Source organism: Leptosomus discolor, chromosome 9 (genome assembly GCF_034619465.1).
Source record: "Leptosomus discolor isolate bLepDis1 chromosome 9, bLepDis1.hap2, whole genome shotgun sequence".
Lineage (NCBI taxonomy): Eukaryota > Metazoa > Chordata > Aves > Leptosomiformes > Leptosomidae > Leptosomus > Leptosomus discolor.
The window spans coordinates 26,005,693-26,076,308 of record NC_141399.1 but is presented as its reverse complement, the minus strand read 5'-3'; the positions used below and the strand labels follow the sequence as shown (position 1 = coordinate 26,076,308).

Sequence of the window (70,616 nt, the reverse complement as noted above, 5' to 3'; positions counted from 1 at the left end):
AGGGAGATGTTGAGCTTGGTGTCCTCCTCTGGGCACGGTCCTCATGGGGCCACTGCCAGCATCCCCAGGGCAGGGGCGTCCCACTGCCCTCCTGCATGCAGCTGGGGAGAAATCTCCCTGCCAGGACTGGGGAGATTCAAGAATGGCGCTTCCTGTCCTCCCTCATGTCTCCTCTGCTCTCTTTTCAATTCCCAGCAGATCTTTCCCTGTTCTCTCCTTCCATGTGCACCATCATCTGTGATGGGCTTGGGGACAGGAAGGTTTCGTTTGCTCACTGTGACTCATGCCACTGGGAGCCCATGATGGCTTGGAAAGCTCGTTGCCTCTCAGACAAAAGCTACAGAATTGCAGGATGGGATGAGCGTGGCAAGAAACATGGAGCTCTCCTTGGCAGGGTGCCTGGCACTGCCTCTTAATGATTTCCAGGTCAAATTAGCCCCAAATTTGTTTTCAGTGCTGCTGGGCAGGGGGGCAATCACCCAGGGCCAGCAGCACCCGAATCCCGAGCTCAAGCTGCCCTGCGGCCAAGGTTTTTAGCTGAAACCCGCTCTCCTGCCCCAAAAAGCGCTGAGGGAGCAGGGCTTTCCTCCACGCAGGCACCCAGTCACTCTCTCCCAGCTCTGTGCTGCTTCTCCTGCAATTTGCCTGTGTCTGTTCTGCCCTGAGTGTACTGGGCTGCTGCCCACTCGCAGCTGGGGAGGGGAGAGACCCGTGCTGGCACCCTGGCCTGGTGCCATCTGCCCTGGGAGCAGCATGCCCTGTGCTGGCTTGTGGGCCGGGTTAGAGGGTGGCAGTTGAGCAGCACATGGCTGTATCACCTTCATTATTGCCACCAGAGGTGTTATGCTCCAGGCTCTGGGAAGGATTGTGACACTTTTGCAACTTGAATAAGCCAAGAGGGAATATATTTGACATGGTCCCTGCAATGGGGAATGGCACCTTCCCCGCAGGTGGCTGTCCGAGACCGGAGTGCAGGGCCAGGGGCTCAGCGGCCACATGCAGAGTGCCACAGCTCCGCTTTTCCTGAGAGAAGCAGCCATTGCACAAAGCCCTGAAGGGAGAGGAGAGTGGGGGCGAGTCAGCCCCATCTCTTTGCTATAAATAATAATAAAAGACTTGTTTGCCTCAGCCTTAAAAGGAAGTGCAATTTGGAAGACATCAGCTGCGGATCACAGAGCTCAGACATGCTTCACAGAGCAGTGGGGAGTGCAGGACAGGTTGAAATCCCCAGTAACACTAATTACACCAAGCATGAAGCTGTATGGGGCTCAGGAGCTGTCATAGTCTTCCAGGGGCTCCTCCAGGCCTCTCAGCCTCCTTGCCGCACACTGCGGCCTGCTCTCACCCTGGGCTCCTGGTAAGTTTGGAGATTTGCTGTGGAAGCACCTGGCTGGGGCTGCTCTGGCTCTGCGGGGGCTTGGAGCCCCATGGGGATGGTGGATCCTTGAGGCACAGCCTGGGATCCAGACCCACCGGTAGGACTGGTGGCCCACAACAAGGACAGGGATCATGTCATGAGACATCCATGCAGGAGCATCCTGCTCTTCACCTCACACAAGGGATGTCAGTGGGGGCTGTCTCCATGCTCACAGGCTCGTTGAGGTCCCAAGATGCTGGGGACATGGGACAACAATGTCCGATCACCACCTACCTCCACCAGCCACCAGAATCCTCTGCCAAGGGAAGAACCAGCAGGGCTGCAGGAAATGTTGCGTCCTTCCCGCACCGCCCCTCCCTTCTCACTCCATCCTGAGAGAGGGGTCTGAGTGCGGAGGAGAGGCTTGACCCCATGGCAAAGGTGGGGCAACCCTGTCCTGGGGAAAGCAGGACCTGTCCCCCTCCTCTACCCCAATGCATGTGCAAGACGGACCAGGTGGGGAGGAGCAGTCCAACCCGCTCCAAACCAGGCTGACTCCTGACTTGTCTTCCAGGTGGCCGAGCTACCAGCCAAGGAGGATGCTGAGAGCCACAGGACCCTTCTGCTCCTCCCGGAAAGAAACCGCAGTTTCACATCGGGGGCGAGCATTTGAAGGCCGGGCAGGCGGAGAGCCACAGGGGCTCGCCATGCCCCCAGCACCCACTGCCATCCTGCCATCCCCGAAGCGAGGGACGCAGCCCCTTACTACCACCTTTTCTGTCCCGCGACCAGCTGAGGGCTTGTCCCTTGGCCAGCGGGACAGAGCTGTGCTGCTGCCTCAAATCAATATTTGATGCCTGCAGCTCGGCCAAGTCTGACCAGACGCTCGACAGAGAGATCTTCAGCTGGCCATGAGCATCTCCCCCACCACTCCAGCTCACTGCATCACCTGCTCCAGCTCCTGCCATCAGCCTGGGGCTAGGGGAGAGCAGATGTGGGGACAGGGTGGATGGAAAAGGCTGTACATGTTCTCCTGCACCTGGAATGACTTAGAGGCATCTCTGTCCCATGTGCCCAGGCTCTGGGGGGCATCTCTCTGCCTGGCTCCAGGGCACTTTTGGACCATCCCAGCTGGCAGAGGGGGCTGGTGCCCAGGCTCGCCAGGACCCAGCACGCCATCAGTGCTAACAATAGCAAGGAAGAGCTGGCTCCTGCTGGCGCTGCAAAGCCTGAGCAGCCGGGCTCACCACCCACGGCACAAAAGCAATTAAAAGTTGCACACAGAGGCCACTGTGAAGAATGAGGGCACGTAGCCATGTCACTGCTGCGACGTTCACGCCTGTCACACCCGCAGAGCTGGTCCTGGGGGATGCAGCCAGCCTGGAGATGCTGGGGAGCACTGAAGAGTTGCTGGTCCAGCAGGGCCGAGGCCTGGGGACCGATCAGGAGCAGGTGCAAGGGGGCTCACATAAGCCAGGCACAGGCAGAGTTTCCTCCTCCATCATATTCTCCATCAGCCACCACCCAGGTGCAGGCAGCCCATAAGGCTAGTGACCAGCAGAACATCCTCCGTGACCACCACGGACGGCATCCTCATGGAAAACCCCACAAAGAGGAGCAGGAAGCAAAGCAGCAGGCCAGGACTATGCATGCTGGTTTGCAACCTGGATGCAGGAAGCCCACCAGTGTCCTCCCTGGCCCCGGGCCTCCCCACCCCAGCCCATTGTATAACATGGCCAGGCCGTCAGGCTGCATCTTGTCAGCCCAGGCAGCCGCTTCTCCCCAGGAGCCAGCGGCAGCAGCTGCCAGCCCACATTAGGCAGCGCTGCCTGCACCCACCGAGGCAGGGAGAGTGCAGGCAGGGGCGGGCAGGGCAGAGTGGGGAGAAGGGGGTCGGGCTCAATTCGCACAGGAGCCCCTTCTTTGCTCCCCATGGAGCATCAGCTGCTGCCCACTCTGCCGAGAGCTCCTCCGCCGCAGAGGACACGCATCCCAGCACCCTCCAAAAAGCAACCAATCGACCCAAAAGGAGCCGTCTGTGGGAAACAACGCTCCAAATCCCTTTTCTTGCTGGTGGGTTAAACCAGGCGGTAATTCACCATTGCGGGACAGCGTGGGAGAAGAACCCGCTGCAACAAGAACTGTGAAAATGACTGATTTGGGGTTTTCTTCAGCAACCAAATAATAATAACAACGGAATCATTTTGAGCAACCTGAAGCAAACAAGGAAGACTGCAAAAGCAAATGCCATTGTCTCCACAAGGCTAAACAAACAAACACTCATTAAATGCAGCCAAAGAAAAAGTAAAGTTTATTTGGGGAAGGGAGAGTTATCTTTTAAAAAATGCTCCCTATAGCTTAACCTGCTCTCCCAGTTTTGACTCCAAAGGCAAAGCCAAAATATTTTATTTCAAAAATGTCAAAAAGTGAGACATTTTTATATTTTTTAAAATCCATTCTTTTGGCCACAAACCCAGAATGTATGAATAGTTTAAGCTGGTCCAAAATTGCATATTTTTGACGAGCAAAGCATTTATCGGAAATGTTTCACCCCACTCTGCTAGAAACAAAAGCGGCCACAGCAAAGATACTTTCACCATCCACACCGTAAGGGGGGAGCTGGGCAAGGGAGCCCCAGCACCGGGCAGTAAATCAGCTGATTCCAGCCCTTTGCACGTCCCTGGGCAAGGAGGCAGGTAGTGACATTGTGAAGGAGGCTGGTGGGCAATTTTAGTATAGGTGATTTATGTGGCAAAAGCATTTCTTTAAAAACCTGCTGGTGGGAGGCTGCGGGCAGGCGATGACTGGGACGGTGCTGGAGGATGGAGCGAGGCCACTCCATCCACAGCCCCTGTGCTGAGCTGGGCTGCCGTAACCCATGCCGGCTGCAAGACGCAGGCCTCCATCTTCCCTTACTCTGCAGATTTTAATCACCCTGGGGCTCACAATATCCCCTCTCTGCATCCAGTCATGTACATCAGGATAGTGGGGCATGGGCCAGTGCCCGCCTCCCTGCCTGTGCCACTCAGGCCATGGTGGCCAGTGGCTGTGCTCCATGGAAGGCTCTTTCTTGCCCACGAACGCTGGCCATGACAGGATTTGCCCAGTCAGGCACTCCCCACTGGGCATGCATTCAGGCTTGCACGCAAGCCAGCAGCACCACAGGGAAGAGCAGAAGGAGCACAGGGTGCAGGCAGTGCTGGAGGATCTCACTGAGGCAGGGCACACTGGGAAACTCACCGCTGCTCCATTTTGGCTGCTGCCAAGACCCTTGCCCCATCTCCAGTGGAATGATGGGGCTGACAACACCCAAACTGCACTCATGGGTGGGAGCAAAGCCCTGCTGCCCCTCTCAGCCTGCACGGGGGTCCTGTTCCTGCAAGCCCACCTCCAGCAGCTGGGACTGCCTGGGAAGGTGCAAACCTGACTCTGGCAACACATAAACCCAGCAGGACATGGGACAAAACCCATCTTCTAGACACCCAGGCCCCAGCCAGGCTCCCTGCTTTGCTGCTTTTACTTGAGCTGCAAGATGCTTGGTGCCTGGGTGTTTCATTGGGGTGCAGGTTGAGCCCCCCAGCCCTCAGCTGCCCTGCAGCTACCAGGCACTGCGCACCCCATGGCACCCATGGGCAAGCCTTTGGACGGCTTGGCATCCTCACCAGGGATGACCGGGCTCATCTTTCCTTTTTATTAAGAGCTAATTATCCCTCTATTAGTCTGGGGAAGGATAGTGGCAATGTTTGTAAAATCAGCATTCATTAACCCTTTCACCCCAGCCTGGGATTAATTTCCTGCTGACCTCGTGCTGGGCGATGCGCGCCTGGGGGGAGCGTGGCCAGCCCACAGACAGTGGGGCTTTGTTTAGCCACACTGGCTGCGGCTGTTGACGGAGTATCGCCTTACGTGTCGAATGCTCCAGCCCCACTCCTGGCTTCCAAGAGCAGCAAAGCCCAGCAGGCACCGGGATTATCGTTGGAAGTCCGGGGAGGGTGAGCAGAGGCGTCAGTCTTTGGTGAGGCTGTGGCCATGGGTTCGCGGACTGATGGGAAGTGGGAGCGGGCAGTGTGGGGAGGGGGACGGGCAGAGCCAAGGGGCAGCAGCGGGAACTACATTCCCGCCTCTGCCTGCCCAGACCTGCCTTCTCCCACTGGGATGAAGCTCAGCCCTCCCCATCCATGCCCTGGGAAATCTCTTCCCTCGTAGCATGGCTCTGGCTTTGCGGCTCAGCCCTCTTCGTGATTCGGCCACTCACGCCTCGAGGTTCCTCCCCAGGCTGGCCTGTTAAGCACATAATTAATGGCTGACACCTTATTACATTAAGCAGCAGGATGCTGAAGTTCGTCATGCATTTTTCTTATGAGCTGCTTGTTCGTTTATAGCCAGTCCAAAGCAATGCAGGAATGGGAGCTGACATCCTCGCAAGGTCCTGCGGCCCTGGCACAGTACTGGCATGTGGAGCCAGCTGGGCATAGGCCGAGGTCACACAAAGGGTGAAACAGCCTGCAGGCTGAAAACCCCTGGCTGGGGTGCCGCTGGCAGACACCAGGACAGCCCTTCTTGGGAGAGCATGCCAGGTGGCTTCCTCCACCACCCTGCCCTGTGCCATGCCCTCTGCTCCCTATCACTGCTCGGGGCTGTGACTGCCGCCGGGAACTGCCTGGCATTCATCCATCAATCTCTCAAAGGACTCAAGGGGAAGCTCTGGTGTTGGCGGGTGATGCAGCACCAGCCTGCAACATGTACAGGTAGCGTTTTGGGATGCTGCAGGCATGGAGCTGGGTACCACTGCCCAGGAGCTGCTGCTTCAGTGGTAGGAGAGCACAGCCCCTGGTGCCCGCTCCTCGGCAAGGTCCAGTGCCCACGGCTGAGCACCAGGACCGCAGCTGCTCTTGCATGAGCATCATCCGAGGGGCAGCCAGGGAAACAGCACCTTCTTTCTCAGGAGAAAACCTGCCCAGATATTCCCATTGGAGACAGACAGTGCCAATCTTACCTTCTGCCCCAGAGGGAGCCCAGATTTGCTCACGGAGAGGGGGCCCACATCCACAGCCGGTGAAACCCCAGGGGGACAGTATCTGCAGAAGACCATCACACCCCAGCTCTGAGGGGCCAAGCCCCTGGCAGGGCAATGGGCAGCGCTGGGCACAAGCCACCTACCAGCAGCCCAGGCAACCCCCACTGCAGGGTCGGGGCGGTAGGAAACCTCTTGGAGCTTTCCTCTCATTAATGCAAAGGAAAAAAACTCCGCAGGTGGCTGCCTTTGTGCTCCTGGCTCTGGCTGACACGCTGCCATTTTACCCGCAGGTTCATCTCCTTGGATTTTCCCTGTATCCCTCCCCAGCTCCATCCACACTGCCGCAGCTTTGTGTTAGTAGGACAAAGGCCCTGTGGAAAGGAGGAGAAGCCCACCTCCAGCCTGGGCATGTCCCGGGGGCAGAGAGAAGCCCTTCGCCTCCTGCTGCTGGGCAGGGCTGGCACCCCCTGGGCACATCATCCCCTGCCCCATGCCTTGGCACCAGCCCCACTCCAGCTCCTGGCAGGATGCGGGGCTTTTTCCACCCCATGCCAGAAACCAGCTGGGCCACGTTCCCACCTGAGGTGCCCCATCCCCCTGACCCGGGTGGAAGAGAGCAAAGCCTCCCCAGATCTGTGCTTTTGAATCACTGTCTATCTTTTCTTTCTGGATCAGCTACCTTACAAAGACCACAGAGCCATAGCAAGAGCCAATTTCCAGCAGGAACCTGGTGCTGGGCTCACTTGGGAGGATTACACCAGGCTGCAGGAATTAGCGGGGGGAAGCCCGGCTGAAACCAAAGCCTCACTCGGCCCTTCGCAGCCGGGGCAGGGAGTGTGGGTCCAAGGCTGGAGGCAATTGCTGCAACAGGGGCTGCAGGAGACCAACGAGGCATTGCCCCAAAGCACAGCTGTTTGTCATGGCTCTGCCCAAATTGCATCCCTGGGCGCTGGCCTTCAGGATGCAGGAGGCAGCAGGAAAGGCACACCTGCATCTCTCCATGAGGCAGGATGAAGTGATGGGTGCACAGCTCATGCCACCCCCTGCCCCTGGGACATGTCCACCCTGTAGTCACAGTGCCCTTGTTCCCCTGTGCCCCTGGGGACAGGTCACTGCTGTACAGGCAGAGGTGAAGAGCAATGAAATAAAAGAAGTGAACCCTCCCGAGGCGGGGTCTCAGGCTGGCTGGGAGGCAGGATCCCTCCCCGACTCCCTCCTTGCGGGGTGGCCGCAGCTCCGACATTTCACATTTGCCTCTCATCCTCCATCAAGACAAGAAAAAGCAAAAGCTCTGTGTTTCCTTCAGACCCTGTTCCAGCAGCTGGGGGACTCTCTCCAAGGGTTGTGTTTCAGTAACATTAAAACCTTGCACATAATTAATTTACATTTGCTGTAGAGCGATACTTGTATTAATTCCTTTTTTTTAACAAATGAAAACCTACTGGATTTATCCCAAAGCTCCCTGTTTTGTTGGGCCTCACCCTGCTGGAAGAAAATTTTCTCCCTCCCTGGCTTTCCAGCACACTCCTGAAGGTCCTTTGCCCTTCCCAGCCCTGCTGCTCCTGCAGCCCAACCCTTTCCTCGTGGTTGCCCCACCAGGCTGCTGGCAACCTGGGGGGGTTGTGCACCAGAGCCCCTGCATGGCTGCAAGTGTCCTGGCTGGCTGGCTGTCCCCTTCCTGCTGGGACACGTCCAGGGCAGAGCCGTTTTGGAATGCTGGAAGCTCTGCCAGGGGAATGAGGCTGCAACCATCACTCTGGCTTTGGGCCTGCCTGCAGAGAAAAAAACATTGGCAGCACGTGACGCTTTTCTTGGAGCACTTGAGATCAGCTGGTTTTAGCTACAGAAAACTGCTAGTCCTTTGTGTTGAGCCTGGGCTAGGTTTTTTCTTGTCCCAGATTTGCTCTGCCTTGGGGCACAGATGGCTTTGCTATCACCAAGGACGGTGCTGCTTGCCACACAGAAACACAGAGCAAGTGCTGGATGCCGACCCACTGCCTTGGCATCCCAAGCCACGTTCTCCTCCTCCTCTTCCTCCTCTTCCTCTTTCTCCTCTTCCTCTTTCTCCTCCTCCTTTCCCGCATGGAGGATGGAAGCCACAGCGCGTGGTGCAGAGCAAGCCAGCAGCAGCAGCCAGCCCCTGGGGCAGGGACTGCCGTCCCACACGTCCAGGCACTGTCCCCGCTGCCCGCACGATGGGCCGGTGACAAACGGCTCTCCGGTGCATTGCCGTTATTGCTTTCATTATGGAGCCCAGGGGACTCGTTGCATACCACGACAGCCTAATGAATCTTCCAGGCTCCTCTCCTTGTGAGTGTGGAAACCAGGTGCAGCTGCGTCGGTGGATGCTGCAGAAACCCTGGCTGTGGGAAAAGCCCATCGCCTCGACCAGGGGAACCTCTTCGTTGTTTTGGATATACTACAGGGAAAACAAGGATAAACTTCCCAATCCTCATTGCAGCAGCTGGCCCAGCCAAGATTTATTAAAAGGGACTGCTGTTATATAGCCTCTTACAGGCTGGGTTTTTTCAGATGCTCCCTTTGGAGTGGAAACACTGGAGGAGGAGGCTGGGCTGGCTGGGAAGGGTGGCTGTGTCCAGGAAAGGGCTGCAGCAAAGCGGGGCAACAGAGTGTGATGACAGAGAGGGAACTTGGAGCAGCCACAAGAACCAGGGCTGTGCTGCCCTGCCCACCCTTGGTGCAGCCGAGACCCAAGGCGATGCGGCTGTGGCCAGGATGAGCAGGGGGCTGGAGGCACTGGTGCTCCAGCTCCATTCCTGATGCCTCCTGGGGCTGGCTTATCCCATAGATGCACAGCAGCAACTGCTACCTTAGGTCCTGTGGGGCAAGGGAAACCCCAGGGAAGGTGAAATAGCAGGGTGAGGAGCAGTGGGGGGGGGTGGGTACAGTTGCAACAGCACCCTGTGAAGCACTAGGGTCACCAGCACAGCACCAGTGCATGGAGCTGCTGCTGCAGTCTGTTTCCCCGGCGTTGTTGCCTCCCCTGCTTGCATCCCCTGGCACGCTGGGACAAACTGGGTGATCCTCGGGAGGCGCCTACATAAACAGAGAGATCAGAATACACCAAAAACATCTGAAAAGCATCAAGTCTCTCTCTGCGGTCTGCTTTCCATTCAGGGAGGTTGCTGCCAGGTTACATGGACTCGTTGGTATGTGAGTCTGTGGCCACGAGGCCAGAGGTGGCCCTGGAAGTCTTTGCTCTGATCTCCCCGTCTGTAATAGCCTGACCCTCCCCTCCGGCACAAACAGGGATGCTGCGAGGTGTGCAGCGTGAGAGATGATGCCGCAGCACCGGCACAGGGAGCTGTGCCCCGAGCACGCACATGCCCTGCATCCGATGGGCTCCCCCTTCCACACAGCACAGCAAGGCCACGGGGGTTGTGCCACCCTGGCCATGCTGCCCACAGCTCCTGCACCAGGGCTACGGTGCACCGCAGTATCCAGCTGTTGCAAATGCTCCGTCTCTGCTGACCTGGCAGCTGCTTCAGACCTGAGTGGGATCCAGCCAAGGGTGAGTTAATAAACTTGACAGAAAACTCCTTTATGTTAAAAAATTAAAATAACTTCTCCAGTCCTGATGGATGTCCAAAAACATCAGCAGCTTTGCAGCTTTAATGAACTTTCCAGATCTGGAGGCTCCTGAGTGAGATCCTGCCGATCCCCCTCGCTATCAGCTGGCCCTTGGGAGCAGATGTATGCCTGCTTGCACGCCCTCAGCCCCCGTGTCCCCGCGGGCACTGGCACCAATGGCTCCATGTCCTCTACCCACCACAGCCAGGGGTGAGGACGCTCCCAAGCAAAACTCTTCCCAGGCTGGGTGCTTTTGCAGGACGTTGCACCAGGGTGCAAGCAGGAGGGGAGCGTGGCAGCATCCCCAAGCCTCATGCGATGGGGATGATGTGGCTCCGTCACAGCCACGCCCCATGGGACCCCCCGCTTCTGCAGCAGCCTTGGGACACACACGGGTAGGGGCACCGGAGGAGATCCCATGGGTCTGAGAGGGTCTGTCCCACCAGGCCCTGCTGTGGCAGGTCCCCAGCTGAGCTCACTCGGAGTAGCCCCGGAGCCAGGGTGTGGGGGGGAACCTGCCATGCTCCCACTCCCCAGCTGGGTGCTGGGTTACAGGAACCTGTTAAAGTGCTTTTCTCCTTCTCTGGCAGGTCTGAGCAAGTTTGGCACTTACAGTTTTACGCTCTGGGCATCAGGGACCAGCGAAGCTGTTTAAAATTAAAAGCATTATTTAATTCACACTGGGATCAAAGCACGCAGGGAAGGACTTTCAAACCAGCAAACCACATATAAGCACATCTGTCACACCCAACAGCCCACTCCCCCTACCCTGACCCCGATTCCAAGCAGCCCCTACTCACTCCTGCAGACGTCTTGGCATGGTCCCTGCAGCTCAGGCTGTGCCCCAAGCACCTTTCAACCAGCCTGCTGCATTTGATCTCCTCGGCCCACCTTGTCTCTCACCCCTCACACGTTGGCCAAGAAGTTCAGTCTCCACCCTCTCTCAGTGCCTCATTTCTCCTCTGAGACCCCATAAAGCCAACCCATCCCTTCATGCATCCCTGGAGTAACCATGCAACCCAGCATCCACAACCCCTGATGGGACAACCTGGATCGATTCAGACGTGGTTTACACCAGGCAGCCAGAGCTTCAACTCTTCTGTCCTCTCCTAAAGCAACTGCTGGGCAAGCTAGAGGGAAGGTGGCCTTGCTCCCCTCCCCTGCTGCACCCTGGTTCTCCCTTTGCCTGGTTGTGGAGGACACTTGTTCCTACCAGCAGGTCACTAAGAGCCTTCCTCCTAACTCTGGGCTGGAGACTGGCAAGGCCATGGTGTCCCAGCCTCTGCACCACCACGCTGGTCCCCTGGGATCTGCAGGAAGGGGGCACCCAGAGGCTGCAGCCTCTGTCCGGGACCTCAGCGGCCAGCACTCACACTCCTGCTTCACCGTGAGCCCAGCCTGGCTGGGAAGCGACCCCTTCCCCATCATCCCACTCTATCCCCATTTATTACCCTCCCATTTCCTAAAATGACTTTTTAATAACTTATCAAATGAAGGCACATCGAGGAATGACTGAATCAGTACCAGTCACTGGAGGGAGTGAACTTCCCTGTCCTGAGCCATCCACAAACAGCTCCCGCGAGGCTCTGCCTGCTCCTGAGCGCACGAGCAGCCCCTCGAGCTCCTGGGGGGACAGGGGGGAGCTGGTAGTCTCTAGCTGCAGGGACAGAGTCACAGAATCATTTAGGCTGGAAAAGGCCTTTTAAGATCATCAAGTCCAACTGTATCCATCCATATCCAACCCTAAGTCTATTGAGTCACTGGGGCCATGTGGGATGCTGCAAATATTAAGACAAAAATGTCCAAATTTTTAATGCTGACCAAAACAAACCCAACAGCTCCCTCCAATACCAGCAGGAACAGTCAGCAATGAACTGCATGAGCTAAGTTGTTCCAGATCTCTTCAGACTGGGCTGAGATTTCAAAAGACAACCTGGGGCAGCAAAAAAGATCACAGGAGACAGACGGGTTTCCATAGGAAAAAAACCCTTTTATTTAACAATATATCAGGTTCCATCACGGCTCCATGGAGTTCAGATGCCACAGAGCTGGTTACCGATGCCGATGATATGCTACTGGGCGGGAGAGCTGGGAAGGCGAAAGGAATCAAAAACAGGAACATGACACAAAGAAACAAAAGTCTGCGGCACTGGGGACACAGCCGATGGGACCCCGGCACCCGGCACCACCGAAGCCCCGCCAGGAGCCGAGGACAATCAACCAGCGCAGGATTGCCAAGCCCCACTCTGGGATGTGCCTGGGGACCGGCCACCCCCCAAGGAGGTGCTGGCACAGAGGGTCCTCACTCCCTGTGTGCCACTGCCAAAGCCCCAGCATCCCCCCACACCGCCGAGCTGCGCAGTGCCCAAACTGCTCCTGCTGCTCGTCGGTGGCAATTCCCAGCCCTTGGCCGAAGTCCCTGTCCCATGTGCCCTGCACTGGCAGCGGGACCACCTGCATCTGGGCTCCAAGTCCGAACCCACCTCTCAGTGGCAGAGGAGGATGGACAGGGAAAATCTGGCAGCCTGGATGCTCCAGTAGTGCTGGCACTGTGGCAAAGACAGCTGGACACAGGGTCAGGGAAGCAGCCCCATGGCTGGTTGATTGTGCGGCATGGGGCTGCCTGGGGAACATGGGCACTTTCCCCCTCCTTGGGACGTGGAATGGCAGCGAGGGTGCAGACGCAACGCCATGGAATGTAGACATGGTCACAGCTCTGAAATGTGGGAGTGCACGGTGAGAGGGTGCTGGTGTGCAGCGCAGCTGGGAGGGAGGGAAGGAGAACTAGCCCTGCTCTGACACTTCCAAACCCTCCCCAGGGCAGCCCCCCCTCACCCTCTGACGATATAATGCAGATTTACAGGCAACTGCCCAGCTCCAGTGGGCAACTGGGACCACAAGGAGCTCCCGGCTGCCCATGGGGAAGTGCCAGGCATGCCCGTGACACTGGAGATGGCTTCAGAGGGCAGGGGCCCTCAGAACATAAACCACAGGTGCTGCTGAAGAGGACTGAGCCACCCCCGGCCTGGGCACCAAGCAGAGAATGGGCTACAGCAGGCTTGAGGTTGGCAAGTGGAAAAAGGGGACAGTTGGGGAAAGGGATCTGCAACAGCAGCGGCTCCACAGGTCTGGAAAAGCGGACCAGGATCTCAGGATGCTGCGTTGAGTTACACATCCCAAGGTTTGGGTTGGTTTTTTTTGGTTAAAGATAAAAAAAGGAGATAAATTTGATGCTCCTTTTGTTCACCATGTGTTACCCCGTGCTCAGGCTGGGGCTAAAAGCTCTGCCCGGACTCAGGACCACCAGAAATTCACTGAGAACGAGCCAGGTCAGACCCTGCCCCTCGCGCTCTGCTTGGGGCCTGGCAGACCCTGCATTATATCGAGGGCACAGCCCCCACCCCACCCCGGTCCCTCTGGGGGGGACCGAGCCCCCCGCAGCCGTTCTGCCCAGCAGCACCCGCACACCAGCACAGCCCCGCAGGGCAGCTCCGGGGCTGAGCGCAATATGACAATGTTTTACACCCGTTCTTGTGGTTAAAATTTCTTTTTTTTCTTTTTTTTCTTTTTTTTTTTTTTAGTTCTCATTTGTTTTTCTACGAAAAAGCAACCAGAAAATAATTCAGAGTTTATACAAAACATCTTTACATTATTTCTTCCAAAAAAGACTAGTATTTACACAAACAAAATGGAAAAAAAAAAAAAAAAAGAAAAAAAAAAAAAAGAAAAACCCAACCAAACTTCAATGCTTTCAATGAAAAGAACCGAAGGGACACACTCCATTTCAGGACCCAGGATACCGAGGTGCTCAGCAAAAACCAAGAGTTCAGATTTCACCCTTTCTTCACATATTTACAAGGTTTCTCAGCTGCCCCCAGCACCAGGAGTGGAGCTGATGGGGATGGCCAAGCCGCAGCCCGGCTGAGGGACAGCCACCACACCAGGGAAAAGCCACCGTGGGAAGCCACCCAGTTGCTTTTGGTACAACCCGTGGCCAGACTTCTTCCCTTCTCCAAAAAAAATGAACTGAAACTACACCATCCCCGAACCGCCTCCTCCATGCCAGAAACTCCCCATTGCTGAAGTATCCTTCACCACCGCCACCACCATCATCACTGCCCAACTGGGGCTCTGCTCACTTTAGGAACAGCATGTTGTGATTTTGCAGATCGAAGAGGGCATCAGTGAGGGAAAAAGGGGGATTTTTCTTTTAAGACACAATTTTCTGTGATTTCTGAGAGCAGACCCTGGCGGGGAACAAAGGGTCCCAGCCAGGGTGGCTCCTGGCCCTTCAGCAGCCCAGGGTAGGCAGTGCTGGCACAGATGTCATGGAGGAAAAGGGGCTGAAAGGCGCTACACAGAGGACCAGGGGAGTGGCTGGGCAGGGGGGGGCACCCGCTGCAGCTCTTCTCTCCTGAGGGCAGGAGCCAGTTTAGGGCCCTGGAAGTCATCCTCACCTCTGGGTGCCAAGGGCGGGAGCAGAGCTGGGGCAGCCTGCTCTGCTCCAGCCCAAACTCCTGCCTTTAAAGAAACCAAAAAAACCAAAATAAGCCAACAACGCAACACCAAGGGACGCTCCCATCCCGCTCAGGACCGCAGCCAAACCCCGAGCGCAGCATCCGAGCCGCCAGGTTTCACCGTCCCCTGCTCTGCCCCTCCAGCCCACTCCTTGTCAAGGCACTTTTGCAGAGCAGCTCTCTCGCTCTTTGGGCACTTCCTAAGGCGGGTTTCGAGGCTCTGGGGACAGGCAAGGACAAACCAAGCCAGGCAGCCTCATGTCACCGCAAACCCACCACCCAGCAGCGTGGCAAGTCACCTCGGCGGAGCAGCACCGCCTGCCCCACGCTTGCTCCCTGAGCAAAAGCAGCTACTTCTGAAAGGAAAAGAAAGCAAGGAAGGAGGGGGTGGCTGCCGGCCCCCAGGCTGGGACAACCTGGGGACAGGCGGACGGCAGGGCACCACCAGCCCCACTGTGCTTACCGGCATCAGCTACAGTGGATCCTCCCGGGAAGAGGGAGCTGGGAACTATGCTACCAGAAGAGCCCAAAGGTCAATGCCTTCCAGTTTTGGGCAGGAGATGGGCAAGGCAAGGGCAGAGCGAGCCTGGGCTGCAGGAGCATGGCTGCGTGACGTTCCTGCACCAGGAGCATGGCTGGGCAGGGGGCTGGCGGTGTTGGGGGGGAGCTGATCCCCAAAGGCAGGTCCTGCAGAGGGGCACCAGGTCACCCTGGTAAACCACGGGGGTAGAGAAGCCTTCGGTTCTGCTCTCAACCAAGGCAAGCCAGCCAGAGGGATGCCTCCTGTGGGGCTTCCAGCCCCGAGCACTGGCCTCCTCCTGGCACCCCCAGGCACGAGCCGCAGGTCGGGAACATTTGTTTTCCAGTTTTCCTTTCCAAGGACAGCCATCTGCAGCATCGCTGGCTGGGGGCGGGACCAGAGGCTGCAGCTACCCCCTGCCCTCCCACTGCCCCCAGCTTCGCTTCCAGCAGGCTCAGCCCCGGCCCAATGGAAACCCTCAGCAAAGGCTTTTCTCTGCAGCAGGGGGTTGAGGAGAGCTGCTGGGCCAAGGCTGCTGCTCCGCGTGGGCCACAAGCAGCACCCGGACTCTCATGCACTGAATGCTTCAGACATGGTATAGATATAATTTTTTTTCTTTCTTTTTATAAAGAGACTAAAGTAAGAGTCAACAACTATGAACACAAAAGTTTAAAAGGGCAGTGGTGGGAGCAGTGGGGTCTGCCCCAGGGCCAGCGGGATGGCGTGCTGGAAAGAGGCGACAGCGTGTGCCCGAAGGAGGCAGGCGGCGGGCCGGAGTCCTGCCCGGAATTCACAAAAATAAAAATGTTACAAAAAAATTAAAATAATTATAATAATAATAATAGTAGTAGTAGTAAATCGGGTTCGCCAGCTTCCTCCCTGCACAGTTGTCTGCATCTTGGCACCTAGGCAAAGCATCCTCCTCCTCCCCCCGCGGCTGCTCGCTCCTCCTCGGATCGAGGCTCTTTGCCACGGCCCCGGTGTCAGTCCAGGCTCCGGGATCCAAGTGGCGGCCGATGCGGCGCCAGGCGCATGGGCACTTCACGCAAGGATGTAGTAGGGGTGACGTAGGGAAATCCCAAAAACGAAAAGGGGATGTGAAGTCTCCGGGTTTGCCAGTGGTGTCTGAGCAAGCACGGAAAGGCACGGCGCCTGCCCCCTGGGCCAGCCGCAGTCTGGAGAAGAAGAGGAGGATGCTGAAGGCTCACCCTCGAGTCTCGGGATTACAAAAGCTGAGAACTACAAAACTAAATACAAAGGGGAGAAATCAGCGCGCGAGCAAGCCATCTGCTCTCCGGCACTGGACCCTGGCGCTCCCCGCGCTATGCCATGGGGTTCATTTCGCTTCCTCCCTCCCGGCGCCAGACCGCCCGTGGGGAGACCCAGGGGGCAGCTGCCCCCCGTGCTCAGCGCTCCCGTGCTCCTGCATCGGTGGCTTTGCCCAAGCTGCTCCTCACACCTTGTAGTAAATGTTGGCTGGGCTCTGGGGGGGCATCTCCTGGACAATGTAGACAGGGTGCCCGTAGTCCCCGCTCACCTTCTCATAGTGCGGGCAGTAGTTGTTCTCTGTAGTCCGTAAGGGGATGATGATGTCGCTGGGCTCAGAGCCTGCATTGCCGCTGCATTTTGGGCTGGCCAAGGTGCTGAGGGACAAGGCTGCGGCTCGCTGCTGCGTGTGCTTCCGGTGCCGCTTGCGGATCTTGATCAGGAGGACGACAAGAAAGATGATGATGAGGATGAAGATGACGCAGCCGGCGCCAATCGCCGCAAAGACGGCCACCTTGGAGCTCAAGAAGCTGTCGCTGGGACCTTGGGTCTCCTGACCATCCTGGTTGACGGAGCCTGCAAGGCAAGGGGAGAGGGGTGTCAGAGCCTGGCAGGTAGCCTGCACTCCACCTCTGCGAGGGGCTCTGCACAGCTGGTTCCATGCTCTATCCACATATGGATCGTGCCCTGTGGGGTAGATGAGCCCCCCATCATAGCAGGAGCCCTCAGCATCTGCAGAGGAGGGATCACGTGCCCTCTCGCCCACCCCGCATCACCCCCCCTTTCCATCTGCTGGCTGATGAAGCAGTGAGCTGCTCGTGTCCGGGTGACGCCCAGTCCGGACCCTGGGAGCCTTCGCTCTCTGCGACAGACCTGGATGCTCTGGTGAAAGTGGGCTCTGATACCTGGAGCCCTGTGATATCCAGTTAGTGACCCTGACCCCCAGGCTGGGGCAGCCCCAGCCCCCTGAGGGGAGAGTGCTTGGATAGATGTACCGGGTGAGAAGAAAGAGCAACTCTTCCCTACTTCATCTGATTTCACTTTTCTCTCAGCAGGGTCAGGAACTCAGGAAACCACCTTCAAAGGGCTTTCACACTGGTTCAGCTCAAAAACCCAAGGACCTCACCTCCTCCAAGCCCTCTCATGTACTGTGAGGAACAGATGGGCAGCAAGGAGGAGGAGGAGAAGGAGAGTGCTGAAACAGCACTTCTGGGCAATGCTCCTGCCAGGACATACCGGAGCCGGGAAAACAAACCCGAGCTGCTCCATACCACAGCCTGGCTGCCTGAGCCATGAACAGTCCCCAACCAGAAAGCGCAGGGCTGGGGTGAGCAGCAGGGATGGCAAAGACGGGCACAACGCTTATGGGAAACCCATCTGTATCCTTGCTCCAGAGCACCCAGTATCCCCAGGATCCATGCACCAAGCCCAGCTCGGAGCTGCTCTGCCAGGAGCAGCTGCCTGCCAAACTCCAGCCCGCTGACAGGCAGAGCCCCCATCCCTCTCCCAAGATGTCCTCAACAAAACCCACCTGGTTTGCCGGGCTCCTCGACCGCGGGGCCCTTGCTGCGCGGGCTCTGTGTGACAATTTTCATGGTGTTGTCTGACTCTTTGCTCGGCCGACTCGTCGTCAGCTGCTCTGGGACCACTGCATTCGGATCTGGGGAGGAGAGGGAAGGGATGGATGAGAAACTTCGATTCATCCTGGACAGCAGCAGCTCACTTCCCAGCAACTACCCCCAAAATCCCAGCCAGCCACTCCCCACAGGGCTGACACACAGATACACACGAGCAATGACAGATGCCAAAAGCAACAGAGCAAGGCTGAGCTGCTTCAGGGCTTGCGGGAAGTAGCTTCCCCCCCCCAATCCCCCCCTTGCTTTTATGTTTTCTGAGCTCCCATGTGTGGGTTGGGGCAAGTTTCTTGCACGGGCAGCAGGAGGAAGGGGAAGGGAGCCTGCCAAGGCTGCAGCACTGCTTCTTCTGTTTATTATAAATATTGGCCCCAAAGTGCAAACACAATAATGAAAAGCAGTCACCAGGAACTGTGCATCTGAGTCGGGGGCCGAAACGAGCCCAGGGCATTGCTGGGGCTGAGAGCACCACCATCAGCAACGTCCTTTGTGTCCCGCTGCCACCGCCAGCATGCGTTGTCCCCACAGCACAGTGGCCACCGTCACTGAGAGCTGCCAGGACCACGCTGAGCCCAAGTGCTAATGCCTGCCCAGCTCAAACCCCACCTTGGGTGTCAGGCAAGTCATGGGGGTACTGTCTGTGCCAACCTCCCGCACTGACCTAGCTTCCCACCAGGGCACCAACCATGAGGTAACACAAAACAATTGCTCCATTTTAATCCCAATGCACCAAACACGTGCAAGTGTTGGCAAAAGAAAAAAGAGAGAATAAAAAAGATCCTAAAAATGAAATTCTAAAACTAACCCAGGAGGCCTCTGGGACCAGCTGACCTGGCCTCAGTTTCCCCAGAATGCAGAAACCCCCACCATGGTAGGACACAGACCCAGGTTCAGGGGCCGTTTTGCTGGGTAAAGGCGTTTTGGTGACAGAAGACCCCAGGGCGCAGAAGGACTCACCCTGCCCCACTTTCATGACAATCTTCATGGAGCGCGTCTGGCAGACCCCTCCTTCCCGGTTCTCTAGGCCATCCAGCGTCCCGTTGGAAGTGGCTGCAAGCAAAGAGAGGGAGCGTTAAGCAGCTGGGAGCTGGAAGGGCATCGTTGTCCCCAGGCACCACGAGGGACCCAGCAGAAGCTCGGCACCTCCCGAGGTGGGGGCTCACTCCTGACACCCCCTCTGCCCCCAGCTGCGGCCACTTCTTCATGCACCAGTCCAGAGCCTACCGCAAGGCTTTAATACAAGGAGTTCTCATTTTCTGCACCTTCCAAAGACATTTGCAGGGGTGAGGATGTGATCCCTCCGGCTTCCCCTCGCTGCCACATCCACACAAGAGAGCCATTCTCTGCGCCTGCACCCTCCTCCCCCTTTAATTCCTGGATAATTTCCTTTGCTCCTTGGTGTATAATAGCGACACATGCATATGCACAGTTTAAATTATACATATATAATTACACACTGTGCCTCAGTAAAGAATGTAAACTCAGAGCCCCAATGGGGTTGAGTGGCTTTAATTGCAGGGCAGAAGTCAGTTAAATTCACATTAACTTTTTGCTTTAGCCGGCACAGATTTCCAAGCCTTTCAATCCTGCGGGAGCGCAGGGAGCCGCACGTCTCTCACTGCCACCATGCAGGAAACCCCACCGCCACACACCAGGCAGCTTTCTGCCATGGTGGGGACAGGTCGGGGCAGGGGGGGATACAATGGGAAAAAAACTCCAAACCAGAGGATTACAGAATTAAGTACCCGAAAGGCAGATTCTGATAAACATACTCAAAAAAATGGCTTCTGACCCCAAAAGGGCCTTGGTGGATGCTCTGCTGAGCAGACAGGTGATGTGCTGGGTGCAGGGCAGCTTTGGCATGCAGCCGGCTCTCTCCAGTGACCAGAGACAGTTACCAGCACCTCCATCCATCATGGCAAACGCAAATCATCCCGGTGCTCCACCAAATCCAAGCACAGGGATTTATTCACCCAGGGAAGCAACAAAACCTGGGAGGAGCATGGCGACGGCATACTGCCTGAGCGGGGCTCAGGAAAGGCGATGCAATGGAGAATCACGGAGCTACAGGGATAATTTTCCAGAGACAAGGCAATGAAGCAAAGCAGGATTTGGCTAGCACAGTGCAGCCAACACCTACCCCGAGCCTCAACGCCAAAACTCAGCCCCAGGGTTTCAGGTTGCCTGCGCAGCCCAGTTCCTGCCTCCACCCTGCAAAAACTCAGGTTTGGGGAGGGCAGGTGACTGAATCCATCATCAGACCCTGCTGGGTGTCAGTGAGGAGATGATGGGAAGAGGCTGGGTTACGGAGCAAAGTCTGTCTTTTCCTTCTGCACTCCTGTTCCCGCAGCAGGATCCTTGTGTGCCTTGATGAGGACTTGATGCTGGGTTATGCTGGAAAGCGAGCCTGGATCACACTGGGATGCAGGCCCAAAGTCCATCAGCTCTGGCCAAACACCTCTGTGTAATCAAGGCTTTTGTGTGAAACACCAGCAAATGTTCTACTAATCAGAAAGTCACTGGGCCGTTTGCTGAGTTATCGTCTCTCCTGCGGCAGGATTTTGCCTGCTAGCAGCTCCCTGGATGGAGATATACATCCAGTATTGGGGATTCGCTGGTGGGCATTTTGGCAGAAGCACTATCAGCACAAATCCTGATGCAAACCCCTAGGAAAGTGGAGAAACGGCCCCCTGTAGCCTGCACAATCTCTTCAAACATGAACCAGAGTCAGGGGCCAGAGCTCAAACTCCCCATGAAAACATCTCAGGTAGCCAACTCCAGAAGAAGGCACAGCAGCCCAGTTCTCCCAGGCCAGAAGCACTGGTTTCGGGATGAAATAAGCCGATAGGTCCCAGCTCATGGCCCTGAAGCAACTCCATGAACAGCATCACAGCTTCCCAGCACCATGCCACAGGTTGCTCCATCTTAAACAGCCTTCACCCATTCATGGTGCAACACAGCAGAGCAGAGGAAAACAGAGCAGTCTGTAAAAACCAGCCTCTGTAAGGTCTTATTTATAAGGTAATAACTTAATTATACCAAAACGATCTACAGAGTAAGTATGGCTCGAGTGTGAGGAACCAGGAGATCCTGGAAAGGCAGAGCACACAGCAGTAACAGGAGACAGCAGTTCCTCCAAAATAACTATGGAGACGTTGCACTCGAGTAAGACAAAAACATTAAAAGTCCAAAGAGGATAGTGGAATGGCAGCAGGAGCCGCAGGGACGCAGCTGAGCATCCTTCCTCCGGTGCCGCACACAGGACTTTGTTCAAGAAGCCTCTTCTTGTTCTGATCATAATGATGAGGGGAGAAAGTAGCTTTGAAAGGGAACTGCATGAAAAAAATGAAGCAGCTACTTGAGGGAATACAAAAAGGGGCAGTTAAAAGGGTAAAACTCTTGAAAAAACCATGGCGATGGTCTCCGGTGCATCCTCTTGAAACAAAGACACACGCTGCCATGCTCTGTATAGATCCAAAATGGGCCAAAGCAAAGCAAAGCAAGATACTCCACACAGTCAGTCAGGCTTTCAAAACATCAAAACCCCATCCAAATGGCTAAAAGAGAGAGTATAACTTCTGGAGGATTTTATATAAACACGTAGGACAGACTGACGTGTTGCTGAGAAGCAGATCCAGAGGTGGGCAGGGGGCTACAGCTGGGGGGTCCCCACTGGCCCATGGGCAGGAGGCTGCGGCAGCGGCACTGCAGGCTCCTCCGTCATGCTTCACTGCAAAGCTCAAAGATGGAGAGCTGATCCTCCCGCACTATTTCTTCCTTTCCCAGTGGAAGATCTACCAGCAGAAGGCCACAGGATCCGGCAGCACTCCAGCAGAGACGCACGATTCAGAAGGCACCTGGCAAGCAGAGAGATGGAAGCCCAAAGCGTCTGTGATATGGCCTGCTGTGCTCCTGGCAGAGAGGTGGAGGCACCACTGATCCTCAACGGCGGATGAAATTCAGCACCAACACATGCATGGTAACGCAGGGGAGAAAATATTAAATCCCCAGGCACAACAGCGGGCTGCAGGGAGAGGCAGCCCTGAGCCTGAGGAGAGGTAGCTGCAGAGCGATGGCACGAGGCAGCTGTAAAACAACGGACGAAGACAGGCAGGGAGCTGGGGACACCCAGGGGAATCAGAAATGGCAGGTCTCAAACAATGGCCATAATCACACATCGCAGTTGCGATGCAGCTCCATCGCATCAGCAAGGCTGGATCTGGCCAGTCCCTGCAACACAGTGTATGGGAGCATTTTCTTGCCCCCCTTCCATTTTGGAGGGACTTAACGGTTTGGCTGTAGGACGCGGAGAGCCAAAGCAGCCTCTGGACAGATGACTTCTACTTGGGCTTAAAGAAAAGGCAGCTCCCAGCCCGGAGAGCTATGAGATGCCTTTGCCTTAACGAAGCATTAAGCCTTCGGCTGCTGAGTGATGAGGATTTAGCATCAATACCATTAACCATGTAATTGCTCGTCAATTCAGAAGAGATGCTCAGCCTGCACGAAGTACAGGCCGGACCTCTTCTTGCTGGCACTACTCACCCCGGTCCTCAGGCAGAAGACCAGCGAAACGCCAAGTCCCAGCCAAGTGACGCAGGCCAGCCAACTGGGACAGATGCCTCCAAGAGCCCAAACAACCCCCATGTTTCCACCTCTGGCAGCAAGTGATGCCACGTGCTGTCCCCGGTGCATCACCCTCTGCCTCTCCACCACTAGCACTCAATGTGTCACTGTAGCTTTTCCTCCTCCCCTAAAAATATTTCAAATGAGAACTTGGGTTTTGGCAGATGAGAGACTCTCGAAGTAATACCTGGCAGCAGATGAAGGCAAGGGCCTCTTAAATGGTCAGCTTTGGACAGAGCAAGACATTTCGTTTCTCTTCTGGATTCCCTCTAGCAGGACTGCAATATGATTTGGGCCCCAAAGCACAATTAATGTGCTGAGACTGTAGCGAATCCAAGTCTCTTTCCTTTTATTATTCTTAATTACTCTTCCATCTGTGCACCACAGCCCTGCTCCAGACCCAGCAAGGCGCTGCGTGGACGCAGCTCGGATGCCCGCCCCACAATCCCCCACCTTGCCCCCAGTCCTGTCCAACATTCATGTTTCCATCGCATGGCTTTAGGCAGAGGCAGCAGCATCCCACCGGCACCCACCGCTGCTGCCTGCCAGGGCTTTGGCGTGCCCCCACAGCCTGCCCCCAAACTCTCCGGAGCAGACACGGTGGTGGGAAGGCACTGACTAACCCTGTTGAGGGGCAGCCAGTGCAGAGTAGCCACAGCTCAGCCAGGACACCCACACCAGGCTGAAAGTCCCTCCTGGCACAGGTCAAGACCCTACGGGTGGCCCTGAAGATGTCCCTCACATCTCCAGTGTGCCTGGACACTGTGCCAGCAGACCCTTGCACGTATCCACAAGCAGACTCTATTTAAACAAAAATCTAGCTCATGCCACCTTCCCTCTCCTCCAAGCCTTTCAAGTTGTTTTATGCACCCTCAGTACTGAGGTGTGGGTGTTGCACTGAGGCGTGGGTGTTGCTGCATCAGCAGAGGTGCTGCACCGGTGCCCAGCCCCAGCACCAGGCTCCTTCCTCCCCACACCCCGGCCAGGGCTGGCACTCCAGGGGACCCACAGAGCCACTTTGAGGTCACTGAGCAGAGGCACCCGCCTGCTCCACTGCACACAAAGGCCCTGGGGCTGCCCAGAGACCATGGCTTGCTTGCAGCCCCTTCTCCTCCTCTCCGGCTGAGCTGCGAGGTGGCAGGGGCACACAGCCTATGCTCATGGTACCACTGTTATTCTTAATATTATTATTATTTCCTTGCCAGGTCTTGCGGAAGGCAGGCAAGCCCACCGTCCCTCACACACATCACCCCCAAGTCCTTTCCATGAGCTCCGGCACATTCGCTGGGTTGGTTGCCAGAGCAAGGGCAGGGGCTGTGTGGGGGGAGCCAAGCCCCACGCTGTCACGCTGCCAGCGAGGCCCAGCAGCCTTCCAGCCCAGAGGCAGCTGCACCAGGAAGGGGCCCTAAAGCCCCAGAAATAGGTGTGCAAGCCAGCCCAGCCCCATCCCATACCTAAACGGCTGCAGGAGGTGCAAGGCTAGGGTTTCACACACCCTCCTGGCAGCTCAAGAGCTGCTCCAGCCTCCCAGTCTGCTATGGGGAAAGAAGAGCCAAGCAGGCTGCTCCTCCCTGCACTGCTAACCTCGAGGGTTCCCCGCAGTGCAGGGGGCTGCCTCCTCCCCAGCTCACTGCCCCAGCATCTAAGGCACTGCTGGGTCCATGCAGCTGGACAGGATCAATGCAATGGTGCCAGCTGGGACTTCTCTGTCCCCCCACAGCTATACTGGGCATACAAGAGAGCTCGTTACTGCAGGTCAGCCTGCAGACAGTCCATGCAGCCCTGGGTCCCTCCTCCCCACCATCCCCAGTGGGCGCCAGGAGATGACCACCACAGGCAGGGATCCTCAGCCTGCCCGCCTGGCAGCTGCCACCATCACCTACTCCCCGTTACCCAAAAATACCCCTCCTGGCAGGAAAAAGCTCTGCTCCAGGCTGCTCCATGCACGGCGATAGCTGTTGCCACAGGGTGGGAAATGTGCAGAGATCCTCGGAGCTGGGGGCAACCATCACGAGCTTCCCGCTCTGCCCTGCCAGCTTCCAAAGTGCTCTAAGACATAAACCTGAGTTTCACAAGCAACACCTCCCCAGTTCGTTACCTGCATCCTCTCTTTACTCCTTGGGGTTTACTGTCTCAGGGTCTCACAAACACAAACAGCTCAGAAAACCATAGGTGTTTTCTAAGCCAACAGCCTGTCCCAGGACTGCAGGAGCTGGGCTTTCAAAGCACCGAATGGTTGAACCCTCCTCACATCCCACAAATCAGTTTCAGGTTCCCTCTGCCTGCAGCACAGCAACTTCTGCGGTCCAGGAACCACCACAGAAGGGAGACGGAGTTCATGTCCTCACCTCTGCCTCTGCAGGGGACAAACAGGGGTCCTGGCAGGTTACACCCACCAAACCAAGGGCTGACCACTGCAGGCTGCTGGAGAAGCAGTGCTGGGACCCACAGCAGCATGCACCGGGCAATGGCATGCTGAGGTTCATGGCCACGCTGCTCCTCCAGTGCAGCTGTGAAGCCTCCCACAGCCACCACTCCACGTGCAGAGCCAGGTGTGGGCACACAGTTTGCCTCTTCCAGCCCATGGCTCCAGTTTTGCTGATGGCATCAACCCCCCAGAGCAGCTGGGAGGTGCGAGCTGAGGCAGCTCTTAGGGCTCAAGCTGGCACAGCGGGAGCCACAGCAGAGCAGCACACTCCCAACTCAATTCCCGTGGGCACAGCCTCACTGGCCCATCTGCCGGCGTATGCCCACACTGAGCAGGGCGCAGAGGTGGAGTGGCACATGTCAAGCCCAGTTGCCAGTCGACAGAAAGGTCCCGTTCGTGGCCGTGGTGTTTGCAGGGGATTTCGGCTCTCCGAAGTGCTCCTGGGAAGCCCTGGAACATCCAAGCATTGCTGGTGAGGAGGCGGATGCTAATGCCCACCAGCGCCACATGTCCGCCCTGGAATTGCCTGGCTAAACAAACAGGTTTCATATATAAAAACATGTCAGTCTCCTTGCACTGGGGAGGGAAATGCCAGCTCCCACTGCAACCTCGGACCGAGTCCTTCCACCAACGGGAAGCAAGAAGGTAGGGCCAAGCACTGGTGGGTCTCCAAGCAAGGTGTGAGGAAATGACCCAATAGAGCTGATTCAGGCTGAACTGGCTATAGTAACCATTTTGCGTTGCTGCAAAAACCTACAAATTTTCACCACGGAAGGAGAGCCTGGTGTGCTGCTCTGGCCTGCTCCTGCCAAGGCACAGTGGAGGAACCTGGGGCTTCACCTCCATCCTCGCCACACAAGCAGGGGACAGCCAGGGTGACGGCAGAGGACAGACCGCTCACCGCATGCCCTGGGGAACCCGTGTGTCCCAGCCCACACTTCTTGCTCCAGCAAACACATCTCAACGTGAAAATCACTAAGTTCAAATATACTTCTGGAAACAGGAATGAAAATGATAGCACTGGGTCTGGCTGGGATGGAGTTCACCTCCTCCAGGCCAGGGTCAGCCGCCCCCAAAGTTAATTAAAAATGTTAAATTAGCCCCATCCGTGACGAAGAGCAGCAGCCACATTCGCAAAGCACAGGTCCAGCAGTGCCAGCTGGGTTAAGGGGGACAGAAGGGAGGACATCATGCACCCACACTCATCCATGTGTGCCACAGCACTGCTGCCAGACCTGAATGCTGGTTTGGGACTGTCTAGGGTGCATTCCTGGGCTGAAGGGAGAACAGCAAGCAAACACTGAAGTATTGCATAGAAAAAGACACTTTTCAGACAAGTAATGCTTAAGTGAAAATCTAATTTCCCATTAAAACAGCTTTCTGATGGAAAAATTACAACCAACCCTAATTAGCATCATAATTAAGAGTCACAGCTACACCGCAGGTGACCTCATCAAGGCCAGAAAGCAATTCTTGGTTGGTTGCAAGACCACTGCTTGCTTACTCGTTTGCAAGCCCTTTTGCACCAATGCTGCTGACATCCACGTAGAAAAGCCTTACAAGCTCCCTGCATCCCTGTCCCACACCGTGGAGCTTGGAGGAACGAGGGCACCAAATCAAGCCTTTGTCTTCAAGTCTATCCACCCCCTTCCAAAAAAAAGAGAGCATCAGTGGAAGAGAAAGGTTATTTGCACAGTCTCTGCAGTAGCCCCAAGCAACTGGTTATAGGTCAGGAAAAAAGTGCCATGTATTTCTCCACCTGATGCTCTGCCAGAGTCATTTGTGGGCCTCGCTGAGAGCAGGAGGGGAGGAAAGCACTTACTGTGTTTTAACAGGGTGCAAATCTCTTCAGTTAGGTAGCAAAACATCTGCGACTCTGACTGAGAAATCTGTTGTGAAGGGGATGGAGAGGGACGTGCAGGAGGACAGTGCCACCCCACCACCAGTAAGGCCAACGCTCACTCCTCCTCGCATGCAAGATGCTTCATGGAGGGATGTAGGGACATGGAGCCAGCACTGCCCACCGAGATTGCAGCTGCAGAAGCCAGACGAGCTTGGGCTACAGCATCGCTGCCTGGGTGCCAGGTTGGAGGCAGCTCAGAGAAAAATCAAAGTTTTCTGGGACCAGAGGCACTGATTCATGTGCAAATCTTCTGCCTGGGAGAGCATGGGGAACCGACGAGGTGCAGGGCAGCGGGGAGGGACAGGAGCTCTGGGTGTGCTGTGGGACAGCCGGGAGGAAACCCCACTGCAATTAAAGGTAAACTTTGCATAAGCATCAGGAATCTGCTGGCAGCGGGGAAGTTTACGCTACCGCAACTCCTGGTCCAGAGTTGCAAATAACCCCACGGTCGAGACAGGAGTCAGCCCAGGCACTGCTTCTGCAGAGCCAACACGTCACCCTTGGGTCCCAGCAGGACCCCAGGAGGTGTCCTCCTCTGCTCCAGGAGGACACCAGCACACGGACCTAATGGCCTCCAGCAACACCTCGAGTTACAGGATTTGACACTTCCAATACACACTAAGTAAGACCCTGAGTACCCAGACGAGGACTTGCCCCCTTGTTGTGTGAAGGATGGAGGAAAGGGCCACTCCGCCCCCCAAGTAAGGGCAGACCCCCATCACAGAGGGGCGAGCAACCATCCCCCCGACCCCATTGCTCCCCGCCAGCTCTCAATTAGCTGTGTTAACAGCCGCTCCATGCTGCCAGGCAGGATCAAAGAGCACAGTCATTACATAGCAGCAGCAGAAAAACCATCATTCCTAGGGCAAAGAAACTTCAAATGGCGAGTAAAACCAACTCTCCCCAGAAAGGCAAGCTTTTAAAGGTGCCACATGCAACCTGGGCAGCCCTCCCCAGCACAGCCAGCCTGCTCAAGAGGCGTTCAAAACACAGATCATTAGAAATTAAAGAGACAGAAAAGAGCTGCACGTCGCAATTCATTAACTTCAAACCTGCTTGTACTCTGCGTGTCTCATGGTCCAAGCATGGCATCACTTCTCTGAGCCCCCAGTGTGCTCTTGATCCAACAGCCAGCACCTACTCCAGCACCCACAGTTGCACCCACACGCCCTGGGTGATCAGCCGGTGTCCCAGCTTGCAGCTGACACTACAACACACAGCCTTTCACACCAGGTCGGAGCTGCGGTGGTGCCTGCAAGCCTCTTCCCAGCGCCCTGGCAGCAAGAAAGCACTGTAGGTACAGGAGCAGTGGAGTGTACAATGAGGATCCCAGGGGAAAAGCTGGCGAGAGGGTCTCGATGAAGAAATGCTTATTTTAAAAAATATGCTAAGGAAGTAGTTGCCTGCACTTGTCTGATGTACTCCCTTCCCAGCTGATCCTGTATGCTGGGATTTTTTTCAAGTCTTTGACAAGCTGAAGGCTTCTTCTGCCTTTCAATTTAGTCCAAAAGCAGTCAAGTTTTAATCTCTTCCAGTGTTATGGAGGAAGCCCTTGGAGGTGACCATCACTGAAGAGCAGGCTCCATCGGGGTCCATGTACCCGCAGCTCCAGAGGATTCCCTGAGGGCCCCATGCCCCACTGCTGCAGACCTACCAGGGGGAGCAGGAGCTGGAAGGGGAGGAAGAGGATGGGGGCAGGCGCACGGCCACGGCACTAAACTTTAGAATGGCCCTCCACCCCAGCTGCAGAGGGAGCAGCTTCCAGGGGTGTAGGTAGAGTTGCAGTGCTCCAGCAGCACAGCGGGGTGCAGAGCAGGATCAGGCGGGCAACGTATGGGTGCCAGCTGGATGTCACCTCCTTGCTGCCATCACCCAGGCTGCACATCACTTGGGTTTTCTGGAGCACTGCGGAGTTAAAGACATTTTATTTTCTACTAATGGGTTGTGTCAGTGTCAAAGAGACGCTCTTGGAAACGGTTTCTCCTGGGGAAGTGCATCCTCAGACACAGGCAGCCTGACTCCCTGAGGAAGACACAACCTGGTGCCCCATTCCCCACGGCAGGGAGAGTCCTTGGCTATGCAAGAGCTGTGGGCAGCTGCCCACTGGGTGCAGGCAGGCGCCGGGCTGCCCAACAGCCAGAGAGTTAAGCGGGCACACACACCCCTGGCCAGGGTCTTTGTTGAAGGCAGGGCCCCCCTCTCCCAGGCCCAGGAGCAGATCAAAGCGCTGGGTATTTACCTCCTGGCTGGGTGCAGGACACTGGCCCTTTCTGATAGGGCTTTTCATCCCTATTAGGGCTGTGAAAGGCTGAGCTATGAGATCAGCTGCCAGGGGCTGTCTGGGGACAGCACTGAGCCGAAAAGGTCAGGAGGGAGGAGGAGAAGAGAAAAGAGGCAGAGGCTTAAGGGACAGGGCTCAACAAAATCGCATTTACTGTGGTCACGGTCTTCAGACAAGCCTCCAAGAAAAGGAACCGTGTGTTGTCTAAGGGCCATTATTTGAGTTTGACACATCCAGCATGCAGGCTTTGAAGTTGGGAGTCGGACACCGTTAGAGGCCTGTTTGTCTCCAGTGCAAGCCCGCCAGCTCCCACGCAGCATCTCCCGTGGGGAGAGGGTTGCATCCACCCTCTGCCACCAGCTCCCAGCAGGATGGGGATGGGGGAGGAAAGCCAGTGCCCAAAACCAGATGGTTATGCCACCAAGTTGGCTTTGCTTTGCCCAGGCTTTCCACATCACCACAGGTATGTCGCAAGCCAGTGGGACGAGGACACAGCGCATCTGCAGAGCACCGGCCCATTTGGGTGAAGCATGAGGAAGCCGGTTAATTGGCTTTTTATCAGCAGAAGTTCATAGCTCTCATCATGGCACCAATCAGCACTTTTGCTTTCAACTCATCTTCACCAAACAAGTTGTGGGACGGAAGACGAGGAGCACATGAAAGTGGCCACATTCAAATGCAATCAGCAAAGAGCTGGCAGGCTGACAAACCACCCCAGGGGGCTGCACCCATCCCATGTCCCATCCCCCGTCACCCCCCCACCCCCCCCCCCCCCGCCCGGTGCGGCACCCATCAGAGACGGGCAGCCAGTGCAGCACTTGCCAAGGCAGAAGGAACCAGGAAGGAAATTATTAAATACCAAGGGCTGCAGAAAGGAGTTCAAGCGGCCCCACAGACACTCACACATGCTGGCATGGGGCAAAGGCTTCCCAACCCAAGGTCAGTTATTTTGGAAGCTGGAGGAGTACAGCCAGAAAAGCAAGTATGGAAACGCATCCCAAAAAAAAGAAGGAAGGAGGATTCTGGCAGTTAGCAGTATACAGGTGACCCCCTTCTCCAAGCTGAAGCACAAGCTACAGAAAAACGCTGATGTAGAAAGGCCCAGGGACGAAGCCCACGTCAGAGGCAGCAATGGTTTACAATAAATAATTCTTGTCAGGTTAAGTCTAATTGCATCTAAAAACAGAAACGCAAGACAAGGGGTTTAAAGAAAGACTCAGGGTAATATATCTAGTCTTGCTGAATCCTGCTGCCAAAAAGGGTTAGATTGGATTACGAACATTATTACAACAAAAATGGATTGAAGGGCTTAAAGATCAACAATAAACAGCAAATGCATTAGATTTATGGGGCAACCATCTACCGGGGCCTTGCTTTTACTTTCGCATCTTCACCAAATGAGGTCTCCTTGCCTTAACCAGGCTCACAGGAGAGGTGGGACACTGTGGCCGTGCCCAGGGACTTGGCAGAGGGATGGGCAAGAGATTCCACCTGGAAAAACACCACAGCACTGGTTGGCCAAGGCGCCGCCCATCACACCTGCAAGTAGCTGCCCGGAGAGCACTGAAAGGCCGAGCGAGGCTTCACTTGGGGCTCTTCGCTCTCCTGCACCCCATCGAACACAGAAAGGGATGCAGGGACTACCCCCATCACCACTGCGCGTCCAAGGACGAAGCAAGCACTAGGCTGAGGAACATGTCACCTGAGGCAGGTCCCCACCAGCACATGGTGGCACCGGCAGCAGGGCAGCACTGCTGGGCCACATCTGGAGCTCCTGCATGACAGGGAGCCACGCTGGGAGCTCCCCCTCACACTGCCCCACTGCCAGGACATCAGGATTAATGCCTCTCTATCTAGGCACCTCATTACCAGAGATAGGAAAACTGGAGCAAGTTCAAAGAGTAGCAGCAAACACAATTAAGAGCTGGAGTAAATTAGGAGAGGAGGTGGAGAGAGCTGAACCTGCACGGCTGGCTGAGCCGTGGCAGGGACAGAGCTGCCCATGAGCATCCCCAGGAGCGAAGACACCAAGGCGAGGGGGGAATGCTACTTGAGTGGGGCATGGACAGCCAAGGAAGCAGAGAAAATCATCAGAAATGGATAAAAACCAAGGCTGAGGAGAAACGCCAGTATGGTAAGGCTCTCAGACCTGGGACAGATGACCTGCAAGCACGAAGCAGGACCACCACCCAACTCTAGGACAGCACCTTCACAAAACAGTCTTCACTTTTCATCTTCTTACAGCCTCTTGCTCCTGCTAGCCCAAAAAGCCATTCGATTGATTATTTTTACGCACTCGGACACATTCTTCCCTCCCATTTCAGCCATTCACAAGCAACCAGCTTCTCTACCAGTTCATCAGGAACAAAGGGAGGAGTAACCGCATGCCTGCTAATGAGCCAGAAGCACCTTGTGCCCTGATGAGGACGATCCAAACCTTGCTGCTGGCCCAGGGAATGGCAGCAGCACTTGCATCTGCACACAGGTCTGCAAGTACAAACTACCCTGGAGTCTCCATCGACCTTTCCAGCAGCCTGTCCTTGGCTTTGTGCTTGGCTGAGGAACCCCCAACAGGACTGTCTTTTGGGGGCAAAAAGCAAAAATTCGTTTCTGTCTGACCTCACCTTGCCACCTCCCACGCAGCACAGCAGGAGGAACCGCCCAGCAGAGCCAGGACCACACACTTCCCTCCGTCTGCCCACAGCGTAGGATGGTTTTGCAGGGAGTGGACAGGATGCTGGGAACAGGAGACTCCCACCCAGTCACCAAAGCCAAGGACAGAGCCAGCCACAGGAGACCAGGGACAGCAGAGACCACAGGCTGCCCTGAACTCGAAGTCTGCCATGGAGCAAAACACCCAATTCCCAAATTCTCAACTTGTCTGCCCTCTCAGGGACCCGTCCTGGGGACAGTGCCCCATGTCCTGCTGGAGCCCCAGACCAAGCCTCTGTCTCCAGCAGGCAGGAGCTGCCACATCTTGTTCCTTATGAAACAGCTTAGGAAGAAGCACCACCTTCCCCTGGCCAGCCCCAGCAGAAACGATGTTTTCACCAAAAGCCCGGGGCTGGCGCGGAGGGGCTGGGTGCAAAGCTTCGGAGAGGATGGGGAGATGTTACGTTCGCTTTCAAAAGCCTTTTTTCATCGCTAAGCCGAGGGCTGGGGCCGCATCCCTCCATGATAAAAGTGGCCCTAAACGAGGCTTGGGAGCAGCCCTGAATGGGGGGGTCCCCAGGAAGCCCCTTGGCTCTGGCAGGGAGGTTTTCCAGCTGCCTGGGGAAGGTGGGGGCCAAGCAGCACACATTCCGCTGCTGTCCCACTCTGCTTCAGCTTTGCTTCCCCTAGCTTAGGGCTGCTGGCAAATGAAAAGGAAGAAAAAAAAACCCTTTTGTGTGTCAAGGCAAAGCTTGGGGAGGTTGGGGAGGGGAAAAAAAAAAGGAAAAAAAAAGACAACATGTGGGTGGTCTGCTCAGGAGACTTTTGACTTTGTTTTTTGGCTATTTTATTTCTTGGCAGAAAGAGCTCCTGGGGCTGCTCGGCAGAGGGTACAGCCAGATCACAGGAGCATCCTCGGCCCACCCAGGGGCCAAAGTTCAGCTGGCAGTAGCCACTCGCTCCCAGCGCGGAGGGGGCTCGCATCAAAGCACAGAGGAGTCAAGAGAAATTAAAGTCAGAAACGGTCCGAAGAAGGGGCAGAGGGCACTGCTGGCCCCCCAAGGAATGAGGCGGGGAATGCTATGGGGATGCTCTGAGCACTCTGCTCATCACATCCCTATTCAGGCTCTGAGATGCTGCAACGGGAGACTGGGAAATAGAGGATAAATAGGATTTTATGGCAGTGTCTGGTGAGATTGCCCACCTGCACCCCACCTTGGGATGAAAGCAGGATTGCATTACAAATATAAAAAAAAAATTCTAGATATGGGAGAAGATTCCCATGGCTGGTAGCAGAATCATGTAAAAAAAATTATTGGGCAAAAAATGCAGTGAGTTTAGAAGCCTCAGCCAAACCTCTGACGGGGTGCACAGCTGGGATTTTGCAAAATTTTGCGCTTGCAAAATCCCAGCTGTGCACCCTGTCAGACGTGCAGCAAGCCGGAGCAATGGTGACCCAGGTGTGGCAGCAGCATCAGAGAAGAACTGGCACCAGCTCAAAGCCATGGGGGCCCTTGGGGAGCCATGACTGTACTCGGTAGCATGCCATCGGCCGCTTGTGAAAATGCCACCGAAAGCTATGGGCGGTTGATTTAATTTAAGCAAGAGCTTTCGTGTGAAATGCAAAGCAGCTCCTTAAAACTTGTGCAATTCAGAGCCTGGTAAATCCTTCTGCCTGCCCGGCATGTGCCTTCCTGCTGGACTGCATTGCAATGCGAGGGCAACTCCGTGTTGCTCCTCCCCAGTGCTTCATTAGGCTCCTGAGCTCGTTCTGGGGAACCTATTTGTCTTCAGGGGCTATTTGCAGCCTGAGGGTCCCACAGGATGTAGCATGGGGGTGCAAGGTGGGACCCCACTTCCATCCCTCATTAGCTTGTTGACTGTGCCACTGCTCGAACTTGACCCTCCAACACGGAGGAGCCACAGAGCAAGTGCTTCAAGATGTTTGCCTGACATACAAAAGGCAGACTCACAGCCTCACTCTCTCTTTGCCCACTGCAGAGAAACTTGCTGTTGAATTAAGCCTTGGATCAGCTGAGAGACAGCAGAAGGGTTGACCTTTCATGGTCCCAGCACTGGTGCCAGCCATAGTTACTTGCAGTAAAGGAGATGGGAGCCTGCAAGAGAGCTGTGCCAGGGCTTTTGGCATCCCCAGCCCATCCCTGAGGTGCCTGGGCTTGCAGCCAGGGTTGCCTGCAACCCTGACGGCTGCAAAGCTGGCAATCCCATCTGTGCACCCTGAGTGACACTGGGCAGATGGCCCCAGATCCGGACAGCAAGGGTGACCGAGTGACAGCAGCTCTCAGGAGAGACCAGCCACGCCAAATGGTGACTCAGCCCTGTGCAGCCCGAGGTCTCTGCCGGCACCGCTGCCGTGCCAAGCAGGCTGAGCAGGTTGTTGCGCCAGGTCCTCCCCGCCGTCACCCCTCCTACGGCCACGTGGTGCTGGGCGCAGGTGACCAGAAACCCCTGCGAGCCCCTTCGTCACCACCCTGTGCTCAGCCACGTGTTAGGAAGCACTAAGCAAAATTTACCATGAAGGAAGCAAGGGTGGACTCAGGGACAATCTGCTGGAGCCCGTCCCCGCTGCTTTCAGTGCACAGGGTCTGCTCAAATTATTCTGCAGCAAAACTACAGCCAGCCCCCACCCCAGGGAGGGCCCACTGGGGAAATCAAGGCTGGCAGCATCACCATGGCAGAGCACCTCCTGCCCCCATCCTGCCCTGCAACATCCCCGGCACCTGCTCCAAGGGCAAAGATTTCAGGCTAAAAATACACTGTTTAAGCACCAGCTCCCACGGCTCGGTGCTCGCCTCCCACACGGGCAGCTGACCTCTGCACTGGGCTGCTCACTGACGAGCCCGCAGCACGTGACAGCGAGAGGAGAGATGAGCCGCGCGGCCACCGTGCCCTTTGCTTGCTGCTTTGCCATGGGTTCACATGCGATGCAGCAAGCCAGGTGGAAACAGCGTGGTTGGGGAGAAGATGAGGAGGGGAAGAGCGAGCCAGGAGGCATTGCCAACCCCAGTGCTGCCAGACCAGCTGCTGAGGGATGGCCAAGCTCCCCAGAGTCATCCCTCCACCCATGCCAGTGCCGGCACAGGCAGACACATCCCTGTGCAACAGTCCCCTGCACGTACGGGCCACGTGCTCCAAGAAAATTCAGCCTTCCTTCCCTCTCCCCACCATAAAGCCATGTTATACCAAGAAAGAAGAGGAACAGGTCAGTATGCAGAATTTTACAGACATTTAGACCCCAGGAAGCACTGGGCACCTGCCGGGGCTGCTCTCAGAGGCAGTACCCAGGGAGGAGGATGGGCATCTCCTCGGTCACCATTCCTCCCGACCCCGACTGCCCCACCAGAAGCTCCTCAGCTCCAAGGCAAAGACCTACAAAAAATGCCCTGCAACACCTCCAGAAAAGTTGACAGCCAAAAATAAGCTCCAGCTGTTGACGCTGCTCCAGATACACACCGCCCCTTGGTGCCAGGGCTGACCTCGGCTGGGGGATGTGCTCCGGCTCCCAGCCGCAGGCAGCACAGGGGACACAGCACAGCAGCCAGATACAGGCCGGTGACCCTCTTGGCCACTGACACATTCCTCCCCCTTCTCCCATCCAGCAGGAAATATTTTCTGTACGTGTCAACTCTTTGCACCAGCCAAGTCACGAACAAGCGCCTGGCGACACTCTCCAGGCCCCCACGGCCCCCCCGAGCCAGGGATGGCAGCGAGGAAGAGGAGGGCAACTCACATGTGATGAAGTAATCCTGCTGCCGCTTGAACTCCAGGCCCATGTAGTTGGGGCTGAACTCCTGAAATTTGATGGTGAAGCGGATCTCCTGCTCAGGCCGGTTGCACGTCACCAGCACATTGGGGTCCATGACGGTGCTGCAGGCATCTGCCTGGTCCTTCTTCACCAGGTACAGCTTGTAGTACTCGTAAGGCTTGGATGGCTCCGCTTTGGGGCAGATAATGTCCAGTTTATCCCCAATCTCTGGGTAGATGACCAGCCCCTTCCCAGCCATGAACCTGGAAGAGAGGAGGATGAGAGGTTAGCCATACGCTTGAGCGCAAGCAGTGGCTCCTATGCCAGCCTGTCCCACCCCATGCAGTGTCCTGCTTTCACAGTATATTGTAGTTAAAACTCTGATGCTTCTCTCCACAAGATGTTTTTTGACACCAAAATAAAGCTCTCTTCTTCCTTCACCATCGCTGCATGTGTAAGGAGCCAGTGCAGGCTCCCACCGATAAAAACAGGGGCTCGATCAGTTCAGTCCCACTCCCTGGCCCTCCTACCACGATGAGGGTGAGCACCCTTCCCAGATCCAAGCCTGGCACCCAAAAGGGCATGGAGTCTTCCCACAAAGGGCTGCAGAGTGGGCAGGCTGGAGACGCCACGGCTCTGCCCAACGGCCAGACAAGGAGCTTCCTGCAGGGACAAGCAATAATTAAGGCACGGGGAGAAGTCCTAACAATGGGGCGCAGGGAGGGATCTCTTTCACGCCCTGGCTCCCCGAGGAATTCCTGTCCTTAAATGGAAGGGAGGGAAGCATCCTGCAGGACAACTTCTACCAAGCCAGGCTCAACGGCATGCCCAGGAGCGTGGGAGGACCGGATGGAGAGGAGCAAAGAGGGAGGAAAGCTATTTGGGGCTGGAAGGCAGGGCACTGCGAAGGGAAGGAAGGCAATATGTTGATAATTAGCATTCAGATTTCATTATTGTGGAGCAATATTCCGATTTTTTTTTTCAGCATGAAGTAGAGGACTAGGGCAACAAGAAGGTAGGCAGCAAATCATCTACTTTGATGTAGGCAATGTAGTGCATTCTTGATGGACAATAAGGTGGAAATGGATGTTCCTGCAAAGTTATCTCTGCTGCAACTCCCTCGTATAACTCAGCCACAGCGAAAACCAAAGCATGTGCTTTGGCAGGCTGCATATCCACAGCTTTCTCTCCCCGCTCTCAAGACACAGCCAGTCCCTGCCCCATCCCATCCTGAGAGTTGGATGGGGGGACGGGACACCTTCTTCCCTGAGCCAGCCACACCGGCTGGGGTTGCAGGCACCACAGAAGGAAGATCAAACACACAAGAACAACCTGCTCTGTGGCTCTGGTACAAGTCGTAGCAAGAAGCCACACGGAGCTGAAACCAGCACCTGAGCAGCCCAGGCTCCAGGCCTCTGGCTCCAGGAGCCCCAGCAGAGCTGCATGCCGACTGACCAGGCTGGGAGGAGGCAGGAGGAGCTGGAGCCACACGCACCTTGATGCCCTTGGCAAAGGCTCCCGGAGCTCAGTGCCAGCTGTAACAGTGGGAGGGACAGAGATCCATCAGCTGCACCTCTCGTCAGCTCACCGGGTTGGAGGGGGCAGCCCGGGCGCCTACCCTCACCCAGCCCCAGGAAAGGAGGCAAGACACAGGAACAGCCGGCACGGTCACCTTCACCCACACTGCTCGGAAAGCGACAGCCAAATTCAGGCGGGTTATCTGCCCCATCCTCTCTGCCAGGCTGTGGCACAGTCTCCACCATGTCAGCTCCAGCGGTACCCAAGGCAGCATCACAGCTACAGGGCATCAGGAGTGGTGCGGGGGGAACAGCTGTGACCACCCTAAACCACCAGCGGTACAGCGGCTGCACCTTTGCCATGCAAGCTTGTGGGGAGCCATGAAACTTTGTAAAAGTCATCATTTCCAGAAGAAGGTGACAAAAAGAGCAGGAAATTTTTTAAAAATGGCCCATGCAGGTGGGATGCTGCACCACGCTGCTGGCATGGCAGAGCCTGGCTCCATCCCCAGCACTGCCAACAGGTGAGCTGCGCTCCGCCTGAACACTACCAAGTAGGTCAACTGGCCCCCGGCCAGCACGCCACTTCCAAAGCCTTGGGAGTGATAAAGGCTTCCCCCACCCACGGCCAGAGCCCTGATGCAATCCCAGCAGCTGTGCAGCAGGAGATGCAAAGGAGCCCCTGTCCCTCCTTTGCCGGGCCGCAGACATGTAGCACAAGTGAACACTTGCACGCTCGCTCACGGGTTCCCACCCCAAGAGGCAGCTGGATCCCACACTCGTTTCTCCATGGTTGGGCTGAGTCAGAGGCTTTCTGGCACAGGACTCCCAAGTGACTCAAATTCTCTCCTCCGGCCCCTGCCAGCTCCCTCCTGCCCAGAAGATGCCTAACAGGAAGCCACAAACAAGTCAAGCAGATGTCTTGAAACGCCCAAGCAGGAGGAGAAGGCTCCTATCCATCCCCCATCTCCATACCAGGAGGACCTATCACACCTTCTTGGTCAAAGCCTTGGCCCACACCTGCAAACCGACTGGTCCACGCAACACCAACCTGCGCTGACAGCATGGCCATCTGGGATCAGCTCAAGCTGATTTTTAACGAGGGGAGAGGCCCTAAAGCAACCAAGGGAGGTGAGAACATCCCAGCACCACATCCTGCTGACACTTCTTCATCTCAGAGAATTCATAAAGAAGGCCTATGTTTGTCCTGTTTCTTTCAAGGATAAAATGGTGAGCTGAATTCGTTCTATGAACGCTCAGTCTCAGCTTCAGAAGCAACAGCTTCTGCCCGGGAATTAGCCTAGGAACATTTTCCAGATCTGCTACACGAACATCGAGGAAGACAGAGCTACCAGACAAGGCAGGCAGCCCTTCATCACATGCAATGGCAGGGCTGCACGGGGCTTTTGGGGCTGCTCCCTCTGTCCACTGCTCCCTGCCAGCCGCATTCCTGCCTGCACGCACACGTCTTACCCTTTGTCCTCCAGTTTTCCTGATTTTTCCTCCTCCGTTTTCCCCTTAGCATCTCTTCTCTAAAAGCAGAGCTGTTTCCCAGTGGAGCGAATGGGCAGCATGAGTGGTGGAGATAAACCCCTGATGTGTACGCCTTCAAAACCCCTCTCACTGCTCTTTGAGCTCTTAACCACACATAAAGATTTCCCCCCTCCGCAAAGATTTGTTTTGTCACAAGCAATAGCTTGTGATGACCGTCCTAGGGAAGACTGTCAACAGTTCCCATCATGCGAGAGGCCAGTTCTCCAGGAAATTCTCCTTCAAAATACAGAAGATGAAAAGCAACATTTATCACTGGAACAGCAGAGAAAAAAGCATCCAAAATTTGTCACACGTTGCCCATACGCAGTATTACAGGAAGTTCTGAGTATGAGAAATTTTACTTCAGAAGCACCATTGATGGCAAAAAAGAATTACACTCTTGACTTGTCTTTACAAGGACACGTCTTCAAATTTATCTTAATGGGGAAGAATGAACAGATCTTTTAAATTAATAGGGAAATTCATTGTGCCCTCAGAGCACATGCCGTAATTCCAGGGGTGGATCTGCTGTATCCTGCACACATTACAGACATTTCCCTGTTTTAAGGTGGGAAAAGGGAAAAAAAAAAAAAAAAAAAATCAAAATTCAGCTCAACCTTCATGCTGAAACTCAGACTGACCCTGCACAGTAACGTGCTCTGGTAAGCAGCCCCAGACACATGCTCTATCAGACCCCAGCCACCCACAAAACCCGGTAGGGTGTCCCCACACACACACCTTCCCCCCCAAACCACCTCTCCCACTACTTGGGAGGAGGATGGTGGCTCCAGCTCCTATTTATTTAGCATCAGTGCTATCACCAGTTAGCAGCTCACAGATAACATCTCAGCATCCTTTCTCTTGGTGTCGAAGGTGGTGGGAAAGATTAACTACAGCCATTAAAGTTTAAAAAAAAAAATTTATTTGCCGGTGCTGCAAACTGCACCCAGACGAGCAAAGCGTGCTGGGAGAGGAGCACTGGCCTCCACTCCAGTTATCACCAGTTTCATCACTTAAAGCCCCTCAAGGTGATTTCTGGGTGGCACCTGTGGCTGCCCACCCTCAGAGCCATGCCAGCTGCCAAGGAGCATCCCAGTCAGGCATCCTCACCACCGTACCCCTGGTCCCCACCTCCCGGACCCCCTGGCCCCCAGTTCCCAGCCCCACAAGTTCCTTGGGAGCGATCAGGTAGCAGTGTCCAATTTCCTTATTGTTTCGGGAGGTGTTTTCTGATGGGAAAGGTGAAAAGGGTATTTGTGAGCCTTGTAAACCGATTCTTCCGAGTTGGGTAAACAAGGGGAGCTCTGTTGGCAGCGGGATGCCACAGCAGAGAGATGCGATTAAAGAGGAGCCTCTCCCCTGCCCCGAGTTGGGGGGCCACTGCTGGGGACCCCCAACGCCCTGCAGACCAGGCAGCCCCTCTTCTCACCAGCATGGAGGGTTAGTTCACCCTTCAGGGGTCCAAAAAGCTCCAGTGGGACCTGGTGGAGTGACCCAGGGACTACAAGTAGGACCTGCTGGAAGGGCCATAGACTCAGCCAGTGCCCAGTGTACAGGAGGCCACCCTGGCATCACAGTTTGCTGGAAGAGGAATGGGGCAGTGAGAGATGATAAACCCTTGAAATACGCAGCGGAGCTGGCCTGGGGTTCAGGGAGGGACTGCACCCCTCACGTCCCTGGGCTGTGCCTAGGCAAGAGGTCAAGCCATACCACGGCATCGGGTGAGCTCAGACCAGCCCCATGGTGCCAGCTGCTCCTTTGGTTCAACCCCAGGCAGAGAGATGCTGTCCTGCCACCGGCCACCAAGAAGCTCACACCTCAGCTTCAAAGAGGAGCAGCCACATGGGAGGGTGGCAGGGCTCCCGGCAAACTGCCTGCCAGATTACAAGCCCATGGCTTCCTGGGCTGGCCCGCAGGACACCAGCCATGCCAAGAAGCTCCGGCAGCACCAGCATTCCTGCAAATGGCAGACCCCAAAGGATGACCTGCTTCATCCCACCGCTGCTAGAGGCTCAGCAAGCCCAGGAATACAGGGTAAGAAGGAAAACCATGCAAGTTTGGTTGGAGCAAGCTCAGGACTCATGTTGGGCATGACATCTTCCTCCTCCACACACACACACACATATCATGCAGGTTCCTCTTCTCCACATGGGCATGCACAGGCTAGCAGACTGGGTCATGGTTAAACATGGGCGAGCCAACACGTTCACAGCAATAGCTACAAACACAAGTGTCCTGCAGATATGGTATCCAGCACTTTTACAAACATGCTAGCAGTCCTTCAGCTCTTCCTCAGGGAGAACATGTCTACTAAACTGCTTGAAAATACAGTTTTTTAAAAGAACAGGTTGACACACTTTCCAACAACCTCTCTATCCCGCAGTCCAGGCACTTCTTGCACCATGTGAACTACAAAAACTTTGGGGCAGCATCACCTTTCCCCACGTCCAAGAAACACGATGCACTTCACCTTATTTCAAGCTTTGCAGGAAACAGAACAACATTTAACAACAATCTTCTTGGAGGAGATGCTCTAAAGCATTAATGCTGACATACATATAAGATGACATATGCTAAATGCTGTTTTCTTCAAAGAAACCCAAAAATAACTGTATCTTACATGTAGGACATCTACTTCTGGCAGCGAAGGCTGCAGGAAAGCTGCCAATGCCCGGCAGAGCGAGGCGCTGTGAGAGGAGGGCAGCAATAACTGAGGTGCACGTGGCATTTTCTAGTATGCAGGAGCTGTGTGTTTTCCTGGTGCCTGGGCAGCTGGAGGCCACGCTGGCACAGCTCTCCATACCAATAGAGCATATGGGTCCTCCCAGCAGGACCACGGCTCTGACAAGCCACTGCAGCTCACCCCAGCTGGGAACCACCTCAGAAAAGGGATGGGAAACGGCTCTGCAAGCTAAAGAGATCCAGTAAAAAAGCCAAAACTCTATGTACTAAGTATGTTCTCCTGGAAAACACTCTGAAACCTAGGAGAGCTTTGCTGATGCCCAATTGCATGCACAAATGTCTGCCTCCCTGCCTCATTCTTATTCACTCTTCTGGGACACAGCACCACCATTTTGCAGCAGCTGCCCAGGCACAGGGGATTTTCTCTACCCAGGACACTCGGCCATCAGCTAGAAGAAATCAGTCCTGTCCCCATAGGAGTCATCCAGACCTCCTGACACCACAGAGCCAGGGCACGCTCCATCCATCGGAGGGTCCCTCCAGAGCTCACACTCCAACCATCGCTCCAAAGCTCCTCCGGTGATGCCCAGCCACCTCTGCATTTGCCAAACCCCGTATTTTCATCAAGCAAGTGACATCAAGGGGTTGGTAGTAAATACTGGGACCTTAGTTGGGCAGTACCTTCACAGCGCTGTGGCTGAAGTCAAACAGCACCATCAGACAGGGACAACTGCACGGTCCCCTGTGAGCTTGGACAGAGAGCATCAGATACCCCACCTCAAGGGGACAGGGGCAGATTTTCCTGGTGACACCCCAGGCACTGGCACATCAGTGGGGGTCCTTGGCCAGCCCCACGGGACACCATAGCCCACCACCAATCTCACTTCACCTCTCAAGAGCCGAAGAATTACATGCTTAACCCAATGGCCCACCTCATCCCAGTACAGCGTCCCAGTACACCAGCAGCATCCACAACCCTTTCCCAGAGCAGTGCTGGCACTGGGAGGCAGAGGACCCTTTCTCCTTTTTGACTCCCGTTAAATTCTTGTGAACAAAGATATCCCATGGAAGGAAGTTAATTACAACTTGAAAAAAAAGGTTCCCTGCTCTCCTCTGTCTCCCATCTCTATCTGTCGCTTTCTTGCTTGTTCAGTTGAGTTATTTGCTGCCGCAAGAGAGGGTAAATAGAAGCACGTGAATCCCCACACTTTTAGATCCCACTTCTTTTATGTGCTCTTCTATTATTAGTCTCCTTTAAAAAGAGCCTTCAATCTTTTTCTTTGCCCCCTGCTAATCTATGTATAATTATTTTCACTGCCCTTTTGAGGACCTCTTCTATTTTTGCTGCACCCTTTCGGAGCTGAGGTGGTCAGCACAGAACCCAGGTAACTCTTTCCGAAAACAGCCTTGTATCTCCTTCACTCCTTTGGCCTCTGCTACTCAAAGAGGTATTTTTCAGCGATTCACAATGGCACCTTCCAGCCCCCCCAGCTCCTCGCCATCCCCCATCACCAGGCAAGGGGGAACCGCCTCTGCTGAGCCGTCCGGTCCCCCTCCCAGACACATTCTAAGGCCCCTTTTTTCCACATCTCAGGTTTAATGAGGCCCATTCAACGCTTCCAAAGACAAAAGGCCCTTCTCGTTTCCAAACGGATTTACACGACGCATCAGTGAGGCATAAACGGGTCGCCATGGCAACCCACACCCTGAGAACACCCCCCAACCCCCCCCCCGGGGATGCCATTTTCCAACTCCGCTGCTCCCCAAAACCCCTTTGTTGCTTTAATGCCAGCTGTGTGTTTAATGCTCGGCACAGGCTGGCAAAAACACCCACCCACCCAAAAGTGACCCCCCCCGTCCAGGTATCAGGGATGCCATTTTTTTAGGACGATCCTAAAAGATGCTCAAGCCATTGTCGTGTCACCCCCGCCCCCCCAGGCACAGGCACCCCGGTATAAGCTCTGCATCGTGACTGACTCCAGGTCACGGTTAAACCATGGCTCAAATTAAGCGGAAGGCAAGGAAACACCAGCTGCAGGGGGAAAATGAAACCAAAATACCCCTCTCTGCCCAGAAAGAGGTGTGACGCTCAGGACATCACAGGCAAGTCCATGCTCAAGTGCCAGCCTCAGCCCCGACTCGGCTCCCAGCACCTCTCCACAGGGAAGCCAGTGGCTTTGGTGATGCCAGGAGGCCACTCCAATGCTTCACACCGAGGTTTAGTAACCATGAGCCTCACAGTCAATGTTTACTCTCCCTAACCAGCTCCAGTCACGGAAGGCCAAGCAAGCATCTTGCTTACCCAGTGCAGAGCTGCCTGCTCTGGCTGGGAAGTAGTAGAGATCCCATCACGCCTTTTTGAGCTTTGTGCAGAAGTTGCCCAGTTGCTGCTGTAACTCAGAAGACCAAGCCCTTACAAAACGTAAAGGGGGAGAGCCCAATTGTACCTGATTAGCAAATGAAGAAAGACCAGAGAGAACCTATTTTCCCCATGAAAACACACATAACTGCAGTATCATTCCGCAATGGGAAGCCAGGCGGACGCAGATTCCCACTGCAGCTTGGAGAAGGATCTGGTCTCCCCTCCTCCAGCACAGGCCCCTCTCTGAGGGGAGAAGAAATCCAGAGCTACACCGGGGAAAAGCTGACTCAAAACTTCACCTATCACCACCACCCAGCCTGCTTCTACTACTGGAGGTGCTCTTCAGTCAAAAAAGCCACCCACCAAGCAGCAACACAGTCCCTCCGTACAGAGTTTGCTTTTGCTGTCCTTGCACCAGATGCCACAGCAGGGGAATCCAGATGAGGAACAACTAGCAGTGGTCACCAGGCAAAAAGGATGATCCCCACAGGTCTGCTCTGCCCTCTGTGCCTGCTTTCCTGCCACTGAGTTCACAAGGCTGCTCTGCTCCCAAGGGCTTTCAGACCAGGCAGTTCCAGCAGCGGTTACACCATGGTTATCACCAATCAAGAAGAAACCAAGCAGAAGAGGGCTCCAGCCACTGAGGATGCTGTAGAGAATGGGACAGCAGCCAGGCTTCAGGAAAGCAGGCACAGATGCCACAGGGTGCTGGCCACACCTTGGCACCCACGGCTGGTGGCTGCCACTGCAGCCAGCAATGTCCCCAGCCTCACGGTCACCAGCAGCAAGGACCAGCCCTGGTGATTCAGAGTCTTCCTGCACTGCAGCAGGGCTGCAGGAAGGGCTTTCCCCGTGAGCCATCCAGGCAACTAGAGCGTGGTGAAGGTACACACCACCAGAGAGCATCTGAGTCCCAGACTCCCTACCAGCCCCAAGGAGGACAGACCATGGAGACCCAGGGCACTGGCTGACCACAGGTGGACACCAAAGCACCCAGCCAGGCAGGGAGCCTGGGAAGAAAGCTCTGCTGTCCCCTCCTGCAGCAGGGACCAGCAAGCTGGCATTTCCAGCCACCTCTCCTCCACCCTGACCCAACCACGGCCCATCGGCTGCCCACAAACATCCAGCAGAGGTTGGGTGGCTTCAGGTTTTGTCCCACTAAGGCCAGAGCATGCACCAGCAATAGCAAAGTCAAAGGGAAGCACTCACAAAAAGGTGAATGTTTTCCTTCGTGCCCTCATTTTCTTTTGTCCCCTCGGAGGCTTGGCCAGGATACCTCCCAACACTCATCCACCACTGAAGGGGATGGCTGCTGACCACCCCAACTCCCCGAGGAGGAAAGCTTGCAGCCTTGCAGAAGCCAGGCACTGATGTGAGCAGCCACGTGCTGCTCCATCTTCCCACCCCCGTGCAGCACCCTTTGCGTTCAGACGTTGCACCCAAACCATGCAAACAAATTATATTAATCCAAACCCAGCAATGGGGGCGGGGGGGGGGGGGGGCAAAAAAAAAAAGCTGGCAATTGAGGTAGTTTGGAGGAGATTTAATTGGGGCCAAAGCACTGGCGCAGGCTGCTGCTGCCACCTGCAGCGCTCTCCGCAGTCGGTGGTGTGCAGCTTCAGGGACCCTGGACTCTTGCCAGGGCCAGCTCAGGGTGCAGACACCATTTGGGCAGAATAAGGAGCATTGGGGGTCCTCCGGGCTCGCCCCCCAGCCCACATGCACTCCTGCAGACTCATTATTTTTCACAGCACAATGAGCAACTCTGCCAGCAACACACCAAGGGCTTGGCCAAAAAATAAAGAGGAAAAAAAGCCACATTTTCTTCCTCAAGTAATATCGTCCCGCACCTCCCTTTGGAGAAATAAAGACGAGATGAGTTATCTAATTAATGCTGGCAAGAAGTGGGGAGGCCGGCGGCTGGGGGGGCTGCCGGCAGCCCACAAAGGCGGCGTGGGGAGCAGTCTCCCCGCCGTCGCCACCGGCATCTCCCGTCAATGGGGCCCCACACTGGGAGTGAGGTAAGAGGGGATTCAAAGGGGGGTTTGTCAGGGGTTTTGTTTTTGAAAATGGGGGAGGGGAAGGTGACAGGGCTTGACAAGAGCTGACAGACAACTGAACAAAACCATAAGGGCCATGAATGGCAACACAGCTCTTTAATTGGCGTAGGAATGGAGAGAGAAATGAGACAATGAGGCGCAGGCAGCAGCAGTGGGGACTGAGGTGCGGGCAGTGAGCGCTCACCTTCTGCCTGCCTGCACTGTGGCTCCCCCACCCCGGCTGCCCGGCCAGAGGCTGGTAGCTGGATGCTGCAGCCGCGACCACCATCCTTCCCCTCAAAAAGACCCAAAAATCCCCAGGGAAAGTGGTGACGAGCAGAGCTGGCACCCTAGCAGGCATTGCAAAAGCCAAGACAGCACCAGAAGCATCACGAACCCAAATCCCAAGTGCTGGACGCTGCAGATATTAAATGATCTGATGGAAGCAGATCAGGTTCCCTGCTCGGCTCCGTGGGATTTTTTCAGCTTTGCCTCGGTTTGGACGCTCATGCTCTGGCTGCAGCCCCGCTCATCCGGAGGATGAGGGGCCAGGAGGGGGAGAGAGGGAGAGGCAGGTTAAAAGGGAACAAGGTTGAATCAGCGGGGTTCCCACTCCTTCCCTGACCCCTCCCAAGTAAGACGGGGGAGATTTCATCTCTGGGTTCCAAAGCAAAGAATTACTTTGGCAGAGGACGCAGCAGCGGCTGGGCGCCCACTTGGAAGGGAAAGCAGCAGTGGCAGGAATATGCCCAAGGAACCCGAGAGCAAGACCTCCCCGCCAAGCCCCGCTAATTGTCATGCAGATTAATCCCCAGCCAGGACAGAAAGGAGGCAAACTGCAGCCTTCCACAATGCGGGCTTGGGGGGCGCTGGGGAAAGCGGGTCGGGGGGGCTCAGCCCACCAGACCTGACACCAACCCCGGCGTTTCCCAAAGCCTCTCCCTTCCCACCCCTCATTTTTCCAGTTTGGTTGGAAAAACGAAGAAGTGAAAGCAAACAGCCAAGAGATGAAGTTACAGCCTGCGGTTAGTCCTTGGGCGAGAGGAAGCCCCTTCCTCCCTGCATCCCAGTACCTGACACCCCGGCTAACCCTGCGCCCCCACAAACCCAGTTTGCAGCCGGGAGCCCCAAAAGTGCCACCTCCCCACGGGATGGCAGCTGGGCGTGCTCCTGCACCCCGATCCGGCCAACACTAAGTGCTGCAAGTTGCTGCTGCTGCATCCCCAGGGGTACAGGAGGGGTTTCCAAACCACTCAGCTCCCCGCTTCATGCTATGCCAGCCACAGATGGCCGTACTGCTGCCTCCAAAGCCAGGGAGAGGAGCAACTGGCCTTACCCATTTTTCTGTGGCCTTCCAGAAAAATAAAGCCCACAGGGAGCAGCATCAGTGGTAGAGGCCTCCTGGCTTCAGCCAGGTCCCTGGGAAGCCCCTTCCCCTGGCACCTAGTTGCCCCCCCAGTGTGCCAGGGCTTGTGTCCCCATCTCCCAAGATCCCCACAGTCCCCACGCAGCCGCCCTGCTTGCGAGCAGGTCCCCGAGTGAGCTGGGGCTCAGGCTCGCCGCGGGGAAGCAATGCTGTGGTTTGAAGGATTAATCCCAACATTAGGAACTGGGCAGGGAGAAGAGAAAAAACCCTGTGGATGGTTACCCACAGCCCAGCTGCAGGATGCCCTGCCCTGCACCAACAGGTCTCTCAGGTTTCGCCAGCCCCACCGGTGACAGCTGCCAGCCTGGTCGTCCCTGGGGAGCAGCGTCACCCCTCGCCATGCCGCTGTGACTCACTGCTGGGTCCTTTGATCTCCCGGCTCCCAGATGTGGCCAAACAAGTTCTGTCATTCTGGCTCAGTCTATAAGTGCCATCTTCCCAGGCAGCTGAAAAATCACCATCCCTCAGCCCTTGTGTCATTACCAGGAACTGGTTCGTCCACAGCCTGCCTTATAACTTATTAAGACCTCCTCAACCTCCCCATTGTAACGAAGCGCACGCACACGACAGCCCCAACATCTGTCCACGACGGCCATGCAGCATCTGCCCCAGTAACCAGGTCACACAGTATTCCTCACCTCTGAGTCAGCCCTATCATCTTCACGGCTGCATTTGGCTGTACAGGACCTTCAGCCCCACACCACAAGGGTGGATGGGTCTGGTTTAGGTCTAGGAGAAAAAGCTAAAGCTGAGTCACAGGACCTCAAAAGACTATTCTCCCCTCCCGCCCCCCCTTTTCATCCTGTACACAAATTGTAAGCCATCACCAAAGCCTGGGGAGCAAGCTTCACAAGAAAGCGTGAATCCGCGTGAATCCAGCCTCCACCTCAGGCCATGCTCCTGGATGTCACTCAGCAGGGAAGAAAACTGCCCCTTTCTCCCCAAAACCTCTTCCTAGTGCTGCCCACATTCCCCCTTTACTGAGAGGTCCCATTGAGGTGCAAAAGCCCCAGTTTTCTACCTGCGGCAAAGAGAAGAACCCTCCTAAAGGCTTCACCACTGGAAGGGGCTGGGACCCCCTGCGCTGCCCCCTGCCTGCCCCTCCACTGCTCACAGTTTACCCAGTTCAGAGCTGGTCAGCACAGCAGCAGCTGAGAGAAGGGCCAGGAGAGAGGCCAGCACAACACAAGAGTGTCAAGTTTAAACTGAAGAGATCTGGCTCGTACTTGCTTTTATTTTTAGACCAGATACATATACAGCTGAACTTTAATAAAATGTACAACCTCCTGCTGGGAACAGGAGAAGGAGAGGAACGAGAAAGCCCATTGCTGTCTCGGGTGTCACAGGTGCTGCCAGACCCAGAGATCTCAGGACTGGTGCTTCTCTCCGTCCCTTTCCCCAGGGACCATCCTAGACTGTGTTGAGGAGCAGGAGCTTTAACAAGACACAAAGAAAAGCTTGGGTTTTAAACCTAAACCAGCCCTCGGGCCTGGCAGGGACAAAAAGGAGGGCAAAGCACCCAGCCAGCCAACCCGCTCCCCGGCCACCCTCCAGCACTGGCCCAACACACAGCAGTTTCCAACTGTCCACGGACGGGGAGCATTCGCAATCCTCCCCCCGCCGAGACGAAAACCTCCGATGTCCCACCCACACACATAGAAGAAAGCTGACAAGATGTCACAGGAGAGACCAAAGTCTCCCCCCAACTGCTTCCTCCCCCACGCTTCACTGACAAATGTGATTCCCCAGAGCCTTACCCCCAAAATCCCGCTAGCTCAGGCATTCCCAGCTGTGGTCCTCTCCCCACCACACACTGTGTCACCAGGCTGGGGACACATCCCTGCAATGTCACCATGCTTAGAGCCAGAGAGGGCTGATGCTGCCAACCCTTTTATTGCAACGGGGAGCTGCATGCACGGGGATGCTGCCAACAGCAGGGTCTGCCCCTCTCCGGGCACAGTGCTGACATCTCATCGCTCTCCTCGGCATGCCCCCAGCCACACACCACGCAGAGCCGGGGCTGTTTCGGGGTGCTGAGAGGACACACGCTGCCGGCAGATGTTTGTGGAGGGCTGCAGCACGGGTGGCACGCTCGCTTTAAACGTGCTCCCCAACGCAGAGCGCAAGCATTAGACATGACCGGAGCTGCAGAAGCAAACAGAGACCAAAAGTCCAGCTTGCAGGCACAGGCAGCAACGGTTTCAGGGCATCCACCAGGAAAGGGGGTTTATTTATCCCACCTTAAAAAAAACCCAAGCAAGCACAGGTGCTGCTGCAGAACCACCCCAGCCCTGCAGCCCCCAGGACCTGGGCAGGACTCTCCCTACTCCACGCAAACCCCACAACCTGCCCTTGCTCGTCAGACCCCAAATCGCCTCCCCAGCCTGCCAGGACCATCCACTCCCCCTTCCCTTTCTGCCTCCCTCTCCCAACTCATGAAAGGCCCTTGTGAAAGACTCCAGCCTCCAACAGTCCTGGTTTACTCCAACGAGCTAAATGCATTTTAGTCTTGCTTTGCATTTACGGTGCTTTCTCTTTCCTTTTCTTTTTTTTTTTTTTTTTAAGGAGAAAGTTCAAAACGTTTGCAGTGACTGTGACGCACTAATTTGGAACTTACTGTGGTGTCGACATTGCATTAAGTGTATCTGTCAACCGTGAGGACACACCACATCTATGTAAGAAATTACACTAGCAATTATAGCTAAAGAGGCATGTAAAATTTCAAAAAAAAATTTAATGTATTCAGAAATTATAACTGACATTCTTATTAGGATTAATCTAATTTTAGTAGAGTCATTTATATCCTGCCTCTGGATAAAAAATGAATTTCAATTTTAAAACCTGGATAAAACCTGGCATTTAAAAAAAGTACTTTTAGAAGTCACCCTATATGATTAAGCATGATGATAATATGAGACCGCTTAACAAAAAGCTTTGACATTAAAGAAAATATTTGTTAAACAAAACAGCAACAGATGTATTTATCAACCCAAGCAGACTATTTCAGGTTAACTCGGGACCCGGTCGCAGAGAGCACAAGGGCCACTAGAGAGAATGGGGACAGGCCAGGATGATGGTCAGGGCTGCGTCAGTTTTGCCTCTGGATGCTGGGAGCATGGGACACATCCTGCACCCACAAGCAGGGAAACACCAGGCACTCGCGAGAGCAATACTGTGCATCCACAAGCCTGGACAGCCCCTGTCGGACGTGGAACAACTGCAAAGCTCAGAAGCAACAGACTGGGAAAAAATCGGGTGAAAAAAAAGTTGTGTCAGTTTAGCCTATCTAAAAAAGAAAAAAGAAGAGATTTAACACGAAGGTCCTTCACAAGGAGAAGTTACAGGGCACTGTGGTTTGCTTCGACACCAAGTGGGGCTGCAGGCTGGCTGTGGGCATGCTGGGGCTGCTCATGCCAGCATAGCATAGGGAGGGCAGCTCAGCATTGCCCATGCCACCCGGGCTCCTCTACGGCGCTGGCATAGATTAGTTCTCTTACAGAAAAATGTGCTGTTGGCCTCAGATGCTGGTCTCGGTACTGTTGTAACTCAATGGAAACTGATAGTTTAAGCGATAGAGGTCCTGGCAGTCTCCATTTCCCAGAAGCAGTAAGGAGAAGCAAGACAGCCCCTGCACCAGATGGAGAACAGGGTGGACACAAGGACGTGCTTTGCTCCCTTCCCTGTCCGACCCAAGGAGGACACCTTTCCACAACTTAAGTTTCCAGTTATACACATCTTTAACAACAACAAAATAACCCTAAAAAGCACGTGTCGTTCATAGGACGCAGCCACCCCAGGCGAGAAACCAGCTGAGATGCCTCCTCCAGGCACACATGTTGCTCCACATCCACCTCCTCCACAGCAATGGCGCTGCCATGGACGTGCCCATGAACACCACACACCAACTAGAAGATTCTGAGCCTGCCCAGGATGGGGAGGACAGGGAGGCAGGAGTGTGTGGGGTTGGGAGGGCACAGGGAGCCTGCTCCTGGCCAGGGATGGGACCTGGGGCACCCGGCACCGACCAGGGCTGCACCCCCCTCCTCTCACCTGCAGCCCCCGAGTCAGAAAGGTATTAAGAGTATCAGCAAGACACAAAGTGATTTAAGAATACATGGAAAGAGTCAAATGCCAAAGAGGAAAAAAAAGTCCCAGGCTGATTATTTTATTTTCTACTGACAGTTTCAGCCGTAATGGCCAATAAATTCTGATTACAGATTTTAAAAATGCTTCCTTCAGACACCTGGACCATCAAGGCAATTCTGGGCTCCCATAACTCCTGGTTTATGATGGTCATACACGTCAACTTATCACAAGAGCCCAGCATTTCAATAAAGATGACCATAAACCAAAATCAGAGATTAAAGGACTGACTCAGAAGTCTGTCAGAGAAAGAAACAAGTTTCCCTGTGATTGCGTTGCCATTTTTACCAACTAACATTTCAGGGTTTTGATGGGTTTATACCAGCAGCAAATTTTCAGGCTGCCGACAGCTTGGTCTGCAAGACAACCACCCAAGGAAGGCGAACGCGGCAGCAGGGAGGCGCAGGGAGGACTCAAGCCCAGCCAGGGGCTCAGCCGACAACATGGAGATGAGAAGTGACCGGTCTCCTCTTGGGCTACCCATCACCTGTGACAGCACGGGGAGGCGGACGCCAGATCCGACCGACCTTCCCAGTTCTCCCCTCCCAGCCCCTCGACATGTCAGCCTTCACTCCAGAGAGCAGCACTGCCCTCGTTTCTCCTCTTCTCGCCTTGGCAGGGTCAGTAGCTGCCAAGCAGAAGCACATGGGAAGGCGACAGGAGACCGGTCACCCCCGCAAGGTCTCCCCACCACTGGGCAGGACCAGGGACCCTGGGGCCGATGCACACTGGGAGCATACCCAGCCCCCCACCACCAGCAGCCACCTCTCACCCCCAGCTTGTCAAAGCAGCAGTGACAACCCTGATGGAGATGCCTTTTAAACTGTAAATGCCGTGTGTTTATTGTGCTCTCGTTTCCTGGACGAATAAGCTGCTTCCTTTTAATAAGTGCTCTCTTAGGAGAAGGAAAAGGGACAAATAAAAAAAGCAGCAGAATGGAAGGAGGATGACTCACGGCAAGGCCACATCTCCACGAACACAGGAGAGCTGCCGAGATGGTGCCAAGGACAAGGGTTGGGACCAAAACGACAAGAGCGGATCAAACGCACACCCTCCCCAGGGAGGGGAAAGGTTTGCGGGAGCTGCCAGGGGAGGAAGGTGGAATGCAGCCGTACTCTCCCAGCCATCCATGGTTTGCCTGCTTGGGTTGCAAGAAGCCATCTCCCCTTCCCAAGGTTCAGTCACCACTTTCATGTTTTGAACAGGACTCTCCCCTTGTTTGATTTCACTAAGACATGCACACGGGGCTGCTCCACACCAGGACACATGTGGTGATGGGGATAGAAGGATCAGGGGGAACCACGGGTACACCAAACAGGCGATGAAAAAATGCCCTTTTCCCAAGCAAATCAAAGGGCCAAGCCTGGAGCTCAGCGCACCGAAGGGGGCCAGTGCCCTTTCTGGTGGTGTCTCTCAAAGTCTATCAAAAAGTCCCATTTACATCAAAATGTCCTTCCAGACATGCTTCAATTTTACTTTTCCCCTTTCATCTCCTTCCACCCTCCCGCCCCACCTCGCAGTACTATTGTACTCGCAGCATCTCGCCTGGTGGAGAGGGCCGAGCAGGCTGCCAGAGTGAAAGGAACAGGAGAGAAAGAAAAAAAGCTTTAAACTAAGGGAAAAGCCGGAATCGCTCCTGGTCCCACTCCAGCAGGAGCTGTGACCCCTTCTCCTCCTGCCTACTGCTTGGCGGCTGCCCCGGAGGGACGGCGCTGGCCATGTCCCCACTGTGGGGACAGGGGATGGGACTCGGGCTGCCCCAGCCTCCACTGCTGTCTAGGCTTTCTGGTCAGGCTCCCGTAACCACAGATGGTTTTAATGAGCTTTAACAAAAGCCTCAGGCAAGGGTTGCAGAATTCACTGTCCTGCACACCTCAGCATCCACCCTTCGGCACTGCTGCAGTCCCTGGACAAGTGCCACCCTGCACACCCCACTCCCAGCAAGGCAGCTACTGGTAGCACTGGGACAACCCGACAAAGCACTTTGGGCACGACTGCACATCCCAGCTGGCCACAAAGTGGACTGAGTTTGTCCCTCCCTCTCCAGATCAGTCCTAAAAAATGCCAGGGGAGCTGGAACATTTCCACTCCGTGCCAAGCTCTCCTCTGCCAAAGACATGTCCCACCTGCACTCCTCGAAAATTTAGGACTTAACGAGCTGCCGCCTTCTCCCAGCCCTGGCTCCGACAGCACCGCATCCTCGCTGACAAATTTTTGCAAGGCCCTTAAAAACAGAGGCACTTTCCCCAGGTTGACCGACTGACATCCAAGCACAAGAGTGAAATCCGCTCCAGGTTACAACAAGTGCAAATTTGTTTTAATTCCGGTCTAACCCATTAAAGCCCAGATCTAGCCATGCAGTGCAATCCCGATGCCTTTCACTGGGCTCTGTCCACCTCCCCTGCCACCGAGCTTTTCCAGTCCTCCCTTCCTATTGTCAGCATCTATTTTTAACCTCAAGCATTATTTCTCCCTGCGTGACTTCAGACAATCACCAGGGATGACGTGGAATTGCTGAGCTGGTACTAGGCAAAGTGACTCAACTCTCACCTTCAGAAGCACTACAGAAATCACAGGAGTAGTAAATTTTCCTCTGTTCACATTTTCCTTTCTCTTTCCCACCAAGCTTTATCTGGGGAAATTGTGGGGAAGTAAAACCCATGTCCATCAGCAAGCAACATGCCAGCAAGCCGTTTTGCTCCTTTTCCTTCCCCAGCACCTTTATCATCAGCTAGATTTACCTCTATTGTAGTTACCTTGGGAAAAATCCTGCCTCAACACCCATTGCCGGTGTAAATCAAGGTCAGAACCGTAACCTTAAAATAGGTCTTATGAGTCAAGGCTCCAATCTACCAGGCAGCTGGGGAACCAGCTCGATAAACATGCAGAGAGAGGCACACATCCCCAGCGCAAAAGGGAGGAGGAGTTTTCCTCGTGGGGCCCTGGCTGGGCTGAGCACGCCAGATGACAACGCTTCATTACTCCCTTTCAGCTGGTCCTCCCGGCGCTGCAAAGCAGTAATTAATAAGAAGGTCAGCAGCAAAGCCCTTCAAGAATCTTTACCTTCAGGGAAGTTTATCAAAACAACCCACCATTTGCCTTCTTCTAATTCATAAAGTGCAAAAACCTAATGCCAAACACTGGAGATGTCTCATCGCACAAGCAGCATGTGCACTGCATTAGCCAGATGGTTCCATTATTTGGCATTAAAACCCAATAAATAATCATTAATACTATCACTAGCAACGATACGCTCTCTGTGAGAAAGTCCGGATGCCAAAAAACCACAGCATTTACAGCAAAAGCATCCCAAGGCAGCGCGAGCCGCGGGGAAGCCACGTGCAGTGGAGGCAGCCTCCTCCGGCACAGACCCGGGAGAGGCGGTGCTGCCAATACCAGATTACATTCCCAGTCCCACAGCACTGGCAGAACCAGGAAAACTCCAGCCACAGCTCGCGAGCCAGCCCACTCCCATATCTGCACAGCCAGAAGATGTGGTGAAATCAAGAGCCATCACAGTGTGAGATGTTTGAAAGTGCTCAGGCCAGCCCTGCTTTTTGGGCTGACTCTTTGGTTTTGCTTGCCAGACCTGGCAGGGCACTGGAACACACACAGCACCAACAGCATCTGGAAGCAATTATCACACCACTCCCTTATCTGTCACCCGCTCTTCATTATCCTATAAGGAAGCCATTCATACTATCAACAAATCTCTTCAATAAACTAGCAAAGGGATTCTCACTGCCCTCCCCAACAAGAGGTAGGCAGCAGTCACAGTCTACCAGGTCCCTCCTGACAGGTCACAGGGCACACAAGGGATGGGCACCTGTAGGTACCTGAAGGAGAAAGTGCTCTCAGGTACGAAATACAAAAACTTCTTTGGTCCATTTGCACACAGGCATGAAGCCACAACATGTTGATGCTTAACTTGCAAGCTGGATGTCCAACAAACCTCCAACTGCTTGAGCTCTGTAGGATGGTCCATGCACCTCCACCCTCAAAGAGGAAAAATAGGGAGGAAAGGACCTTGCCTGGAAGAGCAGGAGCCAGAAAGACCCCACAGCCTTTGCCCACCCCTGGATGCCCCCTTCCCAGGCTGGGGACAGCAGCAGGAGTCCCTGTGCTCTCCAGGCCACTGCCCCCTGTGCCGCAACACATCCAGGTAGAACATGCAGCCTGCACCCCAAAAGGAGTAAAACCCAGCCAAGAAGGGATTCTAGGCAGGCACCAGGGCTCTCCCGGCCAGGTGGCATGACCAGCAAACCCCCAGCCCCACTGACTGGTTGGCACCCTGAAAGGGGAGCACCCCTACCTGCCTTCCCAAGCCCATGTGCTCCACACGCAGCAAAGGGAGGTGGTTTTGGAAGACTTTCATGCCTGTCCTGGATGTTATGAAACCAGTCAAGGAGCATGAAACTGCCTGCTGTGGGTGGGAGCACCCAGGGCTATATGAAGAGTGCTGTAGGATTCCTGCATGGTATGGGAAAGCACACTGCACTCCCCCACCCTGCACACACCCTTACAGGGTATTTTTTTTTTTTTTTTTTCCTTGAGAGAGAGACCAGGTAAGCACAACCAACCAGTGCAGCCCCATATGAAGGGGGTAATTAGGGAAGCAGCACCCATTGCTAACCAAGTCAGGGCAGAGATCAAAAGCATCATCAAGTGTTAAACCCTCCTGGGAAGGGACTCGCTCGGGACCCCCCCTCACCCCAGCAAGGCAGGATAGTCACCAGAGCCAGTCCCCGGGAGGGCACTGGCTGCTCCCCACCTTTACCCCAGGGTGCCATCCTCTCCCCACCTTTTTAAGAACAAAGCTTAATTCTGAAAAAGAATATGGAATGGAAAAGCCTAAGACAAAAAGCCAGCAGACTGGCCTGTGCACCATCACGTGCCATCCCAAGCATTCTCAGCCCCTAAACCGGGCAGGGGCCGTGTCTCTCTCCTTGCCTTTGCCAGGGTGACCCTGTAGAGCCTCTCCCTGAGCCCTGGCACTCATCGCTAGCAGGGTGGGAACACCAAGCCAAGACAGTTTCGTCATCCCCAGTATCCCATGAGCAGGCTTTTCTCCATCCCTTACCCCCAAACAACAAGTCTTCCTGTAGCTCAGGCAAATGAAAAAAAGACAGAAAATAGGAAAAAGTTCTCCCACTGCAGCAACACCAGCAATGGGCATGAAGCCATGCCAGCGCAGGACAGAGGGGTGGGAGAGGGCTCGGGGCAACCCTCCTCTCTTTTCCCTCCACTGACCCCTTGCCAGGCCGTTGCTGCCCCAATTATTTCAGCAATTAGCTACAAGGGGGTGCAGGGAGGGCGGCACACCACCAGAAAGCACATGCCGGCATGGACACACAGGCAGGGTCAGGCAACCAGACTGCGTCCTCACAGAATTTAATGAAAGAAGAATAATACAAATTTAAAACCAAACACAGCTGAAGAGGAAATTCCAGCTGCCTCTAGCCCTTCACACCTCCAAGTGCCTTCCTGAAACCCCAACCTGGCCAGGCCCGCTGCTCCCCTTGGGCAGTGGGGACCATGCTCTGCCCAGTGAAAGGAAAGGGGGCTCTGCACACCCCAATGGCACTGGGACAGCCCTTCTCCGCCTCCTGGGGAAGCATCTCCTCCTTCTCCCGCTTCAAAGGAAGCTGGGAACAATGGGATGCACCAATGCCAGCTCCAGAGGGGATGCTCATGGACCACCCGCATGGCTACCCAAGGACAAGGCAGATGCTGAGCGGGGGACAGCTGGGTGCAGGGGACACAGGCAGCTGCCAAGACCCCATCTCTTGCTTGGTGCAAGGGGCAGCTCCCCATCCTGCCAACATGGAGTGGGAGGGACACATACAGGAGCTCAGCGACTGCAGGCAGAGCTCACCACAGCAGACACCATGCAGAGCCCCCCCCAGTCACCCCCACCCCAGCACTTCCCACAGGAGAGGGGCTGCTGGCTGATGCATTGGCCAGACTTTCCCCTAAAAAAAAATATATACATAATTTTTTTAAATGTCTTCTTCTAAAATAATTGACTAATTGGCCACGCCTCAGTTCCGTGCTGGGAGTGGATCCCAGGTTCGCTCTTGCATGAAGCGTTTATTAAAGCCATCAGAGGAGGGGAGGAGGGCAAGGCAGAGCACAGCAGACTAGGGGAACGGGGCGGTGCCCACTGCCAGGTAGAAATTTCCCATCGCGCCCAAAGGGAGGAAGCCCAAAAATTAATCCCGGCCATCCCCCGCAGAGCACCTCGGCCCCGGGCAAGGCCTGAGTCAGCCGAGGCAAGCATCACAGCCCCAGCACCCTCGGGAGCATGCCAGAGGGAGCAGAAGCACACCGGGGTGGGGTGGGTGGCTGCAAGCACATGCAAGGGAGGGTGTCTGCTCCCCCAGGGATGCAGCCCCCATCCCTGCACCCGGGGCTGCCCCCTCCTCGCCTCCCTTTAATCCCCAGCCCCAAAGCAGAGCACTTTTAGGGGAAAGTGTAACGCAATCCTGGAAAACTTCTCCCACCCGCTCTCCGCTGCCAGCTGCCAAATTTAAAACATATTTGCTGCTTGGCCTTGAAGAAATGTAACCTGCTGCTTAATTCCAACACGTTTATTCTTTGGGGGCAACAAAAAAATTTGCACTGCCTCTGGTGGCTCCTCTCCTTACACCCCGAACCCCTGGGGGCTGGGAGCTGCCAAAAAGCTGCCTGGGAGCCGTCCACCAAACACCAAAACACTGGGGAAGGGCAGGAACCCTGCTCTGCCCATCCTGCCCTGCCTGTGGCACTGGTGCAGGCAGGGCAAGGAGATTTTGACCAGTAAGTAGGTGCCCTTCAGCCCCCAGCATCAGCTGGGGGTGCCACCGACCGGAAAGCCCTTGGGATGCGCAAAGTCCAGGGCAATGCAACGCTGCAGAGCAGGGGAAGGGGCAGGGGACCCCCTCCTCAGAGACAGGGTCACCCCATTCCTCCCCTTGCCTTGTGGAGTCTCTGGGGGGGTCTCCACACAGCCTCCATCCCTCTCCCCACCAGCCAGGCTCCTTGGCAGGAGGAATTTTCCAGCAGGGTTAGGTTTGCGAGGAGAGGCTGGAGCAGTGGAAGGGGGCCGGGGCAGCATGGGGCTAGGGGAGAGCACAATGTGTTTAGCAGACTGAGCGATCCGACAGGGCCCACTGAAGGAAACAATTTGTAATACAATAATGATTATGTCGTTTCTCTGGACTCTTTCCTAAGCCCCTCTTTAAACAGTTAGAGGCTTGACGTGCCTGTATAAAGCAGACCTGATCTGCAGGGCTGAGGATGCTTAAGTGCCTACATGTGCCGAGACAAGGCGGACAGGGCAGATGCACGACGCACGCCCGGCACTCTCCGCACGCGTGCCCAAAGGGGCGGGAGCTCATCCTGGTTTGCTCGCAGCCCTCAAGGGATGGCAGGGGGATCAGCAGGAACACACAGGGCAAGGGGGCCGACGCTCCCCGACTGCAGGGGGAGATGCCGGTGCACCCCCAGCATCATCAAATGAGGGGTCTCTCCCTGCACACTGCTGGGACTGGAGCCACTTTTGCCCAAGATCACGTCAGGGGCCACATCCTGGCAGCACGGCTGGGACCCACAGCTCCTCCAGCTCGGCTTTCATGCTCTGAAGTTCTCGGCCACACATCTGAAGAAAGCGGCAGTAGCTAACAACAGAGCAAGAGCAAGCAACACAAATCCCCAGGATAATGAGCCCAGAGGAGGGAGACGGTGGGCTCTGTCTGAGGAGGGAGCCGTGCTTTTATTGGAGAGGCCTAAAAGGGCTATAAATCCTCAGATTCAAAGGCGAACTCAAGCTCTTTCAAGTCTGAGGAAGGCCTGGGATGTGTCAGCCGGGAGGACTAACCACGCCGCGTCCCCTGCTGAAGTGGCCTCTTCAGCAAAGCCGCACTGCAGCCCGGGATATTACACCCAGATCCTTTCCATATGCTGCCTGCCTGGCTGCAGGCAGGGTATGCCGTCATCCCTGCTCACACGGCGGGGGCGGGGGGGGGGGGGGGGGGGGGGGCAGCCCACCTTGACCCCCCCGTCTGGGGAAAAACTGGCCACCCCCCACTTTAAGGGGGGCAGCACCCCTTCCCCCTTTCCAACGCACATCAAAAATTTGCCCCCCAAAACCCCAGTAGGAGCTGGGGGGGCTGTGGATCTCCCCCTCGCATTCAGCTGAGATACTACAGCAAGCCCGGGCAAAGAATGCCAGGGCCCAGCACCATCACATCCCCGAGCATCACCACATCCCTGAGCATCGCTCCATGCTGCTGCCAGACCCAAGGCTGCTGTCCCTGCGTGCAAACCCACACGCCAGACTGTGCTCAAATGTTTCAGAAAGCCATTAAAACATTAAAAATCAGTAGCAAAGAGAAGACAGCACCGTCTCAGCCTTGCCACTGATGCATGGGCAACTGCAGACATTCCCAGCCTTAATTCAAAGGAAAACATGCAAACACTCAGCGATCAGCATTAATGGTGAAAGGGTATTTATAGCTGATAAGCTGTGAAAAGACACCTTGCTTTTTCTGAAGTACCTACTCAGAAGCCCCTGGAAGCCAACAGCCAGGCAGGGCTGCCGGTCCCCAAGGCTGGGCTCAAGCCAGGGAGCCACCAGACACTGCCAGGTGCAAGGAAAGGGAGTGCCCGGAAGCAGGACACTCATGTCCCATCACCAGACACGGAGCGGTAAAGCAGGCTTGGGTGCCACCAAAACCAGCCGGGACTCCCATTCCAGGGAGGGCACTCAGGCTGTTGCAGGGGAGGGGGACCCAGCCACTGTGATGAAGGCACTTCCAAAACTCTGGCCTGAAGGAGCAGGGACAGACAGCTCGTGCAGCATCCTCTGGGCATCTCACCCCCTGCACCTCCGTGGTAGCACCAGCAAGAGCCAACCCACATCAAACCAGGTTCACACTAAGCCTCTCACCACAGCCCAACCCCGCCGACAGCAAGGCCAACAGACATGGCACACACAGATGTACAGGCAGGCGCAGCATCACAGCGGGACAGAGACCTTGGAAGACGCCAAGGGAAGTCCATGGTTGGACGCTAACAAGCCCCCCTGCTCTGGCTCTCCCCGCAGCCCCCATGGCAGCAAAGCCCAGTCCCACAGCCTCGGAAAAAGGGAGCAGCCCACCTGGTAAGGGCCAGCTGCGGGTAAGAAAAGGTTATTCCAGAGCTGGCGAGCCAGGGTTATAAATAGCTGGCATTTTTGAAGTGCAGCTGCTAGGCTCTCGGCTTGGCCAGCTGGGGCGGCACTGCCACATCGGCACCTGAGCTGGGTTGGATCCCGCCTGGGGGCACCGGCAGGGAGAGCTCACAGAGGAGAAGTCACCGCTAGCTGAAATACTGAGAGTAACCCCTCCAAACCTGTCCCCCCCATCCTCTCGCTCTGCCCTCCCTAGGGAGGAGGGTGCTGGAGGCCCCCCTCCCCTCCAGGCATCACCCACAGCCTCTACAGGGTTTGGCTCCAGCTCCAGAAGACCCCTGCTTCCAAAAAGCATAGGGGCCATGCAAACCCCACCCTGTGCACAAATCCAGCCTAACCAAGCAAGACATTTAGCCCTGGCTTGTCTGACTCATCTGAGACCAAGCCTAGACAGGCTGGTGGAGCTGGATCCTGGGGCTCCAGCACAGCCATGAGCAGAACACTGGCGCTCCAACCGGACCAGACAACCAAGGGGCAAGAAAAATCTCCCTGAAGGATGCCAGGTGTGCACTGAGGCATGCTGAACCTCTCTACAAGCAGGCGGAACACCACCACCCCCCTCCCGCTCACCAGAGGAGGTTTCTCTGCCACGCCATCCACCCCAGAGTGAGGGATGGAAAGGAGAAAAGCATTGGAAAGCACCAGAAAGCACCCCAGCCCTTTCGAGGGGAGCACAACAAAAGCCCCGCAGCACCACCGCATTCCTGCCCAGATGCGATGCCGCGATAGCGCCGAGCCGAGAGTCCTCCTGCTCTCCCGGTACAAACAATCGTTAATTAGACACAGAATGGATTTCAGCTTTGTTTCTCCCCACCCTGTTTCAGCTGCCAAGTAGCACGTGCTACTGATCAGCACAAGATGTCTTCCCACCGGACCCCAATGCTCCTCAGGCAGACCACTTTCCCAGCAGCACTGCCACCAACCACTCCGCCAACAATAGGGTGCCCTGCCAGCATGGCAGGGACCCGAGAGCCACGGGGAAGCTGTGGGTCAGGCAGGATGCAGAAATCCTACGTGGAAAGAAGCGGCCATCCCTGTGCTAAGCCCCCAGTTTCCAGGGGATGACCCAAACATCTCCCAACGTGTGTCGCACAAGGGGCTGCACATGCGTCATGACTCTTTGCAATCCCCGTAACTGGTACAAATGCATGCAAGGCTCAGCAGAGACCCCCAAGCACACAGTAAAGCTGCTCAGAGGGAACCCCTGCCCACCCGGCCGCACCGCGCAAAGGCATGGGTACATCCCACCCTGCCGCACACAGCCTGTTTGGGATCGGCACCCAAGGAGCCAGCAGCAAAAAAAAACCCAAAGCAATGAAGCAGCTCAGGTGCAATGGCAGAAGGAAACAGCCCCCCATCAGCTCCCACCCAGACCTCCACGGGCAGAAATGGCACAAAACCCTTGTCCCGTCCCTGCTGCCAAGCGGCCCCAAGGAGCTGCAGCAGCTGTTTTGCTCTGGAGAAAGGTACGTCTCCTTTTACAATCAATCAGCCACGCCATCACAGCTCTTTTTTTCTTTTAAAGGAAGCAGTTAAATCCATTTTATAGAATCCAGTGGTATTTACCCAGCTACTGCAATAGCCACAACCCTCCCTTCACTTTTTTTTTTTTTTTAATTTAAGTTAATGAAGTCATTCCCAAACGATATGCAAGGAGCCCCGAGTGCTGCTTTCCCCCTCCCCCGGCACAGCAAGAACAGCAACCTCGCTACCGCAATGTGGGCCAGGAACAGGGGTCTCTGACTTGAGGGGAGCGAGAGCCCTCCACACTGGGAGGGCACCCAACAGCCTGACGCCCACCAAAGGATCCCCCCCAGTACCCTCAGAAGGAGCTCCTCCATTCCAGAGGAGAAACTCCAAGCAGGATGAAGACCAACCGCGAGCCAAATGCGGCTTTTAATTAAAAATAAGCAGCGTGTTTTCACTATTTCCCAACTCCTTATACTGCAAAGCGCCTCACACGCCCACTAGTACAGTAATTAAATTACATCTGCTCCCACAAGTGTGAGCCCACTGATGTAGAGCTCCAGGCCAGCCTTTCCCCTCGGAAAGCAGCCTTCCCACAAGCACTTTGTCCCTCGTAAAAGGCATTAAAGAAGGCAGATACGCCAGGCTTCAAACTCAGCGCTTGCAGAATTTAGTAGGACACCATAACTTCACTAAAGAGAATAAAAATACCACAAAGGATTAGACTTTTGTCTGGGTTTTTTTTTAAAAATAAATGCATTTATTTTGTGTTTAGAAAGTCGCTGGGCTGCTCTGTAGAGCTAGCGAGTGAGTGGAGCCGAGTAAAAGTTTCATATAGAAGGGCAAGAGAGAAAATCAGAGCAGAAACGACCCATTCCTCAGAGCAGGGCAGATGATGTGTCCCATTTCCCCCACCTCCCTATTAAAATACTTTCTGAAGAGGCAAATTCCAGCCTGAAATGAATTTTCCAAACCATATTTTATTACGAATGCTTCCTTTTAAAGGCCGGCACAGGAGCCTACCAGGGTCAATATTTCTCCAAAATTACAGCCAAGGGAGTTCAGGACGGATTTAGCCAGCATTCCTCCTGCAATTCCCGGCTGTCCAACAAGAGCACGCTCCCACCAACCCCTGGCCAAGCAGCAAAAGGGCTAGTTAAATCCCAAACCCTCCCTCTGACTCCCCCCATGAAACCCCCTTCGGACACGATGGAATAAAATTAAAACCATATTGGCTCCCTGAGACACCTTCCAAGGGGCTCCACAGATGTCCTGAGAAAAGCTCGCTCAGACCTAGTTTAGCCTGAGCTTGTCCCAAGTGCAGGTTTGTGACAATTACCACCTTTTATCCAGCGGAAGCATTTCTAGCCCTATTTTTTCCCCTTGAAAGACACAGATTTATTCACAATAGAAGACGGTGACAGTTTCACAGCTGGCTTTTGGACAGACACCCAGGAGCTGAAGGGAAATGTTTCCCCAAAGCAGCATACAGCGCTTCAGCTTAAGCTAGGCTTAACTACATTAGGAAATTGTTCCTTCTATCATCTGGATTATCAGCATCCCCCCCGACAACCACCACAAACCAGGAACCTGCTGGGGACACTCTGGTCAAGTTATAAGCCCATACTCCATAAACACAGCCCCGAGCTGCCCAGGGAAGAAAAGGGCAGAAAAATATTTTCATTATTTACAGCTACACCACTAAGGCCAGACAGCCCAAGGGGCGACGCCTTCTCCTTCTATCTGTTGGAAAATTCCTCTTAGTAATGTTATTTTTAAAAGCTTTAACCCTCTTCACTCTAAAAACAAGAGTTAAAGCTCAGCAGAGCGGGGCAGAGGACTAGCACTGACACAGCATTGCTGTCAGAGCACTGGAGGAAGGTGGCTTGGAAGCCCAAAGTATGGTTGGGGGTTTTAACGCATCTATCCAGGAGAGCAAGCCCAGCCTAAGAAAGAGCACTGCTTTTCCTCAAACTGGAACCAGACTTCATACAGCAGGCAGTTCCCCAGGCTGGTTTGCTCCACCACCTTCGCAGGCAGAAGCGGCCGTGAAGAGGCTCTACCCGACACCACGCAACCTGCGAAAGCATTAAGAAAATGAGGGACCCCAAAGACGGACAGACCCCAAAGATGAGGGTCCGGGGTCAGGCCGCATGGGTACAGACCGACAGGAGCACCATTGGGCACCCACAGCAAAACCCAAACCTGGCTCCTGCCCTGTCGCTGAGATCCCTCCCCAGCGCCCTTCTCGCCCGGGCAAAGCCGCTTCTAGGTGGAAATGTCGACATTTCAGGTACTTCCCACCTTCTCCCATCCCCGTTGGAACCCGGGTCCAGGGAAGCACCAGCACCAAGCCCCTGCCCCATGCCAGGCACCCACGGGAGCAGACCCCACGTGCAACCAGAGAGCTGTGTCGAGGTCGGACAACCACCGAGCTCCAAACTGGGGGGAGAACCAAGAAACGCCTCAAGCTGCCCCCGGACACCCTAGCGGAGAGGGATGTCGCCAAGCCCACCGCACCTGGGGCTCGGTGTCGGCAGCCCCCGTGGCAGATGGGGAGGGCCGGTGGAAAACCCACTGGCGTGCCACCCCCACTGCATCACCACCGCCTCCTCCCAACGCGCCAGGCCTTGGCAATTTCATAAAAGCCAAGGCTAACGAAGCATGCTGGGGCGACATGGCGTCTGCCACCACCACCACGCCAAAGCCACATCTACCTCCAGCCGCCCTTCTTCAAGGATTTTTTTTTTCATTGGAACCAATTTGCCTCCCTTTTGCCGACCCACAAACGCAACGGATCAGTTCCCGAGGGTCCGGGCTCCTTCTGCTCCCAGCTGACGGTCACGTCTCCAAAAAGAAGGAAAGACAAACCCACACCAAGCAGGAGAATTAACTCACGGAGCCCTTGCCGCCACTGAGCATTCATCCCAGCGTTCCCAACACGACAGCATGTGTGCACACGCATGTGCCTGCAAAGTTGGTTCTTCCTCCTCCCACAACAAGAAAAAAAAAATAAAAAAAGAAATGTTTGGTTGGAATAGAAGGGTCCAAGCAGGACGGCTGTCCGAATTGCTTTGCTTCTCTCCATCCCTCAAAAGCTCTTTTGATATTTTTTTTTTTTTGAGAAATGGGTGGGAGGCATCTCAAACTAAAATTCGTTCTTTTTTTTAAAGTGAGAAGGGGCAAAGATAAAACAAACACTCGGTGATCTACAACAGCAAGCCCAGCCAGAGAACTACCAAAGCCACTCGGACACCACCAGCCCCGGTCAGCAGTGACCGCGGCCGAGCACCTTCCACTCCTCCTCCTCCTCCTCGCCCTTCATCCCGACGCGCTGGAAAAGCCGCTTTTCATTGTTCCTGCACCTCAGCCGGGGTACCGACACGTACGCACCCACTGAACACACACACACATATATATATATATACATATTATATATACATATATATAGTTTCGCTGTATATATAGCCATAGCCCAGCCGCCGGCTTTGTTCGGACCCGGCTCTCACCGCCGGACCGGGGGGAGGTGTCTCACCGGCCGCCCTCCCGCCGCCTTCCTCCACGGCGCCTTTTAGAAAAGCCAAGAAAAAAAAAAAAAATTAAAAAGTGATCATAAATCCAACTCTAGCGTCGGCGTGGTACAGGGGAGCGGCGGCCCGGCCCGGGGCGGGGCGGCGGCGTCCGCGGAGCTTCCCCAAATCCCGGGGAGTAAAAAAAAAAAAAAAATAATTTAAAGATAAAAAAATTTAAAATATTAATTAGAAAAATCCAAAAATAAAATACATTTTGAAAAATTAAAAAAAATAAGGATAGGAAAATTTTAAGAACCAGAAGCAGCTTTTAAAATAAGGAAAAAAAAATTTAAAAATTTAAAAAAAAAAAAAAAAGTAAAAGCCCGCAGCAGCCCGGCGCGTCCCGGGACTCGGCGAGGGGTCCGTACTCCAGCCGGGGGTCGCTCCTCTCCATCCGTCGACCGCAGCCTCCAGCCGCTCTTCGCGGTGCCCGCTCCGCTTCCCGCGGCGGAATTTTTTCTCCTTAAAAATCCTGCGGTTTTGTGGTTTGTTTTTTTTTTTATTTATTTTATTTTCCCGGGTTTCGGTATTTCGCCGGGGGTGGGGGGTGCGAGGCGCGTTTCCTCCCCCACCACCACCACCTTCTCCCGCTCTCCCGCGCCCCTCCACCGCACGTACTTGGGGTTACCGGAGCTCCAGGAGACCGGTTCGAGGCTCTTGGCGAGCGGCGCGGCCAAGCGGCACAGGGCGAGGAGGACGCCCAGCAACCACCGCCCGCCGCGGGGCTGCGCCATCGTCCCTCGGCGGCGGGACGGGACGGGCGTCAGGCGCCCATGCCGCTCACCCCGCCGCCTTCCTCCGTCGCCCGTCCCGCCGCCGTCACCGCCGTCGTCCCCTCCCGCACAGCGGCGCCGCCCGCCGCGACGACCGCTCTACACCTCCGCGCAGGCAACACCACGGGCAGCCCGAAGCGGAGCGGCCAATCGCTGAGCGGCGCGGGGGGGGCCTTGAGGCGAGGGGATACGCCCACTTTCTCGTCTTAAAGGGCACGCGTACCTTTTTTTTTTCCACGCACCCTCCCCCTCACGCTTTTAGTCTCCACTCTGCCCCCCAGGAGGGCAAGGCGCGGTGGTGGGTCGGCGACGGGACTGGGATGGGGATGAGCCGCGGCCCGTCCCCATCCCCATCCGCATCCGCATCCCCGTCCCGTCGCAACCCCTCCGAGGCGCCTCGCCCTGTATTCAGCCGTGATCCAACAGCGCCCCCCAGCGGGCGCCGGCGGCCCCGCCCCTGCTGGAAAAGCGCAGGCGGCGGTGCCTGCACTCGGGGAGATACCGATTGATCCGGCTTTGTGAGCGGAACGGCTCCGCTTTAGGCTGATTTGCCCTAAAACCCGAAACAAATTCACCTTTTCTAGGAGGTTTTCTGAATGTTTTTACATTTTTTGAAGGTTTTGAGAGGTTTTCTCTTTTTTAATATTTTTTTGAGGTTTTTCAAGGGATTTTTGAGGATTCGAAGGGGATTTTGGAGGTTGCTTTTAGTTTTTTGAATTTTGGGGGAAGTTTTTTATATTTTTTTGAGTTTTCTTGTATTTTTTGAGTTCTTTTAAATTTTGGGGGGCTTTTATGATTTTTTTGAAGTTTTTTTTTTATTTTGGGGAAGGTTTTTTGATTTTTTTTTATTTTTGTGGAGTTTTGAGGTTTTTTATTTTGAGGGAGTTGTTAATTTTTTAATTTTTTTGGGGGGGGAGGTTTTGGAAGGTTTTTTGGTGGTTTCTGGAGTGGTTTTTTATTTTTTATGAGGTTTTGGGAGGATTTTCAAGGGGGTTTTGGAGCATTTTGGGGAGTTTCGGGGAAAAAGCCTGAACTCCAGAATCATTTCGCTTTTTATTAAGAAAATTTGAAAAAAGAAAATTTGAAAAAAAAAACCCCTGAGTCAGTTCACTTTATATACCAAAAATCAAAAAACCTAAACCTTTGGTGTCAGTTTTGCTTGTGTTAAGAAATTTTCGAAATAAGCAACTCCGGAGTCACCTCACTTTCTATCATGAAAATAAACAAAAAAACTCCAGAGTCAGTTCTCTTTCTATTAAGAAAAATTAAATTAAAGCTCAAGTCCATTCACTTTCTATTTACAAAAATTTTAAATACCCCTTTGGTGTAGTTCCATTTCTATTAAGAAAATTTTAAAAACCCTCCAGAGTCAGTTCACAATTATGAAAATTAAAAAAAAAACCCAAAACACCCCACTCTGGAGTCAGTTCACTTTTTACTAAGAAAATTTTTAAAAATCTCACTTTCTGTTACAAATATAAAAAAACCAAATATGAAGTCAGTTCGCTTTTGACCAAGGCAATGCCAAGCGCCCGTGTTTCACAGCCATTTCTCTCCATTATCTGTTTTATTTCTCCCTTTCTGCGTTTTCCTTCTGCACCAAAGCCAGATTTGGGGGACATTCATCACACTTCATGAAAATCAGACCCCAACAAGGGGCGCGGGGGCTGCCGGGGAGCTCGTGCTGTTCCGGCTACCGCCTTGTCCAGAAGCCAATGGAAACACTTGATGAATGAGAAAAAAAAAAAAAAGAAAAAAATAGATTGTTTTCATTTTTTTTGGAGGGAGGATGGAGAGGTCAACCTGCCCTCGCCCGGCTGGGTCCCGTGGCTGAGAACGGGGGAAGCGCTGCCTGTCCTGCCTGCCCATTTCTCTCAACCCCTGCCCCATCATCTCTGCCGATGGCATCACGATGGGTTGCCAAGGCAATATTGGCTCCACAGGCTCAGGTGGGGATCCAGAGCCCAGGAATCCTTCGGGAGGAGGATGCTGTGCCCTTGTGGCCCCTGGGCCCAAACCACCCTGAGACGGAGGCAGGATCACTTCAGCATCGAACCAGTGGAGACCAGTTTGGTGCTGGTGTATCCTAGGGATGAGGGGAACCAGTGTGCCAGCCAGACGTGAAATAGGCAGAGCCACCAATGAGCATCCGAAGGTCACCAGGTGCCACGTGGATGTGGGCTCCAATGGCACAGCTGCTCCCGGCATGCCGGGCTGGGCAAACACCAGCGGTTCCCGCCTCTGCCCGACAGGAACATCTCTGCGGGCACCAAACCAAACGCCCATAAGGTGGGAAAGGCACTGTGGCGCAGGGAGAGGGCCTGTTCGGGGCAGTGGGCACCTCGAAGAGGTGGGCATCAGTCTGGGAGAACAGGAAAACCCTTCCCAAACCCTCCAGTGCACCTTCCCAGTAAAGTCACTCAGGGACAAAATCCTCCTTTTCCCATCCAGCCCCAGGAAGCAGATCAGTAGTGCCGAACCAAGGTGATTTCTCAGATGGTTATAAGTAAAAAAACCCAGCAATAAACTAATTGGAAAATGGTTCCCAGCATCAGCTGCACCAGTAGCACAGGGGAACTGGGCTGAGCTCCAGATGGGAGCAGCTCCGGCAGCAGCAGGAAGGGATTGGGATCCTGGAGTGCCAAGGCAAGGACCTCTCAGCAGTTGTGGGGCAGGTGCAGGGGGGCAACAACACACCGTCCTTTTCCAAAAATCCCAGGCTTTGTGAGCAGCCCTCATGCTTTCACAAGGAGCTGGACACGGAGAGAAGTCACGAGGAAGCTGTCGCCAGCCCATGCCTGCCTGGCTGCCAGCCAGGGAGCTACGGGCACTCGCCTTTCCCTTCCCTTTTCCTGCCGCCTTGCTTCCCCAGTGTGCTTCCAGCGTTGGCACTGGTGTCCCGGCATGCTGCAGCTGATCATCGGCACAGGCACGGCCAGCCCTTCCCTGGAGAGGCAGGGGAGTGTGCCCAGAGAGTGTGCCTGGAGAGTGTGACTGGAGAGTGTGACTGGAGAGTGCATAGAGAGTGAGTGTGCATGGAGAGTTTGCGTGGACTGTGTGCACGGAGAGTGTGCAATGAGAGTGCACAGAGAGTGGGCGTGCGCAGAGCATGTGCCTGGAGAGTGCAAAGAGAGCAAGCGTGCATGGAGGGTGTGCATGGAGAGTGTGTGTGGAGACTGTGCCTGGAATGTGCACAGAGAGTGAGTGTGCATGGACAGTGTGCCTGGAGAGCACAGAGAGAGCAGATGTGCATGGAGGGTGTGCACACAGAGAGTGTGCATGGAGAGAACACGCACGGAGAGAACACGCATGCCGAGCACACACACTGAGAGCATGACCCGGGTAAAGCCCCAACGCTGCCACGGCCAGCAGAGCTCGGGGGCTCTCGCTGTGCCAGCCCAGCCCTCCCAGCTCTCCAGAGGATTTGCGTCCCACGTGCCAGGGGAAGCAGCACTGCCACCATCCCATGCCCGATGCTTACCCAGGGTGGGGGGCGAGCACAAGCACCTGTGCAGCATGGCCCCGGACCAGCTGCACAAGGCGTTCTCCTGTGGCAGGGCCACCTAAAGCCCTGGGGAGCAGGTGCAGGGTGATGCAGCTCTGGGTGCAGAAGATGTGGGGACAAAGGGCAGCTCTGGAGGCCTTTGATGTCCTGAGCAGGGACAGCTGCCCTAGGTATTAAGTGACTATAGGTGTCACGAGTTTTGTGGGACTCAGCTCCCACACAGGCTCCCTCCCTGGCACCCAGGAGGGTAATGCTGCACCAGGCTCCTTTTCTGAGAGGAGTGCAGGTTCTCCAGCAGCCTGCAGAGCTGGGTCCTTGCTTACAACCAGGGGGGCCTGCAGGAGAAGACAGGATATCACTTAATTCCATTAATTAATTAATTTGGGGGGGCCAGGAGTTGTCTTGTGCTGCAAGCACACACACCTTCATGCTTCCACTGCCCGTGCATCACACTGTCCCCTTCCCACACCATTAGTACATGTGTCCTCTGTTCTCTTGGCTTCCATCTTCTCCCTCTTCCATTTCCCTTGAAACCTAATTTAAAATGATCATGCAATTTTTGAGGGTGATCAGGGGGATTCACCCTTACCTGCTTCACTCGAAAGGGACAAGGCAAGGAAGAAGTTATTGTACCCCCTTTCGTAAGACCCAAAGTCGCCCCCAATCTACTCAGTTCTCTGGCAGCTCACTGTCCCTTGCCTCCTCCCGAGAAGCTGTGGCTTGCATTTTCTTACCGTGCACAGTCACACCCTCATCAAATGATGATCTGCAGCCCAAAATGTATTCCACAACCACATCATATTTAAATTACCTGAGAAATTTGATAGTGAA

The 70,616-nt window shown here is 55.0% G+C and overlaps 1 protein-coding gene across 1 annotated transcript; it reads right to left on the bottom strand.

The window, feature by feature from the left end:
- Positions 1 to 16,447: 16,447 nt before the first annotated feature.
- EFNB1 (ephrin B1) lies at positions 16,448 to 66,241 on the bottom strand. Its single transcript, XM_086470262.1, has 5 exons — positions 66,126 to 66,241; positions 35,541 to 35,818; positions 18,860 to 18,952; positions 17,800 to 17,928; positions 16,448 to 16,844 (listed from the first exon to the last, which is right to left on the bottom strand). Exons 1-5 carry the CDS (start codon positions 66,239 to 66,241, stop codon positions 16,456 to 16,458), a joined length of 1,005 nt encoding a protein of 334 aa, XP_086326388.1. The 3' UTR covers positions 16,448 to 16,455.
- Between the last annotated feature and the right edge of the window lie 4,375 nt (positions 66,242 to 70,616).

Coding starts and splice junctions, on each gene's coding strand:
- EFNB1 (XM_086470262.1), bottom strand. CDS start 66,241: ATGGCGCAGCCCCGCGGCGGGCGGTGGTTGCTGGGCGTCCTCCTCGCC. Junction 35,819..66,125: donor TGGAGCTCCGGTAACCCCAA/GTACGTGCGGTG, acceptor CCTCTCTTCCAG/GTTCATGGCTGGGAAGGGGC. Junction 18,953..35,540: donor GCAGGATTACTTCATCACAT/GTGAGTTGCCCT, acceptor CTTTGCTTGCAG/CCACTTCCAACGGGACGCTG.